Source organism: Schistocerca nitens, chromosome 3 (genome assembly GCF_023898315.1).
Source record: "Schistocerca nitens isolate TAMUIC-IGC-003100 chromosome 3, iqSchNite1.1, whole genome shotgun sequence".
Classification (NCBI taxonomy): Eukaryota; Metazoa; Arthropoda; class Insecta; order Orthoptera; family Acrididae; genus Schistocerca; species Schistocerca nitens.
Window position 1 is genome coordinate 355,927,079 of NC_064616.1, and position 72,089 is coordinate 355,999,167.

The 72,089-nt window shown below is 45.0% G+C and overlaps 1 protein-coding gene across 1 annotated transcript; it reads left to right on the top strand.

Annotated features, from left to right (window-relative positions):
• The first annotated feature begins 12,466 nt into the window (after nucleotides 1-12,466).
• Nucleotides 12,467-39,183, top strand: LOC126249231 (mucin-1-like). Its single transcript, XM_049950887.1, has 3 exons — nucleotides 12,467-12,528; nucleotides 12,745-13,324; nucleotides 39,076-39,183. Exons 1-3 carry the CDS (start codon nucleotides 12,467-12,469, stop codon nucleotides 39,181-39,183), a joined length of 750 nt encoding a protein of 249 aa, XP_049806844.1.
• Nucleotides 39,184-72,089: the final 32,906 nt, after the last annotated feature.

Genomic DNA, 72,089 nt, shown 5'->3' on the forward strand with positions numbered 1-72,089 from the left:
CTGCCCCTGGAAAAGTTTTGCAGTTTAAAAACTGGTTTCTAAATTTCTTTTATTATTATAAATCTCTAGTATTATGAAATATATCAGAAACCTTCCTGTGGTTCTAGGACCCCCCCCCCCCCCCCCCCCGCGAAAATAACTTCTTTTCACGATTTTTAAACCAAGTACTAGCGATGATTTAGTTACGTTCCGTGCATAATTCTGTCAGGTTACTTTTTAATTCATTTCCCGCAGTCCCTGTTATCCTACTATTTTCTCTTCTCTCAATGCGTTCAGTATGCTGTTCATAGTAGCTTTTCCGCAGTCCTATTTTCTTATTCATTATTAGACGTACTCCTGCATTACCATTGATTGACTTCGCATTTATAATCCTGTACTCACCTAACCAGAAGTATTTTTCTTCCTGTCACCGCTCTTCGCTAATTTACACTTTATCTAACTTTAACCTATCCATTTGTGTTTTCAAATTCTGTAGCCTATCTACCCCATTAAGGGCTCTGAAATTTCAAGCTGCGACCCGTAAAGTGCCACCTCCGTTTTCCTGTTGACGAAGTTCTCCTTAGTCTACATCTACATCTACATTTATACTCCGCAAGCCACCCAACGGTGTGTGGCGGAGGGCACTTTACGTGCCACTGTCATTACCTCCCTTTTCTGTTCCAGTCGCGTATGGTTCGCGGGAAGAACGACTGTCTGAAAGCCTCCGTGCGCGCTCTAATCTCTCTAATTTTACATTCATGATCTCCTCGGGAGGTATAAGTAGGGGGAAGCAATATATTCGATACCTCATCCAGACACGCACCCTCTCGGAACCTGGCGAGCAAGCTACACCGCGATGCAGAGCGCCTCTCTTGCAGAGTCTGCCACTTGAGTTTGCTAAACATCTCCGTAACGCTATCACGGTTACCAAATAACCCTGTGACGAAACGCGCCGCTCTTCGTCGGAACTTCTCTATCTCCTCCGTCAACCCGATCTGGTACGGATCCCACAACGATGAGCAATACCCAAGTATAGGTCGAACGAGTGTTTTGTAAGCCACCTCCTTTGTTGATGGACTACATTTTCTAAGGACTCTCCCAATGAATCTCAACCTGGTACCCGCCTTACCAACAATTAATTTTATATCATCATTCCACTTCAAATCGCTCCGCACGCATACTCCCAGATATTTTACAGAAGTAACTGCTACCAGTGTTTGTTCCGCTATAATATAATCATACAATAAAAGATCCTTCTTTCTATGTATTCGCAATACATTACATTTATCTATGTTAAGGGTCAGTTGCCACTCCCTGCACCAAGTGCCTACCCGCTGCAGATCTTCCTGCATTTCGCTACAGTTTTCTAATGCTACAACTTCTCTGTATTCTACAGCATCATCCGCGAAAAGCCGCATGGAACTTCCGACACTATCTACTAGGTCATTTATATATATTGTGAAAAGCAATGGTCCCATAACACTCCCCTGTGGCACGCCAGAGGCTGCACTAACGTCTGTAGACGTCTCTCCATTGATAACAACATGCTGTGTTCTGTTTGCTAAAAACTCTTCAATCCAGCCACACAGCTGGTCTGATATTCCGTAGGCTCTTACTTTGTTTATCAGACGACAGTGCGGAACTGTATCGAACGCCTTCCGGAAGTCAAGGAAAATGGCATCTACCTGGGAGCCTGTATCTAATATTTTCTGGGTCTCATGAACAAATAAAGCGAGTTGGGTCTCACACGATCGCTGTTTCCGGAATCCATGTTAATTCCTACAGACTAGATTCTGGGTTTCCACAAACGACATGATACGCTAGCAAAAAACATGTTCTAAAAGTCTACAACAGATCGACGTCAGAGATATAGGTCTACAGTTTTGCGCATCTGCTCTACGACCCTTGTTGAAGACTGGGACTACCTGTGCTCTTTTCCAATCATTTGGAACCTTCCGTTCCTCTAGAGACTTGCGGTACACGGCTGTTAGAAGGGGGGCAAGTTCTTTTGCGTACTCTGTGTAGAATCGAATTGGTATGCTGTCAGGTCCAGTGGACTTTTCTCTGTTGAGTGATTCCAGTTGCTTTTCTATTCCTTGGACACTTATTTCGATGTTAGCCATTTTTTAGTTTGTGCGAGGATTTAGAGAAGGAACTGCAGTGCGGTCTTCCTCTGTGAAACAGCTTTGGAAAAAGCTGTTTAGCATTTCAGCTTTACGCGTGTCATCCTCTGTTTCAATGCCGTCATCATTCCGGAGTGTCTGGATATGCTGTTTCGAGCCACTTACTGAATTAACGTAAGACCAGAACTTCCTAGGATTTTCTGCCAAGTCGGTACATAGAATTTTACTGTCTAATTCACTGAACGCCTCACGCATAGCCCTCCTTACGCTAATTTTGACATCGTTTAGCTTCTGTTTGTCTGACAGGTTTTGGCTGCGTTTACACTTGGAGTGAAGCTCTCTTTACTTTCGCAGTAGTTTCCTAACTTTGTTGTTGAACCACGGTGGGTTTTTTCCCGTCCCTCACATTTTTAATCGGCACGTACATGTCTAAAACGCATTTTACGATTGCCTTGAACTTTTTCCATAAACACCCAACATTGTCAGTGTCGGAACAGAAATTTTCGTTTTGATCTGTTAGGTAGTCCCCGCCCGGAGATCCCAATGGGGGACTATTTTACCTCTTAGATATTTTACCCAGGAGGATACCATCATCATTTAACCATACAGTAGACCTGCATGTCCTCGAGAAAAATAACAGCTGTAGTTTTCCCTTGCTTTCTCTGTTCACAGTACCAGCACTGATTAATTACAAGGACAGGTCAGTTCATCATCCAGACAATTTCTCCCGCAACTGTTGAAACAATTGCTGTCACTCTTCAGGACCAAGTGTTAGTCCGACCTCTCTACAAATACCCCTCAACTGTGCCTACATATGGGGCAAGCGTATTTGTGTCATGAAGCACGCTCGCCACTCCACCTCGGCAAAGTCCGTGGTTTATGGAGGGGGAGAAAAGCAGGGAAAGTGTCTTTACTGTACGCCGCAATCTGTTTCCACCATAGTGAAGCCCAACCACACTACAGTGTTGAGCGGGAGCACAACTGTCGACTTCGGAGAGCACTGGATATTTCGAGCAAAATCTATAGCGTCGCAAGTGACTTCGTTTGATTTAAGGACCTTGCTACTGCTTACGTAGCATGTCAGGTGCTGAGCCTATTTCCCAAACAATTTTGTCTACCACGACATTAAACAGAGTCTTGTCATACACGACAGAATTGGAAGGTCGTTGCTACCCAGGTAACAGGGACTTAACGAGCGTCATCTCATGCTGTTTGTTAATATGTTCGAACCTATGTTAAATTACATTTATGAAATGTGATATGTGTACAATATTTGTTATTCATTCTTGGAACCTTATGGGTGTCCATGGTGCGTTACTCATAAGCAAGTGGTTAAAAAGTATTTGTTCCCGAGCGAAAGTGATTGCCTACATGTTCCCTATCATGCCTCAAAATGTGACAGTGAGCTTATGAAACACCCTATATGTAAAATAACAACCAGAGGCTAGGATTACAAAACTTAGACTTACAGGAATGCAGTGATTACTACAAGGGAGACGTATTCTATGGTAGCAGTGTTAAAGTCTCCATCTAGTCACCCTAATTTCCATTTTTCACGTTATTGCAAATTTGTTTAGGTGGAATGGTAGGGATTGCTCCTTCTCAAGACCACGTCCAGTTCGTTCCCCATTCCTAGCCTTTTAGGCTAGTGCTTCATCAGTGATAACCTTGTTGGTAATGAATTGCTGAACTCTTAACATTTCTTCAGCCATTGAAGTTATTCAATACATAACTTGCACGGCAACAAACTTTTAGAATTCTACTTATGCCATCTCCCCCCCCCCCCCCACCCCCTACCAAAAAAATGAAACTCATCTACTGCTGTTACGATCACAATGACCTTTACGCTGTTTCATAGTAAAATGTGGGAAGTGTAAAGTCAAGGAAGAGCAAAGGTTAAGGGACTTGGTGTCTTTTCACAATCATACAATCTATGACGATGCATGTTCATTTACATATGTTAGTCTGCAGTATATCACAGGTGCTGTCTGCTCAGTGGAAACTTTGCTTCAACAAAACTAATATGTTAAACAGTATACAGTACTTTAGGTACTCCAGTTTACAATTACAAGCGTGGATTGTCTGGTGCAAAATTTTCTGGTCATTACTGTCCAACCCTCCATGAAAAACGTAATTTAGTTTCACTGTCTGTTATACACTGAAGCGCCAAAGAAATTGGTAAGGGCATGAGTATTTAAATACAGAGATACGTAATAAGGCAGAATACGGCCCTGCAGTCGGCAATACCTGTATAAGACAGCAAGTGTCTGGCGCAGTTGTTAGATCGGTTACTGCTGCTACAATGGCAGATTAGCAAGATTTAAGTGAGTTTGAACGTGGTGTTACAGTCGGCGCACGAACGATGGGTCGCAGCATCTCCGAGGTTGCGATGAAGTGGGGATTTTCCCGTGCGACCATTTCACGAGTGTACCGCGAATATCAGGAATCCGGTAAAACATCAAATCTCCGACATCGCTACGGCCGGAGAAAGATCCTGCAAGAACGGGACCAACGACGACTGAAGATAATCGTTCAACGTGACAGAAGTGTAACCCTCTTGGCTATCAGCAAGTGTCAGAGTGCGAACCATTCAACGAAACATCATCGATATTGGCTTTCCGAGCAGAAGGCCCACTCGTGTAACCTTGATGGCTGCACGACACAAAGCTACATGCCTCGCCTGGGCTCGTCAACACCGATATTGGACTGTTGATGACTGGAAACATGTTGCCTGGTCGGACGAGTCTCGTTTTAAATTATATCGAACGGATGGACCTGTATGGGTACGGAGACAACCTCATGAATCCATGGTCCCTGAATGTCAGCAGGGGACTGTTCAAGCTGATGGAGGCTCTGTAAGGGTGTGGAGCATGTGTAGCTGGAGTGATTTGGGACTCCTGATACGTCTAGATACGACTCTGACAGGTGACACGTACGTAAGCATCCTGTCTGTTCCCCTGCAGCCATTCATGTCCATTGTGCATTCCGACTGACTTGGGCATTTCCAGCAGGACAATGCAACATACCAAACGTCCAGAATTGCTACAGAGTGGCTCCAGGAACATTCTTCGGAGTTCAGACACTTCCGCTGGCTACCAAACTCCCCAGACATGAACATTGTTGACAATATCTGGGATGCCTTGCAATGTGCTGTTCAGAAGAGAGCTCCACGCCCTCGTTCTCTTACGGATTTATGGATAGCCCTGCAGGATTCATGGTGTCAGTTCCCTCCAGCACTACTTCAGACATTCGTCGAGTTCATGTCACGTCGTATTGTGGCACTTCTGCGTGCTCACGGGGGCCGTGCACGATGTTAGGCAGGTGTACCAATTTCTTTGGCTCTTCAGTGTATATGTTCAACATTAAAAGAATCCTTTTCTATATTAAGTACGATAGAGCGTATTTCTGCAAGATCTGTTTCCACGTCTTGCTTAATTAAGACATAAAAATTATTTTCTCATCTGTTTACTTGCCTCCAGAGATGGAACTACAATTTTTTAAAAATCTTGTTACTTTTTTAGTAACAATCCTTAAAGAGCTTCTTTTGCATATGAACCAAGCAATATCCCTGATACACGTCTACCTAGGTGCTTGACGAATTAGGTTATTCATGTGTCTCTTGTGAATTTTATAATTCTTCTCATTGTCGTTGATTTCAAAAAGTTCTATGGTAGCAGCAAGTTTTGAATAATTTGCTGTTGTTCTCATTACAACTTGTTTTACGTTAGTAGCTGATACAGGGATAGAAGCACATTAGACATAACGTCTAAATAGCTGTTAATGCATGTTAACCTTACATTAGTAGCTGATGCAGGGATAGAAGCACATTAGACTAATGTCTACGAAGCTGTTAATGCATGTTAACACCTCACACTTTTCCTGTTGGTGTAGTTCATAAGATAGCCTCTGGATATGATACCGTCCATTACTTCAGGACTTCAGTTCCCACAGACAGCCTTAGCTGGCTGTAGCTGATACTGACGACATCTGAGTATAAGGAATGATTAGAGACCTTTAATATTATGTAAATGTTAATTGGTCCACGACTGCTTTTTACTAGCCTTTCCGTAAATATACTGTGATTATTCTCAAACTTAGAATTTTTTTTTGGGTTGTTTGTAGCTTTCCAAGACTGCTGCCAATCATCCCAGTTTTGACATTCTAGAAGTGTATATTTTGTCGTGGGCTTTTCCATTTTTTTGCGTTAATTTATTCCGAGCATCTGCGTCTCTGGAAAGAGTTCCTCATTATGACGGTATCGTTTCCTTCACACGTCAACAGTATTCAGTTTACAGTTGTTTATTATAATTGCATGTGGCTCAATGGTCGAGTGCGAGTCTTCCAACTGGACGCCATTTCGGCGACTTTTGTGACCCATTCCTACTCCAGGTTTCCAGCCGGGGACATGGCACCTATAGTTCAACGTGGAATTCACCTGGTGGTGTGGTGATGTAGCGCCTGTTTGGAAACCGTGAGAAAGTGGGATCGAGTCTCCGTTGGACCAAAGATATTTTCACTCAGCCTTTAATCTAGTTTGTCGTCTCTTAAAGATGTGAAGAGTCGCCAGGAACGACAGATATTTCGGATTTCACGTTAAACTGTAGGTCTCCTTTCTCCCCCTTTGGATTAGGGACACGCATTTCGCCAAATTGGCCCACAGTAGAAAGACCTAGTCAGGGGCACTTACACTCACAAAATCATTTCATTACGTCTTTCTTCGGATATTTTTTCCAGTGTCGGTAATTGTCTTCATAAACATTAGTTGGTGGGGAGTTTAATCTTCGTTTAAATTCAGTATGAAAAGTAGTTTTTGACTTAGAGCGCCACTTGGTGTTAACTTTTTTTAATTGTGTAGCTATCGTAACGTCTTTTTGTTCAGTATTAATTTATTCGTCAAGCTTTTTTGGTATATCATTGGGCTTGTCTCTTTTTGTGTTGTGTCTTTCTTTAATTGGATTCCTTTGTTCCTTGCCACCTGTTGCAGATCTTCCGTAGCTTGTCATATGTATATCACGTGATCATGAGTGTTCGTTGCTGTTCTGAAAGGACTGACATAATATTCTGACTGATCAGCGTATGTATAATTATAATGTTCCGCGAGCAGCTTAAGATTTATTATACTACGAAATTTTCCAGCAATGGACGTAAGAAACTTGTTAGTATTCCACAGCAATTTAGTTTGGAGAGGCAGCACTATATTCCTACAGCCGCAGGCGAGTGAGATAACTTGGCGTTTCACTTCCTTTACTCAAAACTCTTAAACCTTCTCTCTCGTTGTTCAGACGATAAATAGATATGTACCTTCTTCGAGAAACAAAACTCGCGTTAGAAATGGTAAGCGCGTAACCACTGATAAAGTGAAATATGTCTAAGTTACATGTGGAAACTTCGTCACTTGCTTGTACCAAACGAAGAATGCTTGAATAAAGAAACAGCGGCATCGTCAGGGTTCTTCTGCTGGCAATAATGGCTGGAGGGATTCACGACATGCTGATCTCATGTCCCACGATCATAGGTCGATCTTGTGCTGCCTTCTAGGCAGCAGTCGGTCGATTGGAGCAGGCCTAAGGTATAACCCTTGTGTCGTCTTTATGTTCCTTTTACGTTACCTTTGTACGTAGTGTGTTCTCACTATTATGTCTAGCTTGTGGTAACTGATTGTCTGAAAATGATCTGCAGGAAATGATTTACTGTAGTCACTAACCCTTCAGACTCTGTGTTTATACATATGAGATCGACAAAGAAATGTCATGCAAACGAAAGTAAGTTAAAATTAAAACTATAAAAGATTTGGAATACGTACGAAATAATCTGAGTGCAAATAATAGTGATGAGGGAAATGCTACTACAAAACTCAGATTTTTATAATGGATGGCAGTGAAAGATTGAACGTATTGACTAAATGCAAAGAGTAAATCAGATTTTCTGGGATGTACGAGGAAAAGTTAAGGTTAAAAGTATCGTCGATAACGAGATCTTTGGAGATAGAACAGAAGTTCCAATGGACAAGACCAGTGACAATTTGCCCATGTTCTCGTACAAATAGTCATCTCGATATTTGCCTTAAACTGTTTACGAAAATCAAGGGAAATGTAAATTTGTATGTCGTTAAGATTACATTCTGAGTTTTCTATCTTTATATTTTCCTCGTGGTTACTGTTCTATGAACAGTAGGCCGTCTCCTCGCTGTGGATGAATGGGAAATTCAGAAATGAATTTCACATTAGATGCAGCATTCACTATTGCGTATTAGTTCTCTGATCTTCTACAGTGCAGAAATGATCTATGTTATCACAGAGTCATAGGCATTCTAGTATATCGGCGAGTCTCTAATATCATCTTCAGTTTTTAGATGCAGCATGACATCCTAAATTCCACTTAGTACTTTCCAATCAGACAGTCCGTTTACTGGACTAATCCGTTTAGGGTAGTCTTAGAAAGAATTTTATGGCTTTTTAACAAAAGAAATCTTTATCTGTTAGGCCCACCTCATCACCGTTCTTATACAGTTGGTATATCAAAGCGCATTTATATTTCCGTGGGATCGTTACAGTTTCCCAATTATCTATTAAGAATTTATCGATGCTTATTGTAAGTTCTTCTTCTCTTAGCTTTCACACATCAGCAGGAATGCCGTCTTCTCAAGAAGCTTTACTGTTTTCAACCAAAAGAGTGACCTCCACAATATTATCAAGTGTTTGGATTACGGATTTGACATGGATAATTCCAAGAACAGACTTATTTTCATGACGCACAGTTGGGTGGTTCTCGTAAGTGGCCAACTATAATCATGCATTTCCTTTTGGTCAGACAGTATAGACACGTTTTCTCGGCGAGAGCGTCGTAATTGGGCTGTTTCTTACTGAACTTCTAGAATAATTCGCTGCTACTAGTTCTGAAAGAAATGCAATTCTATTTCAATAAGTATTTTTGTCGTAAGCTCATTTTTCTCTGTGGATTTGTTTCTAGTTACTTTTTGCATATTTACAAACGTCTATTATAGTTCAGTCTTTCGATATAATTTCCTCTCACTTCACGATTAGTTCACTTCCGTACATTTTATAGTAATAATAACAATTATAATTATTATTATTATTATTATGAAATCTACAAATTCCTGATTTCTGACTCTTCAAGCATTCCCGTAAAGTAGAGGTAACGCTTTCAGTGCCTTCCCATGGCGTACACATGATACAGAGTAAACGAAATCCCACTATTTGACGAAACAATACATAATAAGAAAATGGGAAATAATATATCAAACAAAGGATATTGATAATTCAGCTAAAATTACTACAGTATGCTCAGTATATAGAATGTATCACAAGTAATAGTGAGCCGCGCGGGATTAGCGGTGCTAAGGCGCTGTGCGGCTGGTCCCGGCGGAGGTTCGAGTCCTCCCTCGGGCATGGGTGTGTGTGTGTGTTTGTCCTTAGGATAATTTAGGTTAGGTAGTGTGTAAGCTTAGGGACTGATGACCTTAGTAGTTAAGTCTCATAAAATTTCACACGCATTTGAACATTTGAGCAATAGTGAAAATCGGCACTAGTCGTTTCCCAGGTAATTGCAAATGTATGTTTATGAGCCACTTCTGTCTTCAGTATAAAGTAGTGTCCTAGTTAGTACAGACGTATTTGATATGGAAAGTCCCCATCTAACTGGGCTCAAATTTCAATCAGGGTTCATCATTGGGGAATTTAGTACATGCATGATGGCGAACTGTCACATATTCTAGCTGATGTAAGACGACGTGTACGTGGCGATATTTTCCAAGATGGTTAGGTCGAGCAGGTGCACCTTGGCCAGAAAGATCATTCTACATCTACATCTATATCCGTACTCCTTAAGCTACTGTGTTGTGGGTGGCGGAGGATATTTGTAGTTCCCCATCTGATCTCACCGCCCTCCGTCTCTCACTGTTCCATTTGCGAATGACGAGACACAAATGACTGCCGGTAAACCTCCATATTAGCTCTAATTTCTCGGATTTTCTCGCTGTGGTCATTTCGCGACACGAATATGGGAGGAAGTATTATGGTGTCCGACTCTTTCCGGAATGTACTCTCTCCTTGATGCACAATGCCTCTCATGTAGAGTCTGCCGCTGTAGTTCGTTGAGCATCTCCGTAACACTCTCGTACCAGTTGAATGAGCCCGTGGGGAAACTCCCAGTTCCTCGTTGGATCTTGTCTATCTCTTCTTGTAATGAAGCTACCAAGGTGATGAGCAATGCTCTTGTAATGAAGCTACCAAGCTGATGAGCAATGCTCAAGAAGAGATAGACAAGATCCAACGAGGAACGGGGAGTTACCCCACGGGCTCATTCAACTGGTACGAGAGTGTTACGGAGATGCTCAACGAACTACAGCGGCAGACTCTACATGAGAGGCATTGTGCATCAAGGAGAGAGTACATTCCGGAAAGAGTCGGACACCATAATACTTCCTCCCATATTCGTGTCGCGAAATGACCACAGCGAGAAAATCCGAGAAATTAGAGCTAATATGGAGGTTTACAGGCAGTCATTTGTGTCTCGTCATTCGCAAATGGAACAGGGAGAGACGGAGGGCGGTGAGATCAGATGGGGAACTACAAATATCCTCCGCCACGCACCACACAGTAGCTTGCGGAGTACGGATATAGATGTGGACTAATTAAATTTCAGGAAGATTTTTAATATGAATCGCAGCCTGGAATCTGCTTTTCCTACTGTATGTTCTACTAGCTGTTACCCACACTGCAGCTGCGCTCGCATATCAGTAGTTTCGTGGTGATGAGTGATAGGGAATTGGTAAACTATTGCACGTGCAGTTAAAGTCAGGTGCCCTCACATATCTGTGTGTTCGGGTAATGATAACTCGTGACATGTGGCAACCCTCCCCCCCCCCCCTTCCCGCTCCCCCTCAGCCCAGCCCTGCTGCCCAAACGTATGCATGCGAGGCGGCACAGCACGTGCTGCATTGCTTCTGAGGGGTGCATGCGGAGGGGGGTGAGTCATTTTGCACGCTTTTAAAATCAGTCGTGACGTCATTATGACGTGTACATGCTGTATCGGAGACGACAGAAGCCGTGTATCGACTTTTGTGATAAAAAATGAGGTAGTCGTTTTTGTCGACGAATTAAAGGAGTAACTCATTATATCTTCAATTGGGATGTTCACTGCAATTTTAGAAGCCATTGATGTCTTTATTTCCTTTGAAAGTGTGGACCTGATAAGTTTTGGAAAAAAAAAATACATCACAATAATATTTTTAAACGGTAAAACTGACACTTTTGGAGACAAAGCCACCGTGGCTAAGTTAGTTAAATCCTGTAATTTCTTAGACTTTCCCGGCGATTTGATGACATCTCGTGGAAATCGGGTTAACTGCCGGACTTTACGTCTTCATCAGGTGTTCCCTGAGACTGGCTGCTTGCTGGACCGGGTCGCATATTTATGCCTGCCCGGTGCCTGGTGTTCTGTTTGCCGTTCCCTAGTCGGTCCGCGCCCGCGAGTGGCGCTCCCCTGCCGCTCTGGACGTTCCCCCACGACGCACGCGAGTCGCTGAGATGTGCAGCCGCGAGAAGGACGTACCTGCGCTTGCTAGCGACGCGAAGGGTGTGGCAGATAGCCGTCCGGCCGCGCTTGCGCCGTCGGCGGCCCCATCTGGCCCCCCACTTACGACGACCAGTGCTATGGCTTTGGATTTGATGGACACAGCTCCGGAAACCTTGAAGACAGCGCTGTCTGCTCCGCTCCCCGATTCTGAAGATGAGAGCTCCGCCGCCCCTAAGCCACGTGGACGAAGCGGGAAACAGAAGAGGAGGGCAACAGCCGCGACGTCCGCTATTCGCAGCTCGCCGATCGCGAAAAGGGCCAAGTAAGATTTCGCCCCTGACGCCGATGGTTTTGCCCCGGCCCAGCGAACTGCAAGACGCATGCAGTCATCGACGACGCTTCCAGCTGCCGTCGCCAACTCATTCGACGCGCTCGCTGAGGCGCCGGACCAGCTGCCGCGCGAACCTGCGCCGAAGAAAGACTCCCATCTTCCGCCGGTGGTCCTCCAGTTTTGGCCGCCCTATGGGGAACTGCAGAAGTTGTTGCGCAGCTGGACAACGGCCGTGTACACCGTGAAGCCTGCCGGGCGTGACCTGTACAGGGTCACACTCCGCACTGCTGACGATTATCGCCGGGTCACTCAGGTGGCGTCTGAGCGTGGTATCCCATTCTATACCCACGCTTCTGCACCTGACAAGGTCTTGAAGGTTGTAATCCGCAACCTCCCGTTCAATATGGAAGCCGATCACCTGCATCGTGAACTCGCTGACCTGGGCTTCTACATCCGGGCAGTCGTGAAGATGAAGTCGCCTAAATAACGCGATGATATGCCGCTCTTCCTGGTCGTCTGCTCCGACACCGTGGAGAACCGCAAACTCTACCAATTGACGCGGGTCGCCGACGTTCCGGTTCAGACCGAAGATCTTCGCTCCCGGAGAGGCCCTGTGCAGTGCTTTCGCTGCCAGGGGATCAATCACGTCGCGCGCCACTGCTCTATGCCGGACAGATGTGTTAAATGCGCCGGCGCCCACGCAGGACGTGCGTGCCCCCGTCCGCCCACTAAGAAGCCGACATATGCACTCTGTGGCGGTGATCACGTGGCCAGTTATCGTGGGTGTGAGGTGTGGAAGCGTGCCATCGCTCGCCAACGTGGCCAAACACCAGCGCCACGTCCGAAGAAGCCAGCAAAGAGACGGCCCGGCGTCTCTTTCGCGGCGGCAACGTCAGGGGCGCCCTCCGCCGTCCCGGCTGCGTCGGCTGCTCTTGCTCCTGCCTCATCCGAGGCCGTGCCGACACTTGAGGCTCCTGCGCCTCCACCACAGCTGCTAGTGGCGGACCCGGGTACTGCCTCTCCCGGGACGTCGGCCAGACCGTGCCCCGCCACCCGCCGGCGCGGGGGTCACCGCCCCGTGGGTACCCAGCGCTCAGCACCGTCAGTCGAGCAGCCCCAGGTGGACTCTCACAGCGAAGCAGCCACGCCTCCCCCTTCCAGCGACGGGGCCACACCGGCTGCCTCCACCGCTGACCTCGCCAACCTTGTCGCGCAGCTCACTGCTCTGGTGACCAGTGCTACGAAGTTGATTGAAGTCCTGTCGCCGATGGCCTCTTTGGCCCCGACCACTGTCAACACTCACCAGCTGCACGTCTGTTCTCAACGGAAGACTAACTCGAACTGGTCTGCACCCGTGAGTGGCGCTCCCCTGCCGCTCTGGACGTTCCCTATTACGTCCGCGCCCGCTCTGGCCGCCTCCAACTGCGGCTGAGGCTTCCTGATGATCCCTTCTTGGTTCGTGCCCGCAGTGTGCGGATGTCTGAGGCTCGTTGTTGGTGCTAGAAACATATTTTCTCCGGTATTGCTTCAGCAGTTCAAATGCCGGGTTCCATGCAGTGCTTAGCTGGTATCCTGCTTCCCAGTTAATCAGGTTTTGTGCCATCTTTATCTCTATAGATTCAGTGATGACACTATCCCAGAACCTGGGGGTCTGGACCATGACCTTGGTGTTCTCATAATCCATGGAATGTTCCAACTCTAGGCGGTGTTCAGCTATTGCTGATTTTGTGGCCTGCCTTAGCCTGGTATGTCGCTGGTGTCCCTTACATCTGATTTCCACCGTTCTAGTCGTTTGGCCAATGTAGGACATACCGCATTCACAAGGAATATTGAAAATGCCAGGCTTCCTTAATTCCAGGTCATCTTTGACTGTTCCAAGTAAAGCCCTGATTTTGCTAGGTGGGCAGAAGACACTCTTGATGTTATGTTTCATTAGTATTTTGCTGATCTTGGCAGAAACAGGCCCAGCATACGGTAAAAATGCCAGCTTCTTGATTTCTTCTTCTTGCTCGTTCTCCGGTGTATCCTGACGTCTGGCGGGATGTAGAGCTCTGCGAATGTCCCTGGATGAGAATCCGTTGTTAGCAAACACTTTTTGAAGATGTTCAAGTACCCCTGCCAAGCTGTAAGAGTCATACAGTGTCTTGGCTCGGTGTACGAGTGTTCTAAGCACCCCGGTCTTTCGTGCTGGGTGGTGGCAGCTGTCGGCCTGTAGGTATAAGTCTGTGTGTGTTGGCTTTCGGTACACACTGTGGCTGAAGGTGCCATCCGCCTTCTTCTTCACCAGGACGTCCAGAAACGGAAGCTGACAACGACCAAGGTCATGGTCCAGACCCCCAGGTTCTGGGATAGTGTCATCACTGAATCTATAGAGATAAAGATGGCACAAAACCTGATTAACCGGGAAGCAGGAAACTGGCTAAGCACTGCATGGAACCTGGCATTTGAACTGCTGAAGCAATACCGGAAAAAATATGTTTCCAACACCAACAACGAGCCTCAGACATCCGCACACTGCGGGCACGAACCAAGAAGGGTTCACCAGGAAGCCTCAGCCGCAGTCGGAGGCGGCCAGAGCGGGTGCGGACGGAATAGGGAACGTCCAGAGCGGCAGGGGAGCGTCACTAGCGGGTGCCTTCCAAGAAGGGAAAACCAGGAGGCCACGACCGCAGTTGGAGGCGGCCAGAGTGGGCGCGGACGGAATAGGGAACACGTAGTTAAATGCTGTTATGTTCTGAGAGAGATCCCGTATACGCAACCACATAGAATCTGATTCGTTTTAACACGAAAATTGCAGCCAAGAAGTAGCTATCATGTACACAGAAACGAAATGAGACCTTTACTTTAGCATTAAATGTGACTAATGACTTCCTTCATGTCTTACAGCAGAGAAGTTAGATGGGCTCCTTTCTTTTTCCCTGGTGAGATCAAAAATCTCAGAAATGTGTTTGAAGCTCGGATTCATTAATCATTAGTAATAAAGTGCTAGGAACCTTCAGACACACTAAAGTAATTCTGCAATGATATGTGTTAATCGTTTACAGTGTGGAGGATATCGTCCAATAATGCTTTGGCGTTAGACATTTAAGTCTTCAGTTTTAACAACTGGATCATTTCTGAAGGTAATTCCCTATTTGCGTCGAGTCTAACGGGAATTCCGTACCAGGCTGCTACTCGAGGGCAATTTTCTCTTAAAAAAAGACAGACTCTCGGAAGTTTCGAACACGGGAGCTCTGTCATCATATAACTGCATTTTTTTCAAGTGGAACCTTCAGGCCACCCAAAGGATGGGGCGGGGCCAAAGTGGGAAAGGGTCGAAACCTGGGGTTTGGCCACCATGTCCTGTTCCCTACCCCAGGATCTAAGGAAAGCGCCGGGAACAAGGAGTACTGGAGGCACAGAGTATATCATCGAGACAAGTGTTCCTATTTTTCTTTTATTAACACAAGCACGTGTGGTAGGAAATCGACATCGAGAAGAGGAGGGAGCGTGAGAAGGCCACTGTAGAGTACATGGGACGTCGCTCTCCAAAGGAGACACATTACGACGTCGACGGTAGTATCAGGGTATCCCATATTGCGGAGCACCCTATACAGTTAGTCGTAATCTACCCAGTCGAAAGCCTGGCTGAATTCAAGAGCGACCAAAAACCCAAGCACACGATGTGCCTAAGCAAAAACGCTCGAGAGCGACAGAGGATAGTACATATGTTACTGGTACCACCCAAAGAGGTTTGATTAGGGGAAACCACGTACCAGGCTGTGCGTTTAAGCTGTGCAGCCAAGAGCCAAGTGATGATCTCAATCACTGTTGAGTAACGTCAAGGAGCGATAATCGCTTATCTATGATGTGACATGAGGCTTGTGGATGGGAATGAGGAGACTGTCAAGGAAACTGTTGGGAATCTACATGATAGGCGACGTAAGTTCTCGACAAATTTCCGTCCGCTCTGTCGCCAGTAGGGAACGAAATGTCCGATAAATTTCTAGTGGGAGCCCATCAGAGTCATGTTCATAGAAGCCGCCTTGATAGCATCATGGACTTCGTTCTCTGTGACATCGGCTAGCAGACCCATCGCTGCATACCCAGGAACCGAGCCAGAGAAGGGCCTGGAGACTGCCACAATGTTGGGAGATGGTGACGTTGTGCAGAGTACAGCGTAACATTACATGCGTGTAGAGCAAACCCTATACCGCATTGGGTACCTACATGCTGTCCATCATCAGTTGTAAGAACATTAATCAAAGTCCTCCGACTGTGGCTCTGTTCCGCTATCACATGGTAAATAATGGACCCTCCCATGCTAAGCCGTTGTTTGTGCATGTTCTGACCACAGCCCCTTTGAGGTAACCCCAAGAGAGGGCCGTGAGTTGTGCCTTGGCCTCATTAACCATCACTCGGTACTCTGGATACTATGGCATTGTAGCACAGTTCTGAAGAATAGTGAAGTATAAATGCCGAGTTTGTCACTGCTACGACGCGACCTCCCTTGCAATCAAGACTTTGCAGTGAGCAGGCTTTCTGCAGAGAACCCACCTTCACAGGGCCGACTGATATTCATCATGGCATCGACAACAGGCTGTCAATGTGGTCTTGATGAATAGCCAGCTGTTGGATGATGTAAGAGGGATCATGTTCAGTTGCCATGGTCCCCAGCTGCACCACACATTTTGGCGGTGGAGTTTGAGATACAGGCATCATGGTAAAGGAATGCAACAGGCCAGACATCAGCAACCTGCATCCCATTGGCAATATTGCTGGGGATGTAAACATGATCGAGCCGACTGGAAGAATGGCTACTGAAATGGGTGGACCTCAGAAGATCGCTACAAACATGCTCCCTAGAGTTCACAAGGTTGAGACGCTGGACAACTGCCGCTAGCGCTGCACACATAGAGCCACATAGTAGTAGGTCTTTGGGCACCTGGTTGGAGTTGAATCCTGTAGACCGAGGAAGAGAGACATAGCCATCACAGAGGACCTGCAACATTCGCAGTGGCAACCCAAGTCAGATGGCACATGGACGTTGATGATCCTGAGGCCATCAAACGTGAGGGCCATACTTCGGGGCCGGCCGCTGGTGGCCGAGCGGTTCTGGCGCTACAGTCTGGAACCGCGCGACCGCTACGGTCGCAGGTTCGAATCCTGCCTCGGGCATGGATGTGTGTGTTGTCCTTAGGTTAGTTACGTTTAAGTAGTTCTAAGTTCTAGGGGACTTATGACCTCAGCAGTTGAGTCCCATAGTGCTCAGAGCCATTTGAACCATACTTCGGGCATCAGGGAGATATTCAGCTGCATCAGTGAGGATACTGTCATGCAAGAGGATCCTCATCCCACTACTAATAAGAAAAGCATGGGGAGCACCAAAAGCTGCAACATGCATCTCATCAAAGAAGGGAATGTCAGCGTCCGTAGCATGTAGCATTTCATGGAGTAATGCCAGTTTATGGCAGCCGCATATGGTATAGACATTGAAAAGCTGCCATCGCCAGGTGGATGGCGATTCGAACACAGAGGAAGCACAGGGAGCTCCCTACTATGTCTCCATGGAAGTTCACATTGCTGTCACAGGGAGGGAGTGACCCCACAAAAGAGGCTCCACGTCCTGTCCACCTCCAGAAAGTTCATCCGCGGTATTAACGTCGTCTCACCAAGCCTGTTTAGTGGAATGCTTTCATTGGTGAGCCTACATTTAGCGTCAGACGCAGAAATGGTGCAACCGCATCAGACGCAGGACGGGGCGGTTGGTGTCCGTAGGTGAGAGAGACATTGCGACGTCCAGTGACAGGGCATCGGAGGTCATCATCCTGTTCACACATCCGATGGAGGCGGTCATCAGAAGAGGTACAACGCTGTCTCTTCCGTTTTCTCAGTGCCCGTTGCTTCCTAACACGCTGTTCTGTTTTGGATGGCAGACAGCTGTCATCGGACGTGTGACTAGACGGTAGAAAAGCAGAGGTCGGTACAGCTCCATAATCGACAACCATGGGGACGGGAGAGACTTTTTGTTGCTGCTGACGGCCATGCTCCGCGGTACTTCCGCTGGTGGCAGTGTAGGAGAGACAGGCAAAACTACCATTGCGTCGTCGAGAGGAGTCGAGGCTGGTGTCGACTGATTCACAATGGGCCTAGCAGACAGCAGCACTTTCGACACGAACAATAGAGGTAACACAATGCCCGCCGCAGGGAGGTTGACGTCTCCGATCGACGTCTGAACCAGTCTGCATTGGAGATATTCTGAACGGAGATGGCTGTCTTGGGCACAACTTGATCAAGTGCAAAGCTGGCCATGGCAAATGACTACACTCCTGCAGCCGACAACAGCCAAGTAAGAGGGCACATCTTTCCTCAGTTCAGTTTTTATCTGACGGACACCATCTAGGACACGGTAGGCTTCGAACGATTTCCACGTTTCAGTAACGTGAATGACGACGTTGTCGTAATATTTAAAGGCAGCTACCACACCGTCCAATGGCACCTCAAACGGGAGTTCGATAACGCTCAACGATCGGAGGCCAAAACCAGCGTGATCAACCAAGGCAGCCCCTATATGGCCGAAAGAGAATCAGAATTTGAGATCGTGGGCATGGCGCCACACAACGTCGCCGCACAGCTCTTCATTTGCCATCTCAATATACATAGTGCTACTAATGATCGAGAAGTGAATCCGGAGAAAATTTTCGGTGGGAGATTCATTTCTTTCCGTGTAAACCGTGCAAACAAGATGTGTTCGCCTCACCACTGCCGAAGGCATTTAACTGACTGAGCCCCGGTGACTTTGCCTCCAAAATTGACACTTTCACCATTTAAAAATCGTATTGTGTAGTCAGTTTTCCAGAAGTTTTCAGGCTCACACTCCCAAAGAAAATAAAGACAAGAGTAGTTTCCAAAATTACTGTGAATATAGCAATTCAAGATATAACGGAGTGCTCCTTTTATTCGTCTGCAAAATTGGTTATCCCAGCTTAACGTCTCGAACGGTCGCAAAAACGGCACACTGCCTCTGTCGTCTTCGATACCGTGTACACTTCATAGTGACGTCACACCTGTATTTACCAGCGTGCAGACTCAGCTGTGTGGAGGAGGGGCATGGGCAGGAGAAAGCATCTGTGGATCGTGCTACTGAAGGAGCTATACATTATACAACGTGAACATTATGCAACAAATATAATTTTTTAACGTTATTTGTTTCCACTGATGTAAAGAAAAGATGTTTCACAACCTGATTCACCCTCTTAGAGACCGATTGTTTTTACTTTCTAAAACAGTATACGTTCTTCCTCAGGGTTCTAGCTGTTTCAGTACCATATTTCGTCGAAATCACACCAGCGGTTTAGTCGTGAAAACGTAAGAGCCGGACGTACTTTCGCATTTATAAAACTGTAAATTACAATATTTTTTTTTCACAATTCGATTTTCATGAAATACAGCCTATATGTTATCCTCAAGCTACGCTCAGGTTATATGAGAAAAACCATCAAAATTCATCCAGCAGTTTTGGAGACTAACTTTTTCAGACGGAGAAATGAACAGACACGACGGTTTTACATAAAGCTTTAAATCGTGGTATTTTTTTCCATGATCCTACTTTTATGAACTCTATCCTATACGTTTCCCCAAGCTACGCTCAGGTTACCTGTGGAAACCACATGAAAATCTGTCTAGCAGTTTCGGAGAGTAGAGTTTTCAAACAAAAAAACAGACACGCCGGTTTTATGGTTTTATTGTTAGTATACATGTGGTCATTCCGCTATAGGCCGTTCTGGCTAGTAACTAGTAGGAATTTTTCAGTAGTTAATGTTTGCAGTTATTTATCACCAATAGTACAATTGTTGAGTAGCGGATTTCTTTGCCAACCTGTTCGGAATATGTTAGTTATATTTGTGTCCACAGTGAACTCCGAGTTCCTGCAATAATCAGCAATCGTCTGCAGGTTTTCATGCAACTACCTACAGTCTTCTGGCCTTGCAACTTTCTTATACACAAAAGACTCAGTTTCAAACACCCTTATGAAGCCTACCCGAAAGTCTGTGGGTAGGTTTGTGGATTAGATACATACGCACAGATTATGCAATATGCGAAAATAACGGGCCGCAGATTTGCGCACGCGGTGATGGTGCCAGATAGCAACCCAGATGGGTTCCGTAGGATTTACATCAGGCGAATTTAGTCGCCGAGGCATCAACGTGAGTTCAGTATAATGCTCCGCAAACCATTGTATCACGATTCTGGCTCCAAGATATGGACAATTGTACTGCTGAAAGGTGACATCGCCGTCGGGGAAGACATCAGGCATGAGGGGTGGAGGTGGTTCGCAGCTGTCAGCGTGTCTTCGATTGCTGCCACAGGTCCCATGCACGCGCAGGTGAATGTCTCCCGCAGCATAATATTGATCTCACCAGCCTTCGTCCGTAGCGAGTTGCATGTTTCGAGCCACCGTTCAGCTCCATGACGGCGTTTGTGGAGACGACCATTGACCTAGTTTAACAAAAATGTGACTCGCCCGAAGAGCCAACACGTTTCCACTGATCGATGGTCGGCTCCCAATGATCCCCTGAGCACTGAAATCGTAATGGACGATGTCGTGGAATCAACATGTGTACACGTAGGGGTGGTTTACGGAGCTCCATGTTCAACAATATACGATGAACGGTGTGCTCCGAAACACTTGTGCGTGCACCGGTGTTGTGCTCTTTCGACAGAGATGCCACAGATCACCATCCTTCCTACTTTACAGAGCAGACAAGCCTCCCGAACTCCTCGTTCTGTGAAGAGTCGTGGACGTAAAACCATTTAGCGCAAAGTAGTAGTTTCACTGTCCTTCTGCCTTTTCCCGTGATGATCACAACAGTAGCACATGAGCATTCACCAGCTTCGCCGTTTTCGAGATACTCGTTCACAGGCTTTGCGTAATAATAGTCTGTCCTTTGAGAAAGCCGCTCATTTCAGAGGATTTCCCCATTTGCAGCCCTATCTTCGCTAGGGTGATCCTCCATCCGTCTCTGCTGCGCTTACATACATTTCGTAGATCGTCAGGTGCCCGCAACCTCACCAGGGAGCATCCAACGTTCTGTTGGGCTCTAGTTATAATGCACTGATTTACCAGTGTACATTATAAACAGTAATGGTCATACCACATTTTCCCGAGGTACTCCTGAAATAACTTTTATACCCGTCGATTTCGTTGCGTTGAGAATGGTGTGTTGAGTTCTATCTGCAATGACTTCCTGAATCCAGTCTGAAATTTGGTCCGATACTAGGTAAGGTAGTATTTTTTTTTTTTTTTCACTACACGGGTTTGAAGAAATATATCAGATGCACTTCTGAAGTCAGAGCACATGGTCTCAATCTGGGCACGGATTACAGTCCTCCGGTAGAATAGAGGGGACAGAATCAATGTTATTTTTATTGACGAAATTTTCGTTCTGTAGCCATGCCATAAAACATGAGCATAAAAATTGCTCCACAGTTCCACAACAGATTGACGTTACTGGTATAGGCCTATAACTATGTGCATTTGTCCTTGGAAACGGGAATGACATACGCTTTTTTCCTGTCACTTGGTAACCGTCGCAGCTCCAGCGACCTACAATGAACTCCTGCTAGAAGGAGAGCAAGTTCTTTCCCATACTGTCTGTCGAATCGCAGATGTATCTAATCTAGTGTAGACATGTTTCCACTTCTAGTTAATAGTACTTCTGTCCGCAATCACTTATATTAATACGAGTTTGCAGCGACTGTGTTCCTCAGAAATACGATGGAATGTTTCCTCGGATTTCTCTCTTATTTCCAGCCGTCGCCTCTCCTTTAGGGTATCCAAGCACGCCCCATGGCCAGACCCAGACTTAAATATGTCGTCAACCATGTGTCTACAACCTGTAATAGTAATCCACTGCCGGTCGCTGTGGCCGTGTGGTTCTAGGCGCTTTAGTCCGGAACCACGCCGCTGCTACGGTCGCAGGTTCGAATCCTGCCTCGGGCATGGATGTGTGTGATGTCCTTAGGTTAGTTAGGTTTAAGTAGTTCTAAGTCTAGGGGACTGATGACCTCAGATGTTAAGTCCCATAGTGCTCAGAGCCATTTGAACCATTTTTTTGCATTCCCGTACAGAGTAGACGTTTAAGTTGAAAGTCGCTTTCCCGGTGTCGTCGGATAAACACGATTTTGCAGCACCTGTGTCGTTCAGAAGTACGATGCGAAGTTTCTTCGGACCTGGATTCATGTCCGAAGGAACTGGCACTGCGACGACTACAGCCGTTATGAAATACATGAAATGCATTCGCAGTTGCGAATATGAACAACCGTCAGCTGTATAATGGAATAACGACAGTGAAAATTTTTGTTGGACCGGGACTGGAACCCGTATTTCTCTGTTCTCTCGAGCGGTAACCGCAACCTCTTTTTTTATTTAAAAAAAGGAAGGAGGAAATGACGGGAGGGCGGGTAGGGCACAGTGGATAGGTGTCATAATCCGAGTCCTGGCCACTAAGTAAACAAAACAAATAATCTTGAGAATGTCCTACGGCAAGGTAATATATATGGGGAAACGGAAAATGTGCTTCGTACACGATGCAAAAAGGTGCGCCGCTACTCTGCTAACGCTTTATCATCCAGGTATGTCTTCACGCATGTCGTATGTTATTCCTCCGATAATCGGTCGTGTTCTTGTCAGCTTGGTCAATGTGTATCTTCTTCTACCTGTTGATGATCCAGCTACGTGGAGGGTCGCGTAGAGCACTCGCTAAGTAACTAGAAAAATATTGCCTACATTTTGGGTTCCGTACAGTCTTACAAAGACATTCTTGTGGGTAGTTCCAAAAGTTCAATACTAGTTCCATCGTGAAATAAATATTTCACCGCGTGCCCACGGACCCACGTGACTGCGTTAGTTTTGGTGCGCAGGAAATACAGCTCATCCGGTAAAAGTAGAAGCCGAGGTGCGATATGTTCCGGGTCACCAATAGAAAGTACAACAAAGTTTGTCGCACCAAGCGCCATACGTCTTCTGCCGCACCACATCTGAGACGGTGCTTGTCCATGTGTGATACTCCAAAATGGTTCAAATGGCTCTGAACACTATGGGACTAAACTGCTGAGGTCATTAGTCCCCTAGAACTTAGAACTACTTAAACCTAACTAACCTAAGGACATCACAAACAACCATGCCCGAGGCAGGATTCGAACCTGGGACCGTAGCCGTCTTGCGGTTCCAGACTGCAGCGCCTTTAACCGCACGGCCACTTCGGCCGGCGTGTGTGATACTCCACTTTCCAGGCGTAGAAGTCAGTCCGCCACATGTAACTTGTGGGGCCGCGATCAGGTGATCTGTCTACCATTGACTATGATGTATCATCTTGATCGGGCGTCTGTATCCAGTGTAACAGTGTGTATCGTCCACCATACCACCTTCCAACTACACTCATGCTCATAAATTGAGGATAATGCTGATAGTGACTGTGTGATGAAAATGGATCAAAGAATACATATTGATGACGTTATGAGGGGCAGAATTCTAGGGCGACTGGAGGCTGGTCAAACACAGCAGGTCGTAGCACGGACCCTCCGTGGGCCACAAAGTGTGATCTCTAGATTATGGCAACGATTACAGCAGACAGAAAACGTGTCCAGGCGCTACAGTACGGGACTTCCACAGTGTACAACAGCTCAAGAAGAGAGATATCTCCCCATCAGTGCCCGTAGACGGCCACGGAGTACTGCACGTAGCCTTGCTCGGGATCTTACCACAGCCACTGGAACAGTTGTCTCCAGACACACAGTCTACAGACTACTGAACAGACATGGTTTATTCGCCCGGAGACCTGCAAAGTGCATTCCACCGACCACTAGTCACAGGAGAGCCCGTAAAGCCAGGTGTCAAGAACACAGTACATGGTCACTGGAACAGTGGTCCCAGGTTATGTTCACGGACGAGTCCAGGTATAGTCTGAACAGTGATTCTCGCCGAGTTTTCATCTGTCGTGTACCAGGAATCAGATACCAAGTCCTTAATGTCCTTGAAAGGGAGCTGTATGGAGATCGTGGTCTGATGATGTAGGGTGGGATTATGATTGGTGCACGTACACCCCTGCATGTCTTTGACAGAGGAACTGTAACAGGTCAGGTGTATCGGGACGTCATTTTGTACCAGTATGTCCGCCTTTTCAGGGGAGCAGTGGGTCCCACCTTCTTCCTGTTGGATGGTAACGTACGGCCCCACCGAGCTGCCATCATGGAGGAGTACCTTGAAACAGAAGATATCAGTTGAATGCAGTGGCCTGCCTGTTCTCCAGACCTAAACCCCATAGAGCACGTCTGGGATGCTCTCGGTCGACGTAACGCTGCACGTCTTCAAACACCTACGACACTTCAGGAGCTACGACAGGCACTGGTGCAGGAATGGGAGGCTATACCCGAGCAGCTGCTCAACCACCTGATCCAGAGTATGCCACCCCGTTGTGCGGCCTGTGTACGTGTGCATGGTGATCATATTCCATATTGATGTCGGGGTACGAGCGCAGGAAACAGTGACGTTTTGTAGCACATGTGTTTCGGGAAGGTTTTCTGAACTTATCACCAATACCGTGGACTTACAGATCTGTGTCGTGTGTGTTCCCTATGGGCCTATGCTATTAGCGCCAGTTTTGTATAGCGCCATGTTGTGTGGCACAGCATTCTGCAATTATCCTTAATTTATGAGCATGAGTGTAACTTGATGACTCTTGGCATCCACGACATTTGGTGGACACCTCTGTTGTAGAACGCGAGGTATCTTATGTTGTCAATGGAGCCATAAGGGAGGACTGGACTAAGGACTCCAGCTGAAAACCTGTCAAACTTTCCGGATGGTGACGCCACAGCTTGATGTGCGAGCTGACGAACAGGACCACCACGCTGTCTTGGACGTGAACTCGGACAAGACCTCCCCTGGACGGGGGAAGGTTCAGCGTTTCATAACCGACTTTGAAGAGCATGCCTGTACTGACGTAGTCTCCGATTGCCGCTAACGTACGTCAAGCCATCAGTAACGGTACTGGAAGTATAGGGGCTATGTGTGGAATGCGTGATGCTAGGTAAATATTGACGAAGTGTGTCCTTTGTAGAATGTCAAGTTCCCGCAGACGAAAGCTGGCGATCTGGATCTGAATTTTTTGTATCAAGCGGCCGTAGTTAAGGACCGCAGTGGGCCGTATGTCATCGTGAAACTCTACTCCGAGGCGTTTGGTAGTACCACTGAGCTGTAGGGGTTGACACACGCTGCGGTCAATCCGTCTCCTATGTTCATGGCGACTGATTTGGTGATGTTGGGACAGCTGCCGGAAGCCACACCGTACTTGGCAATCCATTCTAGTGCGCTGGTTACATCGTTACGGTTGCGGAGTACGAGAACCAGGTCGTCTGCAAATGAAACACAGCAAAATGTGACGCCACGTAACGTTAGTCCGGTGAGGCGCAGACGGAGGCTGAAGAGCGGTGATTCCAGAACCAGAGCTTAGAGTAAGGTCGACAGGGGGCAGCCTTGACGCAACGATCTGGAAATCGGGAGGGACTGTGTGAGACTCCCGTTGACGAGCACATATGAGGTCGTCCCTCGTAGGAGGCGCATCACGACGTCTATGAATTGCTGTGGATACTGCATGTGTTGGAAAACGGACGTCAGGTACACGTGATCCACTCGATCGAAAGCTTCGCTAAAATCTAGTGATTTCAGCGCTCCTGGGATGCGTCGCTGGGGCTGTTATGTCACGATATCGACACAGTCTTCCCCCATGAACCATGGACCTTGCCGTTGGTGGGGAGGCTTGCGTGCCTCAGCGATACAGATGGCCGTACCGTAGGTGCAACCACAACGGAGGGGTATCTGTTGAGAGGCCAGACAAACATGTGGTTCCTGAAGAGGGGCAGCAGCCTTTTCAGTAGTTGCAGGGGCAACAGTCTGGATGATTGACTGATCTGGCCTTGTAACATTAACCAAAACGGCCTTGCTGTGCTGGTACTGCGAACGGCTGAAAGCAAGGGGAAACTACAGCCGTAATTTTTCCCGAGGACATGCAGCTTTACTGTATGATTAAATGATGATGGCGTCCTCTTGGGTAAAATATTACGGAGGTAAAATAGTCCTCCATTCGGATCTCCGGGCGGGGACTACTCTAGAGGACGTCGTTATCAGGAGAAAGAAAACTGGCATTCTACGGATCGGGGCGTGGAATGTCAGATCCCTTAATCGGGCAGGTAGGTTAGAAAATTTAAAAAGGGAAATGAATAGGTTAAAGTTAGATATAGTGGGAATTAGTGAAGTTCGGTGGCAGGAGGAACAAGACTTTTGGTCAGGTGATTACAGGGTTATAAATACAAAATCAAATAGGGGTAATGCAGGAGTAGGTTTAATAATGAATAAAAAAATAGGAGTGCGGGTTAGCTACTACAAATAGCATAGTGAACGCATTATTGTGGCCAAGATAGACACAAAGCCCATGCCTACTGCAGTAGTACAAGTTTATATGCCAACTAGCTCTGCAGATGATGAAGAAATTGATGAAATGTATGACGAGATAAAAGAAATTATTCAGAAAGTGATGGGAGACGAAAATTTAATAGTCATGGGTGACTGGAATTCGTCAGTAGGAAAAGGGAGAGAAGGAAACATAGTAGGTGAATATGGATTGGGGGGAAGAAATGAAAGAGGAAGCCGCCTTGTAGAATTTTGCACAGAGCATAACTTAATCATAGCTAACACTTGGTTCAAGAATCATAAAAGAAGGTTGTATACCTGGAAGAAGCCTGGAGATACTAATAGGTATCAGATAGATTATATAATGGTAAGACAGAGATTTAGGAACCAGGTTTTAAATTGTAAGACATTTCCAGGGGCAGATGTGGATTCTGACCACAATCAATTGGTTATGAACTGCAGATTGAAACTGAAGAAACTGCAAAAAGGTGGGAATTTAAGGAGATGAGACCTGGATAAACTGAAAGAACCAGAGGTTGTAGAGAGTTTCAGGGAGAGCATAAGGGAACAATTGACAGGAATGGGGGAAAGAAATACAGTAGAAGAAGAATGGGTAGCTCTGAGGGATGAAGTAGTGAAGGCAGCAGAGGATCAAGTAGGTAAAAAGACGAGGGCTAATAGAAATCCTTGGGTAACAGAAGAAATATTGAATTTAATTGATGAAAGGAGAAAATATAAAAATGCAGTAAATGAAGCAGGCAAAAGGGAATACAAACGTCTCAAAAATGAGATCGACAGAAAGTGCAAAATGGCTAAGCAGGGATGGCTAGAGGACAAATGTAAGGATGTAGAGGCTTGTCTCACGTGGGGTAAGATAGATACTGCCTACAGGAAAATTAAAGAGACATTTGGAGAGAAGAGAATCACTTGTATGAATATCAAGAGCTCAGATGGCAACCCAGTTCTAAGCAAAGACGGGAAGGCAGAAAGGTGGAAGGAGTATATAGAGGGTTTATACAAGGGCGATGTACTTGAGGACAGTATTATGGAAATGGAAGAGGATGTAGATGAAGATGAAATGGGAGATAAGATACTGCGTGAAGAGTTTGACAGAGCACTGAAAGACCTGAGTCGAAACAAGGCCCCGGGAGTAGACAACATTCCATTAGAACTACTGATGGCCTTGGGAGAGCCAGTCATGACAAAACTCTACCATCTGGTGAGCAAGATGTATGAGACAGGCGAAATACCCACAGACTTCAAGAAGAATATAATAATTCCAATCCCAAAGAAATCAGGTGTTGACAGATGTGAAAATTACCGAACTATCAGTTTAATAAGTCACAGCTGCAAAATACTAACGCGAATTCTTTACAGACGAATGGAAAAACTGGTAGAAGCGGACCTCGAGGAAGATCAGTTTGGATTCCGTAGAAATGTTGGAACACGTGAGGCAATACTAACCTTACGACTTATCTTAGAAGAAAGGTTAAGAAAAGGTAAACCTACGTTTCTAGCATTTGTAGACTTAGAGAAAGCTTTTGACAACGTTAACTGGAATACTCTCTTCCCAATTCTGAAGGTGGCAGGGGTAAAATACAGGGAGCGAAAGGCTATTTACAATTTGTACAGAAACCAGATGGCAGTTATAAGAGTCGAGTGGCATGAAAGGGAAGCAATCGTTGGGAAGGGAGTGAGACAGGGTTGTATCCTATCCCCGATGTTATTCAATCTGTATATTGAGCAAGCAGTAAAGGAAACAAAAGAAAAATTCGGAGTAGGTATTCAAATTCATGGAGAAGAAGTAAAAACTTTGAGGTTCGCCGATGACATTGTAATTCTGTCAGAGACAGCAAAGGACTTGGAAGAGCAGTTGAACGGAATGGACAGTGTCTTGAAAGGAGGATATAAGATGAACATCAACAAAAGCAAAACGAGGATAATGGAATGTAGTCAAATTAAATCGGGTGATGCTGAGGGGATTAGATTAGGAAATGAGACACTTAAAGTAGTAAAGGAGTTTTGGTATTTAGGGAGTAAAATAACTGATGATGGTCGAAGTAGAGAGGATATAAAATGTAGACTGGCAATGGCAAGGAAATCGTTTCTGAAGAAGAGAAATTTGTTAACATCGAGTATAGATTTAAGTGTCAGGAAGTCGTTTCTGAAAGTATTTGTATGGAGTGTAGCCATGTATGGAAGTGAAACATGGACGGTAAATAGTTTGGACAAGAAGAGAATAGAAGCTTTCGAAATGTGGTGCTACAGAATAATGCTGAAGATAAGGTGGGTAGATCACGTAACTAATGATGAGGTATTGAATAGGATTGGGGAGAAGAGAAGTTTGTGGCACAACTTGACTAGAAGAAGGGATCGGTTGGTAGGACATGTTTTGAGGCATCAAGGGATCACAAATTTAGCATTGGAGGGCAGCGTGGAGGGTAAAAATCGTAGAGGGAGACCAAGAGATCAATACACTAATCAGATTCAGAAGGATGTAGGTTGCAGTAGGTACTGGGAGATGAAGAAGCTTGCACAGGATAGAGTAGCATGGAGAGCTGCATCAAACCAGTCTCAGGACTGAAGACCACAGCAACAACAACATCGACACAGTGCTGTGTGAATGTTATTGATATCCCCTAGAAAAGCCTAATATGGTGAAATGACATGAGGTACGATCGGTCGTATACGGTTTGCTAATAGTGTTGTGAATACCTTCATGTCGCAGCTGAGAAGTTCAAAGGGCGGTAATCATGCATTCGAGCGCCAGCTGTCGGTTTGTGATCAGCTATAATCATTCCTTCGACGGATGCTGCTGGTGCGGCACCGTGGGTGACGTAAGCTCCGGACACCAACTGGTAACCAGTAAATACTGACAAGTTCTATAAAACTCCACCGGGAGTCCGTCGGGGCTAGGAGATTTGTTCGACGCTCCTTCGCCTATCGCGTCAATAACTTCGTCTTCCGTAATTTTGTCCAGTAATTCAGATTCTAAGTCCTATGGAGCAATGCCATAAACCAATCGTGAAACTCCCGTCATCATCACCGGGTCGGAACACTGAGCAGAATAAAGTCGTGCTTAACGGTCGAACAAGGCTGCACCAGTACCGCGTTGTGCGGTGAGGGGTCGGCGGTCCACAGTGGTGATGGCCTTTATTAGCGCCCGTCGCTGTAGTTTACATTCTCGAATTCATGTGTTCGTGCTCAGACGATCGTCCCTTCGGCAAGGAGGCACAATCGCGAAGGACGATAAAATAAAAATCGACGTTGCTCCGCCTCCAAGCAGTGGTCTCACAACCACACGTAATCGAGGTTCTCCGTAGTTCCGAGTTGGCACAGTTTAATCACCTACTGATCGATGTAGGATACGTAGGGAGGCGGCGGACGCACGAACTACATGTGACCTCGCGGCGCGTCGATAATCCGGAAAAGCGAGATGGTTCAAATGGCTCTGAGTACTATGGGACTTAACTTCTGAGGTCATCAGTCTCCTAGAACTTAGAACTACTTAAACCTAAGTAACCTAAGGACATCACACACATCCATGCCCGAGGCAGGATTCGAACCTGGGACCGTAGCGGTCGCGCGTCTTCAGACTGTAGCTCCTAGAACCGTTCGGCCACCCCGGCCGGCAGAAGCGAGATGAGCAAGGTTTAATTTCCAGGGATGTCGGCTGCGTCGCACCCGTTGGCGACGAAGGGTGACGACACACATATACACGCCTCGGCTGGCTGCGGTGGCCGTGCGGTTCTAGGCGTTTCAGTCCGGAACCGTGGGACTGCTACGGTCGCAGGTTCGAATCCTGCCTCGGGCATGGATGTGTGTGATGTCCTTAGGTTAGTTAGGTTTAAGTAGTTCTAAGTTCTAGGGGACTGATGACCTATGATGTTAAGTCCCATAGTGCTCAGAGCCATTTTTTACACGCCTCGTGATCAGAAAAAGCTACAGGTCACACTTCCGCATTTTTCACTGTTGCCGCGAGAGAACGGGAGACGTAAATACTATCAATGCGACTAGACAAGTGATTTGTAAAATGAGTGAATCCCGGCCGATTTCCGTTGACAAAATGGTTCAAATGGCTCTGAGCACTATGGGACTTAACATCTATGGTCATCAGTCCCCTAGAACTTAGAACTACTTAAACCTAACTAACCTAAGGACATCACACAACACCCAGCCATCACGAGGCAGAGAAAATCCCTGACCCCGCCGGGAATCGAACCCGGGAACCCGGGCGTGGGAAGCGAGAACGCTACCGCACGACCACGAGATGCGGGCTCCGTTAACATATTCCCATATATCTACCAGCTGAAGATCGCTGATGAGTATCCCAAGTTCGGGACACAGTGAGTGACGTGGCAGCTGCTACTCGGGAGGGGCTGAGATATGTGAGGAGTTACCTCTCTCCCCATCCTCCAGAGTGGGCGTAGAATGTTCTTCACTGTCGTCCGCCCAAGGTCCGTTAGTTAACCGTGCCTGCCGTAGGTCACTTGCGATCTAGGTGATAAAGGGTAAATCCTCAGTTCATTCCTACTGTGTACCGGTGGTGGGCACTGGTCACGCGATCTATTTGCCCTAGGGAGCGGAAACAGCTGCGTCAAAGTTAGGGAAAGCAACAGGTGATGGCGACCCTGAGTCATCCATGTTTCCCGTCTCGTAGGCCGTCCGGTCGTCAACCGGAGAAGACGTTCGCAAGAGGCAATCGTCTGAGGGTTTACGACGTCGATTTTTAGGTTTCCTCAGTGATCTCTGTTTTCGGATACGAGTTTCCGTGTCCGAATGAGTGTGTGGTTCTTGCACCGCATCCCCCTCAGGGAAAAAGCAGAGGCCGGTGCAACCCTAATGTCGAGTTCCATCTTCTCGTCTGAACCTCCCTATGGAGTTGATGGGCGACCTCCTTCAATCTGTGTCGTCTCTATTATGGTGGCGGTCAGTCCTCGACATGATACGGGTGTGCTGTCTGACGTTCCCTGTCTTCAAATGGTCCTCCGTCTGCTATGACGGACGACCATGTCACCACTGCATAACTGAGGGGGAGAGCCGTTATCGTAGAAGGTGGCGCCGTTTCACCTAACTGCATTTTGTGTAAGCCGATTTAGAATACACGCCGGATGTATATTACCATCTTGGCAACCAGATCAAGTACGAGGCTGTCCATTGTACATCACATTTGCTCGACATCCACCTACCGCCTAGCTAGGACAGCACGTACTTTGTTAATTTAAACTTGTCGCCCACGTTGAGGACCGGGTAAATTTTAAATGTGTTCCATTCTTCAGCTATGTGGCTAATTACCGTCACGTACGGTCGGAAAGCCGCGGTGACTACGTCCACCGGCACTTCGAACGGGAGTTTGAAGACTCGTAGTGCGCGTAATCGTTGTCTTTCATGGTCAACGGTAATCGCTCCGATGTGACCATCGGAATCTTGGAACTTGAGAGTGTCCGCACATCTACTCGCAACAGCGTGACATATCGCGTCACCGACCATCTCGATGTAGACGGCGGTATTTGTGATGGTGAGCTGGATAATGACGATGTGCTGTGGCGCTATTTGAACTTCGTCACGGATGAAGCGTTCGATTTCAAATGCTCGTGGTCTTGCGTGGTCGGGTTGTAAGCTGATCTTGTTGGTAGCTTTTCTGCAGGGATGATCCAAGCGACACAATGTCAACAGACGCCAAGTACTAGCTACGGGGGGGAAGTAAACAAACTACGCACGCTAGCGACTCTGCGGACAGGACGCAAACAAGACGCCCTCGCCGCTCACCTGCCGAAGGCACACTGTTCCCTCTTACCTCGAGCGGTTGCCTTACCTTTAGGTTGACCGAACACGCCTCACGTTCAAACCCAATCTTCCATATGTCGTCAACAATGTGTGTACAACCTGCAATATTACAGTACAGGGGAGACATTTTTATTGAAAGTCGCTTACGCGGTGTCGGCGAATAAATACGATTTAAGAATGCCCGTGTTGTTCAGAAGTACTATGGACGCACACATCACCGAAAGAACGCCGCATCGTACGTCTGAACAACACGGGCACTGCGAAATCGTACTTATCCGCCGACAAAGGTCAAGTGACTTTCAATTAAAACGTCTCCCTTGAACAGGAATATGCATAACTGATGTGGGAGTATAGGTTGGAGACATATGGTTGAGGACGTATGAAGTTTCAGTCTGGTTGTGACGCGTGCTCGGACAGCCTAACGCCACCGGCACGGTAGCTCAGTGTGTTCGGTCAGAGAGCTGGTTGGCATCTGTAATAAAAAAAAAACAGAGTGGAAGGGTCAACAAACGAACTTTAACGGATGTTATGTGACGTCCGCAACGACCAAATCAAAAAAAAAAAAAAAAAAAACTAAGGCGACCGCTCTCAATAAGCTAGTAATCCGTGTTTGAGTTCCGGTCCGACACTAATTTTTCACTGTCGTCATTCCATTACATAGCTGATGGTTGTTCATATCCGCAACTACGAATACATTTCACTTACTTACCTTAATGTCTGCCATTTCGTGTCACGACTGAAAGACAGGATCGCAATATGATATTCCGCGGTTAAACAGTTTCAGTCGTCTCTCTGTCATATTCCTTTTCGGTACCAGTGTGGTTACTGAAGAGACTGAGCAGATGATGATTTCTATCCGTTTATAGAATTAAGATAAGGATATTTAGTTACATCAGTTAGCAAAATTCAATTTTCAGACTCATTCTCGTTGGTAAGGTTGGCGGACTTCTGCAGCGAATTGAACAGTCTTGTCAACATTCAAGAGATGATTCGAAATTCATTACAGAGGAAATGCGAGGGCGACGCATTAAACACTTCACTGAACAGGTTCAACTGCACAGCAAATTATAACATGTACCGTGCTCAAGTACAAATACATTTGTACAAAATTAGTTAGTATTTCATCCTGATGTCAGTGGCGGCTCGTAACCACACATTTTCAAATACCTCGCAAACGGCTCGTTGGCAGACCCAAGTTTACTGCAACGTTTCTGCTCTTATTAACAGATACCTCGACTCACGTTACTTTTTGCCATTAATCATAACACCCTGTAAAATGAGATTTAGTTAGATTGCACTCATGTGTATGGGGAATGTAACCATCAGTGTTTGCAGTTTGCTGAGAGAATTATATGAGCGTAACAATATTTATTCATGCTGGACAGTCATTCAATGTGCAAATGAAACACGCAACTGAATTAAAGTAAAAATGTTACCTCCTAATAATACTTAATTATGTATTAATATCTATGACGAACGAGACATTGAAAGGATGATAAGAGGCACTAGGAAAACGAAATTACGGAGAGAAGTTTAGTGCTTAACATTCCGATGATGTTGAGGCCTTTAGAGACGGAGTACCGGCTTTATTATGACTTTTTTAATGAACTATCCCGGAATTTGCGTCAGTTGATTAAGGAAAACCACAAAACACCTAAATCGCATGGCCGGACAGGAATTTTAACTTCGAGTTTCCCAAGTTGGAACTTCTTACTCAATGCTCTACTTTTTTTTTAACTGAAGAAAAGATTATGAACGTTGTATTCGTATTACCAAAGCGACGAAGGATTGGTGACGACTTGTAGAATACGGCATACTGCCAGCTGTATATCAAGTAATGTGAGTGAATGCTGATACCAGTTACCTCCAGCGCTGCTCACTGCTCACAGGAATTCCTAGGCCAGAAATGCTCAGTTTATTTATTAGTCTCCCCATCTTCCGTGATTCGTCTTGAAGGATGAAACTGAGACTTGGCCGGTTGGGAGCAGCGGGACGTGGGAAAGCCTTTTGGCTGAATAGACGCTGCGGGCGACGTGGGCGTTGACCTCGGCCGGGCTTGTGCGCTGCTGCCATCCTCTCGCTCAGGGGCGCGTCAGTGGCCGCAGTCTTACCGACCTACTCACTTCTTCGTCATGGAACGGTTACCGTGGCGCACTATGATACGAGACGTTGTCATGAAGTTATAATTATCACCTCGATAAAATAAAGCTACATAATGAACTTTTTCCTTGTTTACAGGAATATGTTTGATGTCCTGGAACACACTGAAGTCCCCGCACCACAGCACCGAGCACACCGCTAGAGGAGCCAAAAAAGATGGCGCAGCACATTCGTAGACTGGAGAATCGTGAAATAATTCGTTTATTGACTTTGAAGAGAACAGTGCTGAAACAATCCGTGCCAAATTCGTGAAGATGTATGGGAACAATAAATCACTACATGACACGGTGATTAGGAACTGCAGACGCTTCCAGTTTGGACACACAAGTCAGAAAGATGAAGACCGAGATACAGATCATATTTCTATCACAGACCGGGAATCAGACTAAAAGTGGAAGACCTGGTGCTGAAAGACCGGCTTATCTCAGTCAAGACGTAAGTGGAAAATGTGGAAATAAGTCATGAACCAGTTTTCAACCTCGCGCGACATTTTCGACGTGGGAAAGTTCGCCACCCAGTGTGTTCCACGACTATTCGCACACATTTAAAGTCCGCCGAACGGAAGCAGCAATCCAGATGACTCCTTTACATTACCTAATCACCGGAAGAGTGCTGGGTGTGTCGCCATGACCCGAAGACTAGTGAGCAAAGTATGCAATTGAAGCATATGGATTCACCACCACAGAAAAAAGCGAAGCACAAGCCGTTATCTGGCAAAGCGATGTTGAGTGTTTGGAGACTCTAATGAAGTGGTGCAAAGGATTATGGTCGTAAGAGGCAAATTGCCACAGAAATTCACACTAAGGTGACAAGTCATGGGATACCTCCTAATATTGTGTCGCATCTCCTTTATCCCGGCGTAGTGCAGGATTTCGACGTGGCATGGAATCAAGAAGACGTTGGAAGTCCGCTGCAGAAATATTAAGCTATGCTGCCTATAAAACCGTCCATAACTGCGGAAGTGTTTTGAGACGAACTGACCCTTCAATTACGCGCCATATACACTCCTGGAAATGGAAAAAAGAACACATTGACACCGGTGTGTCAGACCCACCATACTTGCTCCGGACACTGCGAGAGGACTGTACAAGCAATGATCACACGCACGGCACAGCGGACACACCAGGAACCGCGGTGTTGGCCGTCGAATGGCGCTAGCTGCGCAGCATTTGTGCACCGCCGCCGTCAGTGTCAGCCAGTTTGCCGTGGCATACGGAGCTCCATCGCAGTCTTTAACACTGGTAGCATGCCGCGACAGCGTGGACGTGAACCGTATGTGCAGTTGACGGACTTTGAGCGAGGGCATATAGTGGGCATGCGGGAGGCCGGGTGGACGTACCGCCGAATTGCTCAACACGCGGGGCGTGAGGTCTCCACAGTACATCGATGTTGTCGCCAGTGGTCGGTGGAAGGTGCACGTGCCCGTCGACCTGGGACCGGACCGCAGCGACGCACGGATGCACGCCAAGACCGTAGGATCCTACGCAGTGCCGTAGGGGACCGCACCGCCACTTCCCAGCAAATTAGGGACACTGTTGCTCCTGGGGTATCGGCGAGGACCATTCGCAACCGTCTCCATGAAGCTGGGCTACGGTCCCGCACACCGTTAGGCCGTCTTCCGCTCACGCCCCAACATCGTGCAGCCCGCCTCCAGTGGTGTCGCGACAGGCGTGAATGGAGGGACGAATGGAGACGTGTCGTCTTCAGCGATGAGAGTCGCTTCTGCCTTGGTGCCAATGATGGTCGTATGCGTGTTTGGCGCCGTGCAGGTGAGCGCCACAATCAGGACTGCATACGACCGAGGCACGCAGGGCCAACACCCGGCATCATGGTGTGGGGAGCGATCTCCTACACTGGCCGTACACCACTGGTGATCGTCGAGGGGACACTGAATAGTGCACGGTACATCCAAACCGTCATCGAACCCATCGTTCTACCATTCCTAGACCGGCAAGGGAACTTGCTGTTCCAACAGGACAATGCACGTCCGCATGTATCCCGTTCCACCCAACGTGCTCTAGAAGGTGTAAGTCAACTACCCTGGCCAGCAAGATCTCCGGATCTGTCCCCCATTGAGCATGTTTGGGACTGGATGAAGCGTCGTCTCACGCGGTCTGCACGTCCAGCACGAACGCTGGTCCAACTGAGGCGCCAGGTGGAAATGGCATGGCAAGCCGTTCCACAGGACTACATCCAGCATCTCTACGATCGTCTCCATGGGAGAATAGCAGCCTGCATTGCTGCGAAAGGTAGATATACACTGTACTAGTGCCGACATTGTGCATGCTCTGTTGCCTGTGTCTATGTGCCTGTGGTTCTGTCAGTGTGATCATGTGATGTATCTGACCCCAGGAATGTGTCAATAAAGTTTCCCCTTCCTGGGACAATGAAGTCACGGTGTTCTTATTTCAATTTCCAGGAGTGTATGTTCGACGGAATTCATGCCTTGCGATCTGGGTGGCTAAATAATTCGCTCGAAAACTCCAGAATGATTTTCAAACCAATCGTTCCCGATTGTCATCCATAAAAATTCCATTGTTGTTTGGGAATATGAAGACCATGAATGGCTGCAACGGTCTCCGAGCAGGCGAGTATAACCAGATCCAGTCAGCGATCAGTTCAATTGGACCAGAAGACCCAGTCGATTCCATGTAAACACAGCCCACATCACTATGTAATTACCACCAGCTTGCACGGTGTCCTGTTGACAACCTGGGCCCATTGCTTCTTGGGGTCTGCGCCACACTCTAATCCTAGCTTCAGCGCTTACCAACTGAAATTGGGACTCATCTGAGCAGGCCACGGTTTTCTAGTCCCCTAGGGTCCAACCGATATGGTCACGAGCACAGGAGAAGCGCTGCAGGCGATGTTTGCTCTCAGCAAAGGCCACGTGTCAGTCGTCTGCTGTCATGGCCCATTAGCACCAAATTTCGCCACACTGTCCTAACGGATATGTGCGTCGTACGTCCCTGATTGATTTCTGCGGTATTTACACGCAATATTGCTTGTTGTTAGCACTGACAACTCTACACAAATGCTGATGCTCTTGGTCGTTAAGTGAAGACCGTTAGCCAGTACGTGTCCTTGGTGAGAGGTAATGCCTGAAATTTGGTATCCTCGGTACGATTTGACACTGTGGATCTTGGAATATTGGTTCAAATGGCTCTGAGCACTAAGCGACTTAACTTCTGAGGTCATCAGTCGCCTGCAACTTAAAATGGTTCAAATGGCTCTGAGCACTATGGGACTTAACATCTGTGGTCATCAGTCCCCTAGAACTTAGAACTACTTAAACCTAACTAACCTAAGGACATCACACATATCCATGCCCGAGGCAGGATTCGAACCTGTGACCGTAGCGGTCACGCGGTTCCAGACTGAAGCGCCTAGAACCGCACGGCCACACCGGCCGGCGCCTACAACTTAGAACTAATTAAACCTAACTAACCTAAGGACATCACAGACATCCATGCCCAAGGCAGGATTCGAACCTGCGACCGTAGCGGTCGCTCGGCTCCAGACTGTAGCGCCTAGAACCGCACAGCCTCTCCTGCCGGCTCTTGGAATATTCAATTCCCTATTTCCGTAATGCAATTTGCCATGCGATTAGCTCCAACTACCATTCCACGTTCAATCTGTTAATTCCCGTCGTGCGTCCCTAATGAGGTCGGGAACCTTTTCGCATGGATCACCAGAGTACAAATGACAGCTCCCCCAGCGCAATGTCCTTTTTATATCTTGTGTGCGTGGTACTACCGCCATTTGTATATGTGCATATCGCTATCTGATGATTTGTCACCCCAGTGTACTACCGGTATTCTTTGGCGGTGTCACGGGAGGCTTTCAAGCCGAAGGGTCGCGGAAAGCTGACCAATGGAGTAGCTTTTTCTCCGCAAAAATGCTGAGCTTGTTCTGCACAGAACAGAGTAACACATGTTTGTTTCTTCTTTGGGGCATTCAATTTTCATCGCCCCATATTCTCCTGACATGATACGTAGACAAAGACTTAACAGCGTCACCAGCTCCGCGGACAATGCTGTGTGCTAATAATGTAATGGTTGCGGTGGATGCCAGGGAGGATTCTGAAACTCATGTCCAAACATGTTATGATCGTCTATTAAGATTTGGCCTCCATTCAAACATACCCAAGACTGAGTACCTCGAAACAATTAGCTCTCCTGTGACTATACAAGTTAATGGAGCTCCTTTTATCAAAGTGAACATATTATGATACCTAGTTTCTCGACTACAGAGTGACAAAGACGGGAATGAAGATGTTTGAGCAAGAGTAAAAGCGGTCTGAATGCGATTTATAGAAGTTACTGGCATTCTTTGTCGTAAGAAAACGCCTATCCGCCAAAAATCGAAGACATACCGGACAATAGTGAGGCCAGTGGCATTATAAAGTACCGAGTGTTGTCCAATACCTAGAGGTGCTGAGCACTCACTACATGTCATGGAAATGTAGATACTGAGAAGACCATTAGGCATTTCCCTCCTGGACCACATCAACAATACAAAGATCCGACAGCTAGCTGTAGTGGCTCAAAGCAATGGACACATCATAGCGGAACCACCTACTTCAGTCATAAGCTCAGGCTATTATCTCACTGTCGAAGGAAACAGACAACATCGAAGGCCTAAATTACGGTTGCTGGACACTATAAACTCAGAACGCAGATCTTAGATCAAGAAACCTAAATCCACAGGCAGCGTTAGACGGTAAGGAACTGCGCGCATTGACAGAAAAAGCGGACCCCGCCCAACGGGACGGTGCTAAGAAGAAGAAGAAGAAGAAGAAGAAGAAGAAAAATTAAAATTTTATGACTACCTTAACGAAGACAGCACGCCCACAACGGATTATAAGAATGAATGCTGTGTCGGAAGAAGAATCATAATCTGAACCAACGAGAAAATAGTTTAAAGGGATGATTGTCATAAACTGATACAATATGCTTAAAGTGTCAAAGTTACGTTAATGGGTGCCAGAGACACGCGACTTCATTAATGAAACTGGTGAGCAACACCAAGTGAATAACAACGTAACTTGTCGAATAGTTATACATTCGTGTACAGATTATTATATGCTAGGCTGTCCTGTCTTCAGTGCACGTATTCGGCAAAGCCTTAAGACGGTCGTCTTCATGTCTGCTACATCTTGTCTAAACTCCTCGAGAGGATCATCTATTTGCAGGAAAACAATGGTTGTCGATTTGTTTTACTTACACCTCAATTCGTGTCGCAGATCCTTGATTTCTGTACCCATAACTTCGGTAGTATCTAGACTGTGTTTCCCGGTAGCAGATTAAACCCTTTTGGTTGGATAAATGGTTCAAATAGGTCTTTATTTTCTGCACGTATGTGTAGCTCTGCAGATGCTTTGTTTAATCTTTTATCCTTCTCCAGTGCACAGTAGCACATCGTACGCCGTATCCTGTACCTATGCTGACGGAAATTGAATGTATTACACAATGTGACACCAGTCCTTATTCATCAGACATTGCGGAGATATTCATGACATAAAAGTTTTTAAATTATTAAACCTTCATTGTATTCGGAACTGATCTGCATCACCAATATCAGTATGAGATGTGACTCTCACAGACGTGAATCCACTCTTGTTTCATTGTCGCATGAAATCAAACATCCGCCGAATGTCATATTGAGGAATTTCTTGTCATGCCTGGCTCGTGCAGTGTCTGTTCCCGAGTCTTCTGGCTGGTGACGGGTCTGGGAGTTACACGTCTTTCCGTCGCATCGGAAACTTGGTCTGCGGGTGACAGATAAGAGACTGGATAGGCCAATGAAGGATTAGTATGCTTCTCAAAGCATTTGTGCTGTGAATTTCAGTGTCAGGTATTGAATTATTATGCTGGAATATTCCATTTGGGACCCTGGTCATAGAGGATAAGACAGCAAGGCTTGTTGTTTCTGATTCAGCTGCATGCAAGTCTCTGTTGTTTGTCGTATGGTATCAGCGGAAAACGATCCATAGCAACTTAAGATAATATTCCAGCTTCCAGTAATCTATTCCCTAAGGTTCGTGGCGGAACACTGTCAATAATATTTCAGATGTAGGGATCCGTGTGTTCGCTAGAACCAATATTCTCGTGAGGTAATCGACCTGGAAGTACCCGTGTCGGCTCTTATTGCCGCAGTGACGTCCTGAGTCCATTTCGTCACGACTCGTTCTTCAGTCGTTGCGCTACAGCCAGCTGTCTCTGCGATATGTGGGTATGATGGTTCCTTGCCCTCATGTCAATGATCTGACTTTTCAAGATGGCCACAAGCTGCATACCTACGTCCTCTTAGAATACTGTGTTGTGGTCTCCACCTAAAAAGTTCCAGTAGTTTTACACACACAACAGCCATCACGTACTCATGTCATTCTTCATTTACTGAAAATACTGAAATAATCTCGAGTAGGCCCTAAGAATGAAATAGTGATCAACATGCCCCATAGGCATAAAAATACCGGAGTATTAGTTGTTCATGGTGTAACACTTTTCCTTTCAATGTGTGTATTTGTTCATTTACATCGGGTTTTAAATCTGTCGCAGCATCTACTTCCCACTACAGCTGAGTCGAAGACATAGATTATTCTCATCAAGCTGTTCAAATATCTATCGTAATAGTCATACCTTCTCTACTCTCACGCATCACATTGTAAAAGTGTGTGCCCGATTATGATCCCAGGTTTGTGTAATCATTTGCATAGTTATGAAAATTGATAGGCGATGTTGTCGCGTTACAAGTCTACCATTTCGACTGTACGGTAATAATATTTAGAATATATATCTTTGGCTCATATCTGTCGCTTTGTCAATAATAAACTTCAAATATATTGTTTCTGATTGTTAGGTTGGTTCATAGGTGCTGCATGTGAATAATGTTGCCCAGTAACAAGTTTAGAGTTCAATTTCAAAAATAGTTCAGTCATCAAATGCGTATATTAAACGGGAGACAGGCGAAAAATCTACTCACTGTATCTAATCAAATCTGAGGTAGTTCGAGCTCCCTTATAGTGGCCAGAAACTCGCTATAAATTTTAAATAATCCCGATATCACCGCAAAAATTATTTAAAGTGCACAAATTCACTGTCCCAAAATGTCATGTCCAGACCAGTACTAATCGCAATAAACTCAAGTCCATCCAACACTCGGCGAAATTATCGTAAGTGTCGACCACTGTAACATATTCACTGTGCCCACTGAACTTTCAGAATTAGAGACCAACTCGCTACGAGATAATTCTAAATGATTAGTGGCACTATTCACGATAAATCCATGTCCATACGACGCTCAACGGAATGCTTCTAACTTCCGATTGAAACAAACTGTCTGATTTAGAGTCCACCTTACTGCATATTTGCTCGAAGTCAGAAACAGCTATACACGTGAAAATCAGAAATTCAAAAGAACCACCGACGAAAGTACTCTCACTGTTGACTGTAATCCCCAAAGAAATTTCTAAGTCTATGAAACCGAAGGGTTAAAACCACAGCGCACAGAGGTATATATCTTGCCTTCGCTAGCGCTTCACTCTGACTGAGCCGGGCTTTGTGGCCGAGCGGTTCTAGGCGTTTCAGTCTGGAACCGCGCTGCTGCTACGGTCGCAGGTTCGAATGCTGCCTCGGGCATAGATGTGTGTCACGTCCTTAGGTTAATTAGGTTTAAGTAGTTCGAAGTCCAGGGGACTGATGATCTCCGATGTTAAGTCCCATAGTGCTTAGAGCCATTTGAACCACTCTGACTGACCCAGTGCATAAATGGCTGCCACCTTCTAAAAGACTGATTCCATTACGCCTGGAATTTCCGAGAATTTACGTAATTCAGAAGGATAGAGAGATTACCAGTGTAAGTTACAATTTTTGATCCAGAAATATGATCTTAAAGCTAGAGGTATCAGTAGAAGTCGCTGAAAAGCTGATTGAAAAGATGTAGTGCAATAAAAAATTGGTTAAGGAGTACGTACATAGTCTTAATTCGAAAGTTTACACATTTCAAATGAATATATCAATTTTCAGTTTTTCTTGACTGTGCCGCGAGCAGTTATGTTGCACACATAAATGCCACATCACTTTTGTAGGTAATTATTCCCTCTTTCCATTGCTCCTATCCAAACTGATATATCTTCTATTGAACTTAAATTGACGGCGAAACTATAAAAATTCTAATTATTTAATTTAAATTAGTAATTTAACATTAAAAGCTTATAATCTAAGTGTTATCTATGAAGTATGTCTACGCTACCCACCACATTATTGCCAGAATTTTTACCAAATTGGTACGAAGGTAATAGCAACCTGTTCTTTATGATCAAGTAGTAAAAACAGTCATTTTAATAAATGACATAGTCTGCGATCCTGACTATTTTTACTAATTGAACATATTGTCATGTTGCTCGTGTGGCTATCTTGGGTACGGTGATTAATTATAGTGACTTAAATTAGACATCTGGTTTAATCGCTTCTCACTGACTTATTACGTATATAAATAAGCACTTAAGTACCTCAGTCGAAGCGTCTAGATGTGTGTGCGCTTTTACATGGTAAAATTATTAAAAATATTGTGAAAGTTCGTTACACTGATGATCTCGTTTGAATAACTAATTAAAAATGTTGTTTGCATATTCGATCAATACATCAGCTGAATAATCTCGCTCTACTCTTGAAGTTGCTCTACCGTACTCCACTGTAAGTTTTGTAGTTTATACTCAACATATGCAAACGCCTACAAAGCTATCAGTCCACTGTCCAAGCTGCAGTGGCAAACGTGATGTCGTCTGTACCTGTGTGGATCCGACAGGAGCGCGTGCGTCAGCCATCTCTCGCCCCACCGAGTACCTCGCCTCCGGCCTCCTGTCAAGTATCTGAGTGGCGCTCGGAAACCAACTGCCGCGCTCGACCAAAACCCACCACCCACGGGCTCTTTGCTTTCGAACATGTGACATTTTCACTCATAATCCTGGTGCGACCTATATTAAGACCCGTTTCTACACTTTTCGCCTGTATTTTACGAGTTATCAAATAACTTTTGCACTCTTTCTCACTTTCTGCGATGGATTCCTGGTAGACCAAGGCCAAATTACAGCTCTCTTCCTGTCTACATTAATTACACTTCAGCACTGATAAGTCAGTGACAAAATTATAGTTTCCACAACCCAACCACCAAAAGAAATACGAATCAGAAAGTAAAATGAAATTAAATTCACACTGAATCATAGCCGCGTGGGATTAGCCGAGCGGTCTGAGGCGCTGCAGTCATGGACTGTGCGGCTGGTCCCGGCGGAGGTTCGAGTCCTCCTTCGGGCATGGATGTGTGTGTTTGTCCTTAGGATAATTTAGGTTAAGTAGTGTGTAAGCTTAGGGACTGATGACCTTAGCAGTTAAGTCCCATAAGATTTCACACACATTTGAACATTTTTGAACTGAATCATAAATGTAGATGGCGACAGGAACAAAAATACTTCAAATTGAACTCACAGCAAAACAGTCTTGGAGACTGCGAAATGCGACAAAATGTGATTCATCATGCAATGGACAGATTTATTGAAATCAGACGTCTTTACATTCAGAGATGTTTTTTCCAACAACAGATTTGCAGACACATTCCGACAACTGGTTAATGTGCTCTGTATGGGGTGTGACCACCTCTGACAGCAATGCAGGCATGACAACGACGGGGCTACTGTGAATAACGTCATCAATTGTCATGTTGAGTCAATAACGCCCATTCTTCCTGCAGTGATTGGTGGATGCTGACGTGATGCAACCCGTCTCCTTAGCGCATCCCAGACATGCTCTATGGGATTCAAAGCGGGAGAGCGAGTAGGCCATGCCATGCGTGCAGTATCTTCCGTTTCCAAGTAAACATCAACCACTCGTGTTCTACGAGGTCAAGCACTAGCGTCCATCAATACGAAGTCTGAGCGCACAGCACCTTGCAACAGCTGCACATGAGGCCCCAAAACCTCGTCACGATACCTGTCAGCAGTTAAACCTTTCCGATTCATCCGTAAAATTTCATGAAGAGATGTTCGAATGATCAACATAGTCCCTGTCCACACCATTAGCGATCCTGCTCGATATCGGTCTCTTTCTACAATGTTCGGGTCTGAAAATCGTGTTCTTCATTCCCTTCAGATACGAATCCCTCGAGAACAACTCTCCAGATCAAATCGGGACTCATATGTGAAAAGAACACTAGCCCACCGTTCAGCTGTCCAGGTAGCATGTTGACGACTCCACTCTAGACGCTCATTTTTGTGAAAACACGTCAGAGGCACACATACAGCAGGTCTTCGACAATAAAGGCCACTCTGTCGAAGCCTTCTCTACACCGTTTGCCTCGATTCAACTCGTCCAGTGTCCAGTGGATGTTGCGAGGACAGATGTCAGTTGCTACGCAGTACTAAGGCGGTTCCGTTGTGTCATTACAACCAAATAACGATCTTCTCTTTTTGATGTCACACGTGGTCGGACATGCCCTGGTCTTTGGGATACAGTTCCGGTCTTTGTCACTGTCACCACATCTGAGAAACAACAGAACGATTCACGTTAAGCCATCAGGCCACATGAGTTTGCGACTGTACTGCTTCCATTATCCCTATGGCCCTCCACCGCAGAGATTTTGGTAGGCGTCTTATCTATGCCATACTACACTGTCTGTGACTCTGTACACAGCAATTGTGGATCTGGGAGTACCCAGAAAAAATACTCCGTTTGACAGGTGCCCTGACGTCATCGTTGGCGTGGTTTTCCGTTGACCAAAATGCCATCGTCCGTGCAGAACACTATCGTACGGACATCTGTCGACATTTTGTACGATTATATCGTGAACATAGGACGGGAAAATAGCAGTTTGTTGATTTAATTTTGGACACCAGTGTACATTTTCCACTGTAATTGCAAGCACTAGAATCAAAAGTTGAAAACATATTTAGTTCTTGCACTGTTAAAGTATTTATCTGCAAAATAAACAGGTGATATTAAACAGTGGACGTTACTAAAAATAAAAGTGTCATACTGAAACGATAGACCGCAAGCTTAGAGCCAAGTCAACATAGAATATTTGATGAATAGTTTAAAACAGGAGATTCCAAAGAAAGGAACACGTCACAAGATTAGCAGCCCTGGAAGAGTGCAATGAATACAAAAGCGAAGAAATTGAAGTACATTTCTTTTAATTCTGAACAAATCCTGTTTGGGTTACGTCAGTAATATGGCTGCACATTTGAGGCGTAATCGTCTGCTTGTCTGGGACTTCAGCATGACATCACAAAGAAATTAATATATTCTTAGCTGAAAGATATTAATTACCTGTGCTTTCAGAAATCGTGGTCGAAGACTGAAGAACATTGTTTGAGTAACAAAAGATGCTGAACACAGACAAATTTTTATGCAGAGATTCTCATGTTACATTAAACAATTTTCAGGCCTATTACAAAGATGGGATGATTAGTGTTCAGTTGTTGTGCTCATGCACAGATGATTTCACTGACTTACGAGGGCTGGCAAACTGTACGGAAATCTGACTGGCGAAAAATCGTGTTGCATTTCACAGCTGCGTGCAGTGTACGGCTACGGGTGCCATTGGTGGGTAAACGGCGACACTTTTCTTATAAAGGATGTTCTTCCCCCAGCGATCAGGATTTCAGGATTCTGTTTCTCACTGTCATTCTTCCTCCTACCTAGTGAAAGACACTCTTCAAGTGAGGGAAATGCCATTAAACGCAATTCTTGTAAGGGTCAACAAGTGTGCACATCAATTATGTAATCAGTTCTTCAATCAAATGTTCATCCCTGGTACTGCTCGGACATGTGGCACTTCCTATGGATTCTAATCTGTTTGGATACAAAGGGCACAGAACCAGAGACAATGTCGTGGTTTCTCCAAGTTGTGCCCATACTGCAGAGCTCATGTACCATCGTCCATTGTGCCTTCACAAAATATAATTAAAGTGCACATGTGACTTATAATGTAGCTTCCGAGCTAAATTAAGCAGAGTGCCTAAACTTTTTGACTCGATACTTCGATCATCTAGTCCTTCGTTGCTCATACTATGATGATGCAGTTAGTTGCCTACTATCACACATTTTAGCCAATTTATCAAGAACGTTGTACGAGTAATAAAGATGAAGCCCCTTGAAACATGTCACCAAAGCCTACTGTTTGTTCTTCAACTTATTCCTCTCGGAAAAATTTTTGTAATTTGTTATATAGTTCGTTATTTAATGTGTTACATATTTCATATAAGCTAAATAGTTTTATATCTCATTTTACTGAACTAATTCCTGTTGTTAGTCCCAAATTAAACATTAAAAATTATCACTTTTGAAATCCAACTGAGGCAATCAGTAGATTCGTTTTGTTTGAAAACTTTGACCCCATAAAAATTTAACAGCCACACGTATTTATCTTTGTATCTGACAATGGGTAAGAGTCGAAAACTGGTTTCTAAAATAATAAATATTGTAAAATACTACACCAGTGTCGTGTGTTTTCGCTCTCATGTCATACAAAATATTATACCAGCAACAAACGAAACCATAAATTAATGCAAATAAGCCTTTAAAGTTAGAGAAATTAGGTTAACACGCGGGTACAGTAGCACTCTTTCTGAGGTGAACTGATACGTCGATGTCAAGCCATGCATTGTCAATAAAAACTCTTCGAATTAAGTGAGAACGTGAAACCGTGCCAGAATTCTTTGTAGACGTCAAAGGGAACGAAAGCAGTTACATACCAGGTCCAGTATCTGAAAACTCCAGTTATGTTTCACGCTCTCCCTAAGAGGTAGTAACAGTCATCCAAATTTGTATCCGTAAAAACCATAACAATATACAAAGAACTTACTTCATTTTCTGATCTCTGCTTGATACGGAAAATAAAAGGCACCAGAGAACAGAGGAAAGAAATATTTCAGTTATGACACATACGCCACATTGTCACATAATACGCAAAGTAAAACAGGGGTTGGAAGAAAATCTGGAAATGCTACAAACACAATGTCTAATACAGTCTAGAAAAACTGACGATATTCAGATCAGTAAAATAATAGATAAATACAGGTCCTGTGTGCTTTTTAATTGGATCTTGTAAAATTCTTCCTGTGAAACAGTGGCAAGTTCTGCTAACGATAATACAGGAGGACGACGATCACGCTCCGTTCTCTCCAAAGTAGACCACAAAGGCTGTATGGCATTGAGATCTAAGACTCAATAATATTTAGATCAGGTGATTGTGGTGGCCAGGGGGGAAGCTACAGTTCACCCTGTTGATTCCAAAACTAGTCCTGGACAATGCGAGCTGAGTAAACAGGGCTCCTTTCGTCTGGGAACACAGCACCAAAACTGGAGAACAAACACTGTACCATGGAATGCATGTGATCAGCCAAAATAGTCACATAATCCATGGCAGTAATGTGAACTTCCAGAGAACGCATGGGACCCACGAAGTACCAAGGTGTGGCTGCCCAAATCATCACCGTCACACAACCTGTCTCGCCCCCTTCCTCCACCTTTCACTATTGGGACGTAAACATGGCCCGAAGTTGGATACAGTGTGAAACGAGACTCGCCTGACCAAATGACTTTCTTCCATCGCTTCATAGCCCAGGTTTTATGGCGTCCCTTTTACCTAATATGGGAATCTGCATCACTGAAGTATAGTTTTGGAATTGCAGACAGCCCTGCAAGTCCCTGCTGATGGAGCTCTCTTCGTGTTTTGTGATACTGACACATTTCACGAGTGCAATATTGAGTTCTCCAGTGACTTTTACAGCTGCCGCCCTCTTATTTTTCGTCACAATCCTCCTCAATGACGGCCTGTTACTGTCACTCAACACACACTTTTGCCCGCGGTTTAATTGATGCAAAACACCTTGTTATTCGTTTATTTCTTTATTATCCCAAACTAGTTTCGGTGACAAATATCACCATCATGAGTGGGGTTTTTTAATCTAAAAACATGCAGAAAATGGTATGGTTGTACAAACACAGTAAAACATTATAACACGGTTGTGTATGCTGTATTTGGCTTTTAGCAACTTCAGGAAATTAGCAAAGGTTAGAAAATAGTCCATAGCTCCTAGCATACTTTCCACTTTAGTAAATGGTCCCTTTCTTTGCCCTTCCGGTACTTATAATTTTAAGCTTTATTGTCTGTATTACCGAATATCGAGTGCCTGTACTAACAAATTTCACTCAGCCAAAAAAACTATTAGTTACAGTATTAACTAGTTATCAGCTGTAGAATTATTCCATTTGTGGTTTCACAGATAATCATCAGACGTAAAACTGGTTTTATTAATACTTTTTCTTTCCACTGAATCTTCATGAATGCCATTTTAAAACAGTATTTCTGGGAATAACGACCTGTCAATTGATTTTATTAGCTTCTGTTTATCGTACATTGCCCGTTTCCAGCTCGTTATCTTCGTCTTCTAATGATGATGCTTTTTAGGAAAATTACATGTTGTGAGGCCTGTCGTGTAGAATAAAATCTGCTTTTAGCTATGTAGCCATAATTTTTTCCATAAACCCTGCAACAAAGCAATTACAAAAATCATCATCCAGCAGTGTACTTTTCTTCATATCTACTGCATACTGTACACTCGCATCATCTGCATTCTTAGTTAACCTTCGCTGCTCTTAGTGTGAGAAGGTATCAGGAATTCATGTACTATGGGATGCCCAGTCAATGATTTCGACTAATATATTCCCCACCGTTACCTTGCCTGAAACAGTAAGACGTGCAGGTGAAACCCAACAGTCACTAATAGACTTGGAGGTAAGAAGTAAGAGGGAAGAATGGCAGTTAAAAGATTCTATGAATGACAGAATGACATAAAACTCCTGACTAATGGCATACAACTGACAATAACTTATGGCTTATAAGGAGCGTGAGAGGGTAGATCGATAAATTAAAAAGTCTTGCACATAGAAGGAGTTATTTAAATACTGTCTGGTGCTCCTCTCAACGCTCTATAGAGTTGGCCGTCGCATCATACGCTGGTAGATTTGCCACCACGATCATCATTTTATAACATTCTGGCTAACCACAGCAAAGTGGCAGACAAAGAAAGCTACCTGCTGGTACAGTGAGGGCGAAGCTGTTGATCTTAGCTAGAGGAAATACTTTACTACACTGTGCGATGAGTATCTCTAATCTATACATATAACTTTATTTCTGGAACCAGGTCGGACAATCTGCAATATACTGTACAAATGTTTAATTTTCTATTTTCATTGATATGCGCCTCCTTAGAATATTCGTACCTCGTTAATGATATTTTTTCTGTTACTGTTTAGTGCTTCTACGTGCTCGCCTGGCATTAGTTTCCAAGCTGAACGAGGTTTTGGCGGTACTCAGGACATGTCAGAGCCAGAAGCCCCCGTAGGCAGGCCCCGATCACAGAGTCATGCTATGGCCCGCTTCTCGAACAGCGTGGCAAGTACAAATGTTCAAATGTGTGTGAATTCCCAAGAGACCAAACTAATTAAACTAACTTTAACTTTGTAAGGTGTCTATAATTTCGCACCTTACAAGCACTCATTTATATACTTTGCCGTGATTTACAACTGGAATTAGGTATCATTTGATAGGCTGTACATCGTATATATGAATATTTAAAGAAGACTGACATTGTCACGCACGCCTTGTAAATATTTGTTAACGCTTATTGCATGAAAGGTGATGAAGTGTCTTTATTATCAAAACGACGTAATGAATGATTGCCTGTAGTAGTAGAGGTTGGAACGCCAGTGGAGATGAGATAGCAGGCGTAACTCAGGCCCTGGGTGGAAAAGCCCACACAAGTGTGTTCAAAAAAATGTTCAAATGTATGTGAAATCTTATGGAACTTAACTGCTAAGGTCATCAGTCCCTAAGCTTACACACTACTTAACCTAAATTATCCTAAGGACAAACACAAACACCCATGCCCGAGGGAGGACTTGAACCTCCGCCGGGACCAGCCGCACAGTTCATGACTGCATCGCCATTTTTTTTCATTTTTTTCGTTATTGATCGTTGTGTTTGGTCGTTGCGGACGTCGCAAGACATCGAGTTCAAGTTCGGTGGTTGATCCTTCCACTCAGTTTTTTATTACAGATGCCAAACGGCTCTCTGGCCGAACACGCTGAACTACCGTGCCGGCAAGTCCGCTCGGCTAATACCACGCGGCCACACAGGTGTGTGGGTCGTTCTTAACAGAGGAAGTAGCCGTAGCCAGTGGGTCGGGCCACCTGAGTGCTCAAGCACAATAGAGTGGCGGACAGCCGGTAATGTAGCTTGGCCTGAAGGATAACCGGATAATACTTCAGAAACTATGAAAATCTTGGAGGCAGCAGAGAGGAACGAGGAAGCATTACCTCGGAAATCACGCAGGCTGGGTTATTTCCGAGGATTTTTACTGTGAAAAGCGTACCATTGTATGAATTTCTAATTACCGAGGATAGGTATTTCCCCGCAAGCTTTCCGCGCTGGACGACAAAAGACTAAAATGTGGTTGGTCGGCGTTCGAGAGAATCTGTAGAGAGGGAGAATATTCCGTGGTCTCGAGAATATGATTTGCCTTCTGCAGTTACGAGGGAGGGGAGCCGGGATTTACTGGGAAGCCAGCGATGGAGAGAAAGAGGTCTTCCGTTTTAAGCACCCGTGTCGACGGTCGCTCTGTATCAGCTTTTATTGGTACAGATGGACTTGCTGTCTCTGCTCCCAGGAGAGTTTATAGTTAGAACGGTTAGGCGCTGTACTGTTGCGAACTTATACGATTCTGGACTTCGCCTCCGAGTAGCGAGTCGTTGTTGATTACGCAGCGTTCAATGATTGAGAGAACTTCTTTTGCCTATACTGACGTTGAGACGTTATCTGACCTCCGTCCTTGTGCTTTGTGGCTGGGAGTTCGCGCGCGTTTCTCATCCGTAGAACACAGAGAGGAGAAGACAGTATTAGATTATACTACGCAGAGGGCCGTCTTCTTCTATCCTAGTGTTTGAATGAGTTTTTGTCTATATTTTGTGGCTGGAGTTCTTCCGTCGTCGCAGATGTGTACGAGAACCATCACTCCAACGAACCGGACGCTGTACATACGGTGATATTGCTAACTGCTTCGGCTTATTAGGGCTATGAAGCTGAACAGCTGTGATCACGTAAATATTATTTCCACTGAGGTTGCACACCACTGTAGATCATCTTTGAAAGTAGTGTCTTCTACTGTTTGGTACGTAGGTGATGTCAGTCATCTCGCATTATTTACATTAGATCGCGTAGCCATAAAAAGTGGCAGATTTGGACAACTGATCAATCATATTAGTTAGGAAATCCATTTGTATCTCTTTATGTTAATTGGAAATTGATATATAAACATTTGTAATATATAAAGGGGTTTTAATCGAAAATAAATGTTTAAGCAGAAACAGCATTTACCATTTGTAGTTACTAGTTCCCTTAATCATTCATTTATGTTTATGTTGTAATTTATGTGTTAAAGAGCAATAAGGAGGAGATAATATCATCATTAAGAGATCCTAAGATCTGCTTCAGGGGGTAGTTAGACTGGGCAAAATGTTCATTTACGCATTCAGTATTTTCCGTTGCACATATTCATTTTACATCCGCCTGGCGTAGCATCATGGAACTTATGCTAAGAACAATACACACACACACACACACACACACACACACACACACACACACATATATATATATATATATATATATATATATATATATATATATATATACACTCCTGGAAATTGAAATAAGAACACCGTGAATTCATTGTCCCAGGAAGGGGAAACTTTATTGACACATTCCTGGGGTCAGATACATCACATGATCACACCGACAGAACCACAGGCACATAGACACAGGCAACAGAGCATGCACAATGTCGGCACTGGTACAGTGTATATCCACCTTTCGCAGCAATGCAGGCTGCTATTCTCCCATGGAGACGATCGTAGAGATGCTGGATGTAGTCCTGTGGAACGGCTTGCCATGCCATTTCCACCTGGCGCCTCAGTTGGACCAGCGTTCGTGCTGGACGTGCAGACCGCGTGAGACGACGCTTCATCCAGTCCCAAACATGCTCAATGGGGGACAGATCCGGAGATCTTGCTGACCAGGGTAGTTGACTTACACCTTCTAGAGCACGTTGGGTGGCACGGGATACATGCGGACGTGCATTGTCCTGTTGGAACAGCAAGTTCCCTTGCCGGTCTAGGAATGGTAGAACGATGGGTTCGATGACGGTTTGGATGTACCGTGCACTATTCAGTGTCCCCTCGACGATCACCAGTGGTGTACGGCCAGTGTAGGAGATCGCTCCCCACACCATGATGCCGGGTGTTGGCCCTGTGTGCCTCGGTCGTATGCAGTCCTGATTGTGGCGCTCACCTGCACGGCGCCAAACACGCATACGACCATCATTGGCACCAAGGCAGAAGCGACTCTCATCGCTGAAGACGACACGTCTCCATTCGTCCCTCCATTCACGCCTGTCGCGACACCACTGGAGGCGGGCTGCACTATGTTGGGGCGTGAGCGGAAGACGGCCTAACGGTGTGCGGGACCGTAGCCCAGCTTCATGGAGACGGTTGCGAATGGTCCTCGCCGATACCCCAGGAGCAACAGTGTCCCTAATTTGCTGGGAAGTGGCGGTGCGGTCCCCTACGGCACTGCGTAGGATCCTACGGTCTTGGCGTGCATCCGTGCGTCGCTGCGGTCCGGTCCCAGATCGACGGGCACGTGCACCTTCCGCCGACCACTGGCGACAACATCGATGTACTGTGGAGACCTCACGCCCCACGTGTTGAGCAATTCGGCGGTACGTCCACCCGGCCTCCCGCATGCCCACTATACGCCCTCGCTCAAAGTCCGTCAACTGCACATACGGTTCACGTCCACGCTGTCGCGGCATGCTACCAGTGTTAAAGACTGCGATGGAGCTCCGTATGCCACGGCAAACTGGCTGACACTGACGGCGGCGGTGCACAAATGCTGCGCAGCTAGCGCCATTCGACGGCCAACACCGCGGTTCCTGGTGTGTCCGCTGTGCCGTGCGTGTGATCATTGCTTGTACAGCCCTCTCGCAGTGTCCGGAGCAAGTATGGTGGGTCTGACACACCGGTGTCAATGTGTTCTTTTTTCCATTTCCAGGAGTGTATATATATCTCCGAGGGAGGACTTGAACCTCCAGCGGGAGGGGCTACGCAATCCGTGACATGGCGCCTCTAACCGCGCGGCAGTGTGGCAATTAGTGTCTCGTATTTAGTGGAGAATAAACTAGGAAAGGTAGGTGCGGCCCTTGAAAGAACTCCGAGAAAATTATTGCGCTTTTTAGCATCTGTTGATATACACTGCCTGAAAAAAAGTGAAGCACACAGAACGGGAGGAAGAAACAAAATGAAGCTTCACAGGATGTAGGGGTATATGATGCTATTTAGGCGATTGCAAAATCGAGTCAAATTTACAGAGAACTTGGTAGTATGATCCTATTTATTAGTATGACGTTGCATCCCCTCTGTATTGGATGCATGCACTGATTCGACTGGGAAGAGGGTCATAATGCCATTGTATCCTCTCGCGAGGCAATCTGGCCAGTAACAGTTGTAATTGGCACTTGATGTCCTTTATACTTGCACAGAGACAGAGCTAACGTCAGAGCAAGTCTCACACATGTTTCATCAATGATGAATCTGGGGACCTTGCTGAAAACGGGAGTACCTCAGCATTACTCAAACATTTGATAGAGGGAGTACCATATGCGGACGAGTATTTTAATTTCGAAGAATGGAACCACAACACTGTCGCATCGTCACAGGATGTATGTGACGTATGGCTGGTCCTTCAGACTTCCCTCAATTACATTTCTCGCGGTGTTTCCCAATTTTTGTACAACCCCTGTATAGAGCTCTACGCACAGGAGTAACATACCGATCGGAACTGGCATGTTGCCCTCGTCGACAGGCCAATTAGACTTCGCTGGTGGTCTGCAAGCACGGGCCATGGAACTGCCAATAACGTCGCACTTTTACTAAAAACAAACTTTGAGGGTACCCGTGGCTACAGCCACAGGCCAGTCAGATCCAGAAGGAGATACCGCTAGCAAAGGAGCTACAATTCATAATGACGGTTAGGCGTAAGACAGATACGGGTTCTGTCCAGGAGCATCTCTCAACTGCGGCAGCACCTTAACTACTGTATTCGATCTGAAATCTTGTGATTACACTGAGTAGTACGCTGTCGAGTCTCTTTCCTATCTTGATTAGATTGTATTAGTCGTCAATTTGCCATTTGCAGCTGGGCTAGAAAACGATTCATTGTTATAACATCACTGACTACTAATTGTAATGTTAAAGAATAACAGGAGGAAGCCACTTAGAGAAACCATGAACACCACTCCCTCGACGAATGCCACGAAGCCACTTCCCAGTCGCAAAAATATGCAAATACTGCAAAAATTTTTCAATTTATTTTGTATTGGGAGAGATAGTTGCGTCGAACAGTCTGATCGATTCGCACGTTCCCATCCCATAACCCTGATGCTACCTTCTAGCCTGTGATATCCCTAAATCACATGAGGCTAATACAGGTAATATAACTTAATTAAAAAATAAAAGGACGCCACTGCCAGTTCCACCCAACGTCTATTTCCAAGTAAGCAAATTTTCTTTGTTTAATACCCTAGAAATCGACGGAAGGTTGAAGTAGTTACGAGGATTTTAGGTGTGACTGACAGTTTACGGTTTATTGGTTGTTCTCTTTCATAATCTTTACGGAGGACTGCAGAAAGTAGAATACCATAGACTTCCTCTTATACAAAATATGTACAATGTAAAACAACGGCTACCCACGGTTGTGTATGCTGTATTTGGCTTTTAGCGACTGCAGGAAGGTAGCAAAGGTTAGAAAATATTTCATAGCTCCTACCATACTTCCCACTTTAGCAAATGGTCCCTTTTTTTGTCCTTTAGGTATCTACAATTGTACGCTTTATTGTCTGTATTACTGAATATCGAGTGCCTATACTAACAAATTTCACTCAGCCAAAAAACTACTAGTTATAGTGTTAACTAGTTATCAGCTGTGGAATTATTCCCTTTGTTGTTTCACAGAGAATCATCAGCCGTAAAACTAGTTTTATTAATACTTTACCTTCCACTGAGTCAGAATGAACGCCATTTTAAAGCTGTATTTTTGGGAATGGAAATGGAAATGCCGTGTGGCTAGGGCCTCCTGTCGGGTAGACCGTTCGCCTGGTGAAAGTCTTTCGAGTTGACGCCACTTCGCCGCCTTGCTTGTCGATGGGGATGAAATGATGATGATAAGGGCAACACAACTCCCACTCCCTGAGCGGAGAAAATCTCCGATCCAGCCGGGAATCGAACCTGGGCCGTTAGGTACGACATTCCGTCGCCCTGGATTGGGTTGGGGTGTTTGGGGAAGGAGACCAGACAGCGAGGCCATCGGTCTCATTGGATTAGGGAAGGACGGGGATGGCAGTCGGCCGTGCCCTTTCAAAGGAACCATCCCGGCATTTGTCTGCAGCGATTTAGGGAAATCACGGAAAACCTAAATCAGGATGGCCGGACGCGGGATTGAGCCGCCGTCTCCCGAATGCGAGTCCAGTGTCTAACCACTGCGCCACCTCGCTGGTCCGTCGCCCTGACCACTCAGCTACCGGGGGAGGACATTTTTGGGAATAAATACCTGTCAACTGTTTTTATTAGTTTTTATTTATCGTACACTGCCCATTTCCAGCCCATTATGTTCGTCTTCTGATGATGATGCGTTTTAGGAAAATTACATGTTGTGAGGCCTGTCATGTTAAATAAAATCTGACCCGAAGTCATACTCGATAGTTCCCAACACCATGACACCAGGTGTATCACCGCTGTGACTCTGCAAACGATTCGAAGAATGCCGACGTCTCCCAAGGTCGCCACAATGCGAGCCGACAGTGGGCATCAGGGGTAATGCAGACCCGCGATTCATCGCTGAAAACAGTGCAACGCCATTTATCTGCAGTCCATCCTTCCCGGACGCGGCATCAGTCCATACGCAGCAATTTCTGTTGTGCTAACGGCTGCCTACACTTTTTTTTTTTTCGTCTGCTCGGTGCGGACGTCGCAAGACACCCGTTTCAGTTCGGCGTTGATCCATTAACTCAGTTTTTTTATTACAGAGGGCAGCTAACCCTCTGACCAAACACGCTGAGTTACCGCGCCGGCATACTTGGGACGGTAATGCCCTAGTCCGGCTGCTGCGTGTCTCCGACCAATGATGTGGGATGTCACGGAATGCCGCAGGAGTTCATTACTTGTTCTCGGATTGGAAGCGCAGATGTGAAGGGGTTATGATGTGCTTGGTGCACAATACGGCCATCCTCCCTTGTGGTGGTTGGACATGACTGACCAGAACCTTGATGACAAGTATGCCTTTCCTCACATTCCCATACAGTCTAACATATGGCTACTCTTACAACAGAATGCCCCAAAAATCTGTATGTTACTCGATTAGACCGGCCGGCCAAATGGAGACTTACACCGAGGCCCCTTTCAATCTCTGTGAAGTGCTGATAACGGAATCTCACGCCTGTACGCGACATCTCCGTGTCCTTAACAAAGATCACTCAGCATCTTATACTGTTTATACCTCTTATATACCCTAACAGGCCCGGTAACAACACTAAACACGAACAGCACTAACGCAATCAGGAGACTGTTCTATCTGTCACAGAGAGCTACAGTTCTAATCATTTACATACCCGCCGATGGCGTGTAAGTGTCCAAAATTACCTTGATAGCTCCCTGTATCCTCAGGTAACTTCACTTTTATTTTCAGGCAGTGTAAATGTGCACAATCTGAAATTGAACTCTCGCAAAGAAACAGTAGTGCATCGACTGACCAATTCAGATACAGCTGCTCAACGGCAGTACTTCAGTACTAAGCACGGAGATGTTGATACTAAAATTTTCCTTTTGTGTTTTTGATGGTAAGAGCTATGATAGTGTGGCTTTCTTTCGATGACTTGACGCTCAGTAAATATGTCATCAGCTGCATACACGAATTATCAAGGAACTACTGTAGATAATCATGTGGATAGAATCATCCAAGTTTCTTTCAAATATCTTTAATGTGCGTGCCATGTTCCGCTTCGCCTCTATTATTTGTGAAGATAACGATGGTTACGCATGTTCACCACTCAGATTCGACCATTTCTAACAAAGCAGAAAAATACAAATTCAGTCTGATAACCAAGACAAAAGCTGGCATGACTATCGAGAACGATAGGCCTACGGTGTAGCACGGTTGGGGAAACACAGCTATGATCTACATTACAAGCACTCAAGCGAAACAGTTTATGTAACTTCAGTGACAATTTTTGTAATTCACACGGTACAAAAATATCTTAAAGTGAAAACGCAAAATCAACCAAGATGAGGATAAGTAGACAGAGACATGTTGAAGTTCTTTGAAATTCTTGTAGGCACAGTTTCCTAAATATAAGCACTTGTTCCGTGGCATTGCGGTGAATACTATGATTTTTAAGGACGGTAGAAAGATTGTTGGCCAACGGCCTTGCCGCAGTGGGAACACCGGTTCCCGTCAGATCACCGAAGTTAAGCGCTGTCGGGATGGGCTAGCGCTTGGACGGGAGACCATCCGGTCTGCCGAGAGCTGTTGGTAAGCGGGGTGCACTCAGCCCTTGTGAGGCAAACTGAGGAGTTACTTGATTGAGAAGTAGCGGCTCCGGTCTTGGAAACTGACATGCGGCCGGGAGAGCGGTGTGCTGACCACGTGCCCTCCATATCCGTATCCAGTGACGCCTGTGGGCTGAGGATGAGACGGGGGCCGGTCGATACCTTTGAGCCTTCATGGCTTGTTCGGGACGAGTTCAGTTTAGTTTAGGAAGATTGTCACAGTAGTCACCGAAATGTCTTTTCAACATACTACTTTGTTTTTGGTATAGAACACTGGCTAATTTTCCATCTACTGCAATTCAGCAACAGTTCCGACAGACACGGAACGTGGAAAGGATTCACCACATTTATGTGATCCAGATTACACATAATTAATCAATAAATTTATGGAAGGCAAAAAATTGTAGGTTCTCTACACCAACGCCAGACAAAGTCTGCGACAGGGAAATAGTGACGGAAATGTAATTAAAATGAATGACGCGAAGTGACTTGTCAGTTTCTGTTAATTTATTACTGATTCATTACGTTTGTAACTAAATAAATAGGTTTACTCTATATTTATAGCTGTTTGTCCAAAATATATAACGAAACAATGGAATACGAACGATTGAAAAAGGCGACGTTTTCATTTTTCATTTAATTATTCCTGGCACATTTCATTGGTGGGTTAAATAACCACTTATAGACTATATTTATAGTGTTCGTAAATTAAGTATCACTATAGCTATTAATTATGGACCAGCACATTTGGCCTAATGCATAACACACTTGTGACACGTGGATAGAACCACTTCGCAGAATGAACCACTGTTAGTCTGGTACATTGAACGGATTTAGTATGGTTTTTCACACTTAGTTAAGTCTTTTGGTCTGGTAGAATGTCTCCACATTAGAAACATAACATATAAGAAGCTAAAGTAAGACTACGAACTCAACAGTATTTACACGATACGCAGACAGTCTTTTCCTTTAAGGCAACTGGCTGATATGGCACAATTGTCTAGCGATTGTGACTTAGGTTTCCCGTGGTTTTCCTACCCAGGTGACAGCAAATGGCTGAAGTGTTGTTTGAAACAGACTCTGGCGATTTCCTTTCTTATTCGTTTCCTATCTTAAGTTGTGCTTAATCTCTAATGAACATGTGTGTGGCCTCATGTTAAAACCTAATCTTCTCTCCTTCTTTCTATTCTTAGTGATAACTTAGATTCGTGGTGACTGTAATAGTGGTAGTTATAGTTTCATTCATCCGCACATCACTTTTACAAGTACTGTATATTGAACATGTCAAGGTATTGCAATTTTAAGAACAACATTAATAACATATTTCATATAAATATATACAGGAATTTACGTACTTACTTGTTAATGTGTTACAAATTAAGAATAACAAAAATAACCTAATTCATATAAACAGGTATTAATGTAGTAACAGGTATAATTTGACAAGGACGACCATGGCCCTATAGTATGAACCAACTCGGGATGTGCCTAAAGTAATTTAGGGTACAGGAAACCTAAACTAGGGTGCCTGGACGAAGATTTAAGCCTCCACCCTCTCGGACACAAGGCAAGTCCCATTAAAACAGTGCTCCCTCATTCGGTTCATCCCTAGTGTACAATACCGATTCTGCAAAGAAATTACTTAATACTGTAAAAGGATAGTGCTACACTGTTCATAGATTTCTCACTTTATCGCCGACGGTTCGTTTTTGTGCAAGGCTAACCTTCAGGCAAATACTTTCAGAAAAACTTCTTGACACCTAAATTTACTTTCAATGTTAACAAATTTCACATTGTCTATGATACTTTTCTTGTTACTGCCTGTCTGGATTACATATCGTCTCTACTTCGGCACTTATTTTGCAGCACGAATTAAAAATCTTTGTTTAGCGCGTCGTTTCGTAATTTAATTCCTTCAGCATCACCTTATTTAATTCCTTTACTCTTGTTTTATTTTTGTTCATTTTCATCCTATAACCTCACTACTGAAATCTTTGTCCCTCTCTGTCACAATTACGCTGTCATCGGCAAACTTTGGTTTCCTTCACAGTTTGTTCAATGTACAGACTGAATAACTTCGGGGATAGGCTACAGCCCTGTGTCACTTCGTTTTCAGCTACGGTTTCCCTTGCATATTTTTCGACTTTTCTAATTGCAGTAAGGTTCATTAACAAGTTGTAGATAGCGTTTCGCTCCCTGAATTTCAAAGATGTGTATTTCAGTCAACACTGTCAAAACCTGCCTCTAAATCTACAAATTCTGTGAACGTAGGTTTTTCTATCCTTAGTCTTCCATGTAAGATATATCATAAGGTCAGTATTGTGTTCCTACGTTTTTCCGGAACGCTAACTGCTCTTCCTGCATGATAATTTCTGCCAATTTTTCCATGCTTCTGTACACAATTCGTGTCATAAATTATTCACTGCTATTTCGGTAATATTCGCACCTGTCAGAACCTGTTTTCTTAAGTCCCACGCCCGGTTCTCGGGTTCGATTCCCGGCGGGGTCAGGTATTTTCTCTGCCTCGTGATGACTGGGTGTTGTGTGATGTCCTTAGGTTAGGTAGGTTTAAGTAGTTCTAAGTTCTAGAGGACTGATGACCATAGATGTTAAGTCCCATAGTGCTCAGAGCCATTTGAACCATTTGTTTTCTTAAGACTTGTGATTATTACATAGTTCATAAAGTCTGAGGATATTTCATCTGACTCATGTAACTTGTGCACCAGGTGGCACAGTTTTAGCGAGATATGTTCTCCCAAGGATGTTAGTAATTCTGAGGGAATGTTCTATGCTCCAGGTGTCTTGTTTGGACTCAGGTCATAACATGCTTTGTTAAATTCTTGTCACAGTATCGCATCCTCCACCTCGTCTTCACCGAATTCCTGTTCCCTTCCCATATAATATTGTCTTCCAGTACCTTTTGTTTATATAGACTGTCTGTACTTTGCTTCCACATTTTGGCCTTCCGTTCTTTGCTTAATACTGGCTTGGCATCTGAGATCTGCTTCTCTTTTCTCCAAACGTTTCTTTCATTTGCCTCTAGGCGGTATCTACCTTTCCCATTGTCATGCATGCTTCTACAGCTTTTAATTTCTGTACTAGAATTCTTAGTTTGCCATTTTGTAATTTACGTCAATAGTAATTTTTCCTCTTTGCTTGGTTCATTTGCTGAAGTTTGTTTATATTTTCTCATTTCGTCAATGAAATTAAAATAATACATCAATTTTGCAATTGCAAACAAGGGTCATTGAAATCATACTGTCGAAGTAATTTGGTCTTATTAAATATGGTATGCATTTGCTTTTTATTCAGACAAATTATAGGCTCCAGCAGTTTAATGTGAATCAGAACCACTATCTGATGTGGATTTTTTTTTAACTGCACGCTTTGTGAGACGCTGATTTATGACTGCAGCATGGCAAGCAGACGCAGCCAGCCAAACCCAGCTAACTTATTAGCGGAAGGCCGTGAATACGGTACTATTCACTCATGATCACGCAATATTACCAGATTTGACGGATGACTTGTAGAAACCCTCTCGTCTCACACACAAAAATTTGAAGTATATAAGTACAAAAATCTAGACTGCAGAAACTAACATCATTTTAGTCCTATCGTCCTCAGTTGCGTAAAATATATTATGGCTCAAAAATTGTGTTTCACTCAGTTGTCACTAGACGATCGCAAAATAATAGTTACCAACATACTAAGATCAATGTATTCCGAGAAATAGATTCCATTCGGTTGTAAACGCATTTTCACAGCGCTAGATATCTCGAGTGCAACGTAACTCACACACGTGACTAGGATATTGAAGTGTACTGTAGATTCTCTTCAGAATATGTGGCAAAATTCTGAGTCTGCTGGGAAGGTACAACAGAAAGATAGAAACATAGGTATCTGAGTCCATAAATCTAAGACACATCAAACTAACATAAGTAAGGTTCATTCAAGACGAAAAACACTTTTCCAAAAGAAAAGAAATAAGAAAAAAAAACTTCTTAAGGCAACAAGTATATGAATATGGAAACAAATTCAAATTTCTAGAGGCTTTGATATATTAACTGGTGGGTTCTGTCTCAGGATCTTCGGCCGACGATTCTGAAGTTTCACCGGCGCGATAGGCTGTCATTATCAAAGATTCACCTTCCAGTCCGCCACCAACAACGGAGGGTGAAACTTCGACAGTGATAACCTCTCGTACTGGTAAAACGTAACCAAAACATATAAACAAACATCGGCCGAAAATCCTGAGACAGAAACCAACAGGCGCTACGTCGCCAAAACAGATGTTTGTATCATGTAACGGGAATGGATAAAAGTCACGTACCAAAGTTAAGCTATGCAACATGTACTCTCAACATGTTGTCTGTTAAATGGGATTGCCTAATTCGTCAAATTAATGGACTTGTGTATGTCATTTTGTCGGTGCAAAAAATGTTTTAAGACGCATGAAGCAAACAAAAAATTGAATTCAGCGAAGAATGGTGCTTGACCGGATAGGCTGTTAAAAGTAATGCTTTTTTGAAAGTGCTCATAAACAACTATTTCTGCCCAGAGCCAGCATTTGTAAATAAACAGAGAAAAACACCTCTAGCATTCCTATCTTTTTTTAAATTATGAACCATCCTTTTCTATCGAAAGTCAGTCTAGGAGACAGAACGTGCCTCGTTCGCTATTCAATGAAAGCTTCCCCCTGCGACGGATAAATAGTGCAGTAAAGCCTTAGGAATGCGTAAGCCTCCTATACTTGGTCGATTCACGTGTTTACGTAACATGTTTGTAACAGGTGAAGCGGGAAGCGGGTAGCGCGTTCACGTGCACGTCCGCGTGACGCCGCGAGCTTCCTGCGCCCTCGCGCTGTCCGGCTCCTCGCCTCGTTGCGTAATCGCTAGTCGCCACTCGCTACTTAGCGCCTGTCTGCACTACGCTTTCGGCTAAATGCTCGCTTTCCGTTAGAGGGAGTGAGCTACGCGCCACCTACCTATAGCCGATATTGATCTTCAGCTTCTCGACGACTCTGGGGAACGAGTTATTTACATTTACATAAACTATTTGTTTACATTCGGTCCCCCTAAACTGTTAGAATTTCTAGAAAATACTTTCACAGTAAATACACGAGACAATAGGTACGTAATAGCACTGAAGAAGTACATTGTTATTATAGTTTCAAAATTACCGACTTGTACGTACGGGAAGTGTGTCATTCTTGTTGTTGTAAAAGAGACGGTTTACCTAGTGTTGTTTTCTGCCGTAGCACTCAGCCACTCCCGACATGACGGTAGTTACTCCTTACACTTGCATTTATACGGTGTGCTTTTGAACACTGACGCCTGCGCGAGTGTTGTTTTCTGTCGTCAGATGTACCACAAAACGCCCCCTCTCTTGCTTTAGGTCTCGTCTAAATCGGGAACTGCTCCGCCTGTCCTCTCCATCAGCAGGCGGCGCGCAGCTGAGGCTGTGGGAGCCTCTTTCGGGAAGGGGCAGTTCGATTTTGGACTCTCTTTGCCCTTCGACAACTCTGAAAATGCACAAGAAAATCAAATAATTAAATAAGTACTTAAGCTCACTAATTTAAATTTTAATAATTTTATTATGGAGCCTGTCTGTATCGCAGAAATTGATAAAAAGGTTGACCGGTATTAACTCTTTTTACAGTTTCTATAAATCTTTTTTTCATATTTTATAGCACCTTTTTCCAAGAAACGGTGCACACCTAAGTCGCGGCCTCACTACGAGCGATATATATCGAACGCTCGGCTCTCTATCCGGGACATACGAATACTGTTTGACAACGGTACCTCACCTGAGAGCAGAAGAGCGTCGTATGAAGGTAATAGAAGTCATGAGTGTACCTAGAGCAAGGTGGAAGCAGTTGAGTTCCCATCTGAGTGACAATGAGAAATGTCTAGAATTCTGTGGGCATTGTGGACTGCTTCCAAATCACGGCGCGAGAAACTGCGTTCACTATGGCTACGAAAATTCTGTGACGTTGTAGAAGAGGACAATGGAAGTTAATTTTGCTTTCCAGCTCTTGGGCAAGAAATTGTAGGACGGGGAGTAATAGAACTAAATACACGTGGTTTGACAGTACAAAATTAAATACTCATCAGAGCATTATACCTAACACTTGCTGGACACGTTGTTGTACATTGAGAGAGACTGCGTCCGAGTGCGAAATTTCACTGAATACGGTTTCTGACTATTACGGTTTTTGCAGGGAGGTGTGTTATGTTATTGCCGGCTGAGGTGGCCGAGCGGTTCTAGGCCCTACAGGCTGGAACCGCGTGACCACTACGTGGCAGGTTCGAATCCTGCCTCGGGCATAGATGTGTGTGATGTCATTAGGTTAGTTAGGTTTGAGTAGTTCTAAGTTCTAGGGGACTGATGACCCTAGAAATTAAGTCCCATAGTGCTCAGAGCCATTTGAACCATTTTTGTTATCTTATTGTTCAAAATGGTTCAAATGGCTCTGAGCACTATGGAACTTAACTTCTGAGGTAATCAGTCCCCAATAACTTAGAACTACTTAAACCTAACTAACCTAAGGACACCACACACATCAGTGCCCGAGGCAGGATTCGAACCTGCGACCGCAGACTGTAGCGCATAGAACCGCTCGGCCACCCCGGCCGGCGATATTATTGTTAGTAATGATAGTGTCCCCATCGGTAGTCAAAACAAAACCGTGGAACAGATGAATATCACATCACTACCCGCAAGTATGGAAGATGACGATTACTTAATAATGAAATAGAACGCATCTAGGTTTTTGGCAAAATCGAGCGGGAATCAAGAAAGTGGTTAATTTTACGCTTGTATTCCATTCATTAAACAGTTCATTTTACCAGGCGAGAAAAGTGATTACCGATGGTTGGAAATCATACAAAATACAAAAAAACGAGAGAATTGATTGATCATGAGTTCGTCAATTATGCAATAGAATTTTCGTCGTTCGACGACACATCTGTGCACACACAGAACATTGAGCATCTATGTAAGTTACTTAAAACGTCTGTTAAGAAAGAGGGCAGACCCGGGGATGGAGATGAATTGTCCATATTTCGGGTTTCATATTTTCACAACTTACGACTACCTGGAAAATCACTTTCATATGAGACTCATCCAATTTTTCTAAAAGCCGTGTCAAAAGTACGAGGGCCGTTCAGAAAGTAACCTCCGGTTGATTTAAAAAAATACACCAAGTTAAATAAAAATATTTTAATATATACATCTTACAACTACATCTTTGCACTATTTTTCTACATAGTCTCCATAGCGATTGAGGCACTTATCGTATCTCTTCACAAGCTTTGAAATTCCTTCTGCATAAAAATCACCCGCTTGTGCCTGGAGCCAGCCTGTGACCGCATCTTTGAGCTCTTCGTCGTCATCAAACCGCTGTGACCCGAGCCATTTCTTCAAATACATGAAGAGGTGATAATCACTTGGCGCCAGGTCTGGGCTCTAAGGTGGATGGTTGATAACGTCCCACTTGAAGGACTCAAGAAGGGCCGTTGTTCTGCGAGCAGAGTGAGGACGGGCGTTATCGTGCAAAAAAACGATACCGGAAGTCAGCATACCACGGCGTTTGTTCTGTATAGCCCGTCGTAACTTTTTTATTGTTTCACAGTACACGTCTTGATTAATGGTCGTACCACGTTCCATGAATTCAACCAACAACACCCCTTTGGCATCCCAAAACACCGTTGCCATCAGTTTTCTGGCAGAAAAATCTTGCGAGGCTTTTCTTGGTTTGGTAGGCGAATTTGAATGTGCCCACATCTTTGATTGTTCTTTTGTCTCAGGGTTCACGTACTTAATCCAGGTTTCGTCACCGGTCACGATTCTGTTTAACAATGGTTCTCCTTCGTCCTCATAACGTGACAGAAAGTCTAATGCAGAGGCCATTCTTTGAGTTTTGTGGTGGTCGGTAAGAATTTTGGGCACCCATCGTGCACAGGACTTACGGTAACCCAATCTTGCTGTCACTATCTCGTACAAGAGAGTCTTAGAAATCTGTGGAAAACCAGTAGACAACTCCGACATTGAGAAACGTCGATTTTCACGAACTTTTGCATCAACTGTCTGAACGAGTTCGTCAGTCACCAATGATGGTCTACCACTCCTCTCTTCATCATGAACGTTTTCTCGTCCACTTTTAAATAAACGTACCCGTTCACGGACAACTCCTTCACTCATAACTCTTGGTCCGTACACGGCACAAAGCTCACGATGAATAGCTGCTGCAGAATATCCTTTGGCTGTAAAAAACCTTATGACAGCACGCACTTCACATTTGGCGGGGTTTTCTATTGCAGCACACATTTCAAACTGCCACAAAAACTGAACTAGCGCAGGTACGACGTTCACTCGACCACGGCTTGATGCCGACTGACCTGTTGAGTGCGTGAACGCACAGATGGCGTCGCTACTCCCCCCACAACCCGCACTGTGACCAATCGGAGGTTACTTTCTGAACCGCCCTCGTATATCCTGGCACCGGAAAAAAGGAATGGTGCCCGTTGCCTACACCACACAAGGTATTGTGTACCTGATGATTAATGTAAGTGATAATATGCATTTCTTTGATAAATTGCAGTGAGTGAAAAAAGTGCTGCTACTCACTCTTTTTAATATCTTTCTGTATTCAGTATGTTCGTCTTTTGTCGTCTATTTTGTCAACATCCCCACAGTCAAGCGTTCAATATACTCTTATATCTCTCGCAGTTCGGCCGGGACTTCGATGTACAACTTCGATGTGCCCCATCTCTTAGAAATCGCCTCTCTTTCCTGTTCTTCAGTTCTGGTGATGGGTGCTTAGCAGCTGAAACCGAACAGTCATGTTATTAATTTCTGCTATTAAGAAAATTTTATTAAAACCATTTGTAAATATTTGATCGCGTTCTCTATACCCAGTGTCTAGTTTCGTTAAATTTCAGTTACGTATTCGACATTCGTCTATTGGTGTCGAGATTCATCACTGGTCCAAAGATGGAATAACTACCAGCTGTCCAGGGCAGCACATTGGAAAGGCTAAACCACCATGACAGCAGCTTTGACGATGTATGATCATGCTAGTATTCCTTTGTAAAGTACATTGTATGCAAAAAAATTCCAAGGTCTAAAATCACGAACATCAACGAAGCGTAATACATCGAATCTTACTGCATCTAGTCTATTGCTGGACCAAAATTATTGAGTGGCATGAAATGATAACCAACTTCAATTTCATGTGAGGCAACCTGCAAATAAAATTAAACACGAGCTCACTCACTATAAAAATTTTACACCCCCATAATTTGGATGTTTTTATTGTACTTTTCGCATATTTATACATAAAACATCCGGATGTATGGTGATAAGATAATCCTATATTTGTTTTGCAGATGATACATCTACATCTACATGACTACTCAGCAATTCACATTTAAGTGCTTGGCAGAGGGTTCATCGAACCACAATCATACTATCTCTCTACCATTCCACTCCCGAACAGCGCGCGGGAAAAACGAACACCTAAACCTTTCTGTTCGAGCTCTGATTTCTCTTATTTTGATGATCATTCCGACCTATGTAGCTTGGGCTCAACGAAATATTTTCGCATTCGGAAGAGAAAGTTGGTGACTGAAATTTCGTAAATAGATCTCGCCGCGACGAAAAACGTCTTTGCTTTAATGACTTCCATCCCAACTCGCGTATCATATCTGCCAAACTCTCTCCCCTATTACTTGATAATACAAAACGAGCTGCACTTTTTTGCACCCTTTCGATGTCCTCCGTCAATCCCACCTGGTAAGGATCCCACACCGCGCAGCAATATTCTAACAGAGGACGAACGAGTGTAATGTAAGCTGTCTCTTTAGTGGACTTGTTGCATCTTCTAAGTGTCCTCCCAATGAAACGCAACCTTTGGCTCGCCGTCCCCACAATATTATCTATGTGGTCTTTCCAACTGAAGTTGTTCGTAATTTTAACACCCAGGTACTTAGTTGAATTGACAGCCTTGAGAATTGTACTTTTTATCGAGTAATCGAATTCCAACGGATTTCATTTGGAACTCACGTGAATCACCTCACACACTTTTCGGTATTTAGCGTCCACTGCCACCTGCCACACCATACAGCAATCTTTTCTAAATCGCTTTGCAACTGATACTGGTCTTCGGATGACCTTACTAGACGGTAAATTACAGCATCATCTGCGAACAACCTAAGAGAACTGCTCAGATTGTCACCCAGGTCATTTATATAGATCAGGAACAGCAGAGGTCCCATGACGCTTCCCGTGATGACTGGGTGTTGTGTGATGTCCTTAGGTTAGTAAGGTTTAAGTAGGTCTAAGTTCTAGGGGACTGATGACCATAGATGTTAAGTCCCATAGTGCTCAGAGCCATTTGAACCATGACGCTTCCCTGGGGAACACCTGATATCACTTCAGTTTTACTCGATGATTTGGCGTCTATTACTACGAACTGCGACCCTCCTGACAGCAAATCACGAATCCAGTCGCACAACTGAGACGATACCCCATAGGCCTGCAGCTTGATTAGAAGTCGCTTGTGAGGAACGGTGTCAAAAGCTTTCCGGAAATCTAGAAATACGGAATCAACTTGAGATCCCCTGTCGATAGCGGCCATTACTTCGTGCGAATGAAGAGCTAGCTGCGTTGCACAAGAACGATGTTTTCTGAAACCATGCTGATTACATATCAATAGATCGTTCCCTTGAGGTGATTCATAATGTTTGAATACAGTATATGCTCCAAAACCCTACTGCAAACCGACGTCAATGATATAGGTCTGTAGTTCGATGGATTACTCTTACTACACTTCTTAAACACTGGTGCGACCTGCGCAATTTTCCAGTCTGTAGGTACAGATCTATCGGTGAGCGAGCGGTTGTATATGATTGCTAAGTAGGGAGCTATTGTATCAGCGTAATCTGAAAGGAATCTAATTGGTATACAATCTGGACCGAAAGACTTGCCCGTATCAAGCGATTTGAGTTGCTTCGCAACCCCTAAGGTATCTACTTCTAAGGAACTCATGATAGCAGCTGTTCGTGTTTCAAATTCTGGAATATTCCATTCGTCTTCCCTTGTGAAGGAATCTCGGAAAACTGCGTTCAAAAACTCCGCTTTAGCGGCACAGTCGTCGGTAACAGTACCATCGGCACTGCGCAGCGAAGGTATTGACTGCGTCTTGCCGCTTGTGTACTTTACATACGACCAGAATTCCTTCGGATTTTCTACCAAATTTCGAGACGATGTTTCGTTGTGGAACCTATTAAAGGCATCTCGCATTGAAGTCCGTGCCAAATTTTGCGCGTCTGTAAATTTTAGCCAATCTTCGGGATTTCGCGTTCTTCTGAACTTCCCATGCTTTTTCCGTTGCCTCTGCAACAACGTTCGGACCTGTTTTGTGTACCGTGGGGGATCAGTTCCATCTCTTACCAATTTATGAGGTATGAATCTCTCAATTGCTGTTGCTACTATATCTTTGAATTTGAGCCACATCTTGTCTATATTTGCATAGTCACTTCGGAAGGAATGGAGATTGTCACTTAGGAGGGCTTCTAGTGACACTTTATCCGCTTTTTTAAATAAAATTATTTTGCGTTTGTTTCTGGTGGATTTGGAAGAAACGGTATTGAGCCTAGCTACAACGACCTTGTGATCACTGATCCCTGTATCAGTCATGATGCTCTGTATTATCTCTGGATTGTTTGTGGCTAAGAGGTCAAGTGTGTTTTCGCAACCATTTATAATTCGTGTGGGTTCGTGGACTAACTGCTCCAAATAATTTTCGGAGAAAGCATTTAGGACAATGTCGGAAGATGTTTTCTGCCTACCACCGGTTTTGAACAAGTATTTTTGCCAACATATCGAGGGAAGGTTGAAGTCAGCACCAACTATAACCGTATGAGTGGGGTATTTATTTGTTACGAGACTCGCTTGTAATACTAATAACACAAGGAAACAGATGGCGCCACTTAAATATTCGGTCACTTCGCTATGAACAAATAACGCTGCTAGGTTACAGTAATAGAAATTTTTCACAATACCTTTTATCGTAGCATTTCCGTTTTCTTATTTATTTTAAAGGTTACTGCTCGTGTCGTACGATTGTTTTGGTTTATCCGGGTTTAATATTGAGCCATTTATACCTGAATCTTCTCTTTAGTTCTTGGTTACTCAAATACAGGACCATTATAAAATGCTTGTTTCGGTTAGTGAACACAGTAAATGCTTCTAATATTTCAGCAATTTCGGTGTGAACACTGTTTCGAATTAACCAGGTACTACCTGTGGTCATTGTGACGCCGATAAATATCACTGTAGCCGAGGATAATACACCCCTTTCCCTCTTTGCTTTACTATAGCCTGAAGATTTTCTTCTGCAGTTTTTAGTTGGCACTGTACCACTAACACACGCCACCATTGTATACGTAAATACTAAATTCACTTTCTTATTTACGGTTTCCTCATCTATACACGATTTTGCCCATTAAAAATTCCTACTGCGGTTAATCTGACATACGACGATGTTCTCGCTAGTTTCCCGCTGCAGCCTTGTCTACGCAGTGCTCTAATTGTCTTTTGGGTCTTCCCGCTCTCCTCACAAAGGTCAACCGCTATTTCAAGCGCGGTCTGTTACTAAGCTTCCTAGGATCTGTCGTGGCAGTGAGCTGATTCTACGATCACGATTCCATCTTCGTATGATGCCGCCAACGATAGATTGCAGTATGTTCAATAAACACGTGACTTCATTTATACACTCCTGGAAATTGAAATAAGAACACCGTGAATTCATTGTCCCAGGAAGGGGAAACTTTATTGACACATTCCTGGGGTCAGATACATCACATGATCACACTGACAGAACCACAGGCACATAGACACAGGCAACAGAGCATGCACAATGTCGGCACTAGTACAGTGTATATCCACCTTTCGCAGCAATGCAGGCTGCTATTCTCCCATGGAGACGATCGTAGAGATGCTGGATGTAGTCCTGTGGAACGGCTTGCCATGCCATTTCCACCTGGCGCCTCAGTTGGACCAGCGTTCGTGCTGGACGTGCAGACCGCGTGAGACGACGCTTCATCCAGTCCCAAACATGCTCAATGGGGGACAGATCCGGAGATCTTGCTGGCCAGGGTAGTTGACTTACACCTTCTAGAGCACGTTGGGTGGCACGGGATACATGCGGACGTGCATTGTCCTGTTGGAACAGCAAGTTCCCTTGCCGGTCTAGGAATGGTAGAACGATGGGTTCGATGGCGGTTTGGATGTACCGTGCACTATTCAGTGTCCCCTCGACGATCACCAGTGGTGTACGGCCAGTGTAGGAGATCGCTCCCCACACCATGATGCCGGGTGTTGGCCCTGTGTGCCTCGGTCGTATGCAGTCCTGACTGTGGCGCTCACCTGCACGGCGCCAAACACGCATACGACCATCATTGGCACCAAGGCAGAAGCGACTCTCATCGCTGAAGACGACACGTCTCCATTCGTCCCTCCATTCACGCCTGTCGCGACACCACTGGAGGCGGGCTGCACGATGTTGGGGCGTGAGCGGAAGACGGCCTAACGGTGTGCGGGACCGTAGCCCAGCTTCATGGAGACGGTTGCGAATGGTCCTCGCCGATACCCCAGGAGCAACAGTGTTCCTAATTTGCTGGGAAGTGGCGGTGCGGTCCCCTACGGCACTGCGTAGGATCCTACGGTCTTGGCGTGCATCCGTGCGTCGCTGCGGTCCGGTCCCAGGTCGACGGGCACGTGCACCTTCCGCCGACCACTGGCGACAACATCGATGTACTGTGGAGACCTCACGCCCCACGTGTTGAGCAATTCGGCGGTACGTCCACCCGGCCTCCCGCATGCCCACTATACGCCCTCGCTCAAAGTCCGTCAACTGCACATACGGTTCACGTCCACGCTGTCGCGGCATGCTACCGGTGTTAAAGACTGCGATGGAGCTCCGTATGCCACGGCAAACTGGCTGA

Bases quoted from the DNA above. Each gene is read 5' to 3' on its own strand.
- LOC126249231 (XM_049950887.1), top strand. From the start codon at position 12,467: ATGCCGCTCTTCCTGGTCGTCTGCTCCGACACCGTGGAGAACCGCAAA. The intron at 12,529-12,744 runs GCGGGTCGCCGA...TCACGTGGCCAG, and splicing joins CGCAAACTCTACCAATTGAC to TTATCGTGGGTGTGAGGTGT. The intron at 13,325-39,075 runs GTGAGTGGCGCT...CTAAATCCACAG, and splicing joins ACTCGAACTGGTCTGCACCC to GCAGCGTTAGACGGTAAGGA.